The following is a 72,089-nucleotide window of genomic DNA, read 5'->3' as shown; positions in this document are numbered from 1 at the left end:
CATGGGCTTCTTATGTGGTGGTGGTGCTTCTCTTGAGCACAGGCTCCAGGGTGTTCAGGAGTTGTCATCTGTGGTCTCTAGAGCACTGGCTCTGTAGTTGTGGTGCACAGGCTTGGTTGTTGTGCAACATGTGGCATCTTCCCAGACTAGGGATCGAACCCACGTAGCCTGCATTGGCAGGCAGGTTCTGTCCCCAGAAGGGGTTGTAAATGGTGAATCAGTGAGCTCACTTTCTTCCTGTTACACATGGGAGGGCTTGTGGTGATTATTTAGTTATCCCATCATGAGTATTAGATGTGTTGGGTGATTAATAAGGTGATCATTTGGCTGTAGGGAATCAATGGGGAGCACTTCTGGATCTCATTGAAAAGAAAGCACATCATCCAAAGGTTCTGAACTGAGAGCTGGAGCCATCATTGGGCCAGGATTAGTATACTTTTAGATGCATGTAGAAAAGTTACATTATTTTAATCAGGATTATTTATTTTTTCCATTATAGTTAGGGGAAGGGTGTATGTATGTATGCTAAAGAAGCAGGCAATAAAATGCAGCAACATTTTTGTCTGCTTAAGCATCATTTTCCTTTTAGGAACCCTTATGTGAGCTGTGTGGGGCTGTCTATCAGACGGTCTGGCCCTGTGGGCACCTGATCTCAGGTGGGAGAACTGAAGCATGTCACCCCTGGATACAATATTGATGTGTGGTGGAAATAAGAAGTATCATAGTAGTTGTAAGAAGACTGATGTGGGAATATGGGAGCCTGAAGATCCACCGCCCAAGATGGATGGGTCATGGTGGAGAGTTCTGACAAAATGTGGTCCCCTGGAGAAGCGAATGGCAAACCACTTCAGTGTTCTTGCTTGAGAACCCCATAAACAGTATGAAAAGGCAAAAAGATACGAGAGAGATGAACTCCCCAGGTTGGTAGGTGCCCAATATGCTACTGGAGAAGAGTGGAGAAATAACTCCAGAAAGAATGAAGAGATGGAGCCAAAGTGAAAACAATGCCCAGTTGTGGATGTGACTGGTAATGGAAGTAAGATCTGATGCTGTAAGAACAACATCTCATAGGAACCTGGAATATTGTTAGATTTGTGAGTCAAGGTAAATCAGAAGTGGTCAAACAGGAGATGGCAAGAATGAACATCGACATTTTAGGAATCAGTGAACTAAAATGGACTGGAACAGGGAAATTTAACTCATATGACCATTATTATATCTACTACTGTGGGCAAGAATCCCTCAGAAGAAGTGGAGTAACCCTCATAGTCAACAAAAGAGTCCAAAATGCAGTACTTGGGTGCAGTCTCAAAAACACAGAATGATCTCTGTTCATTAGCAAGACAAGTGATTCAGTATCACAGTAATCCAAGTCTGTGACCAACTAGTAATGCTGAAGAAGCTGAAGTTGAACGGTTTTATGAAGACCTACAGGACCTTTTAGAAATAACACCCAAAAAAGATGTCCTTTTCGTTATAGGGGCCTGGAATGCAAAAGTAGGAAGTCAAGAAACACCTGGAGTAACAGGTAACTTCGGCCTTGGGATACAGAATGAAGCACTGCAAAAGCTAATAGAGTTTTGCCAAGAGAATGCACTGGTCATAGGAAACACCCTCTTCCAACAACGCAAGAGAAGACTCTACACATGGACATCACCAGATGGTCAACACCGAAATCAGATTGATTATATTCTTTGCAACCAAGGATGGAGAAGCTCTATACAGTCAGCAAAAACAAGACCAGGAGCTGACTGTGGCTCAGATCATGAACTCCTTATTGCCAAATTCAGATTTAAATTGAAGAAAGTAGGGAAAACCACTAGACCATTCAGTTATGACCTAAATCAAATCCCTTATGATTATACAGTAGAAGTGAGAAATTGATTTAAGGAACTAGATCTGATAGACACAGTGCCTGATGAACTATGGATGGAGGTTCATGACATTGTACAGGAGACAGGGATTAAGACCATCCCCAAGAAGAAGAAATGCAAAAAAGCAAAATGGCTGTCTGTGGAGGCCTTACAAATAGCTGTGAAAAGAAGAGAAGCAAAAAGCAATGGAGGAAAGGAAAGATATACCCATTTGAATGCAGAGTTCCAAAGAATAGCAAGGAGAGATAAGAAAGCCTTCCTCAGCGATCAGTGCAAAGAAATAGAGGAAAACAATAGAATGGGAAAGACTGGAGATCTCTTCAAGAAAATTAGAGATACCAAGGGAACATTTCACGCAAAGATGGGCTCAATAAAGGACAGAAATGGTATGGACCTAACAGAAGCAGAAGATATTAAGAAGAGGTGGCAAGAATACACAGAACTGTACAAAAAAGATCTTCATGACCCAGATAATCACGATGGTGTGATCACTCACCTAGAGCCAGACATCCTGGAATGTGAGGTTGGTTAAGTGGGCCTTAGGAAGCAGCACTATGAACAAAGCTAGTGGAGGTGATGGAATAACTATTGAGCTATTTCATATTCTAAAAGATGATGCTGTGAAAGTGCTACACTCATATGTCAGCAAATTTGGAAAACTCAGCAGTGGCCACAGGACTGGAAAAGGCCAGTTTTCATTCTAATCCCAAAGAAAGGCAATGCCAAAGAATGCTCAAACTATTACACAATTGTATTTATCTCACATGCTAGTAAAGTAATGCTCAAAATTCTCCAAGCCAGGCTTCAGCAATACGTGAACCATGAACTTCCAGATGTTCAAGCTGGTTTTAGAAACGGCAGAGGAACCAGAGATCAAATTGCCAACATCCGCTGGATCATCAAAAAAGCAAGAGAGTTCCAAATAATCATCTACTTCTGCTTTATTGAATACGCTAAAGCCTTCGACTCTGTCGATCACAACAGTTCAGTTCAGTTGCTCAGTCATGTCTGACTCTTTGCAATGCCATGAACTGAAGCATGCCAGGCTTCCCTGTCCATCATCAACTCCTGGAGTTTAGTAAAACTCATATCCATTAAATTGGTGATGCCATCCAGCCATCTCATCCCCTTCTCCTCCCACCTTCTATTTTTCCCAGCCTCAGGTTCTCTTTCAAGGAGTCAGTTCTTCACATCAGGTGGCCAAAGTATTGGAGTTTCAACTTCAGCATCAGTCCTTCCAGTGAATATTCAGGACTGATTTCCTATAGGATGGACTGGTTGGTCTCCTTGCTCAGTCACCATCTGCGGTGATTTTGGAGCCCCCCAAAATAAAGTCTGTCACTGTTTCTATTGTTTCCCCCATCTATTTGCCAGGAAGTGATGGGACCAGATGCCATGACCATTGTTTTCTGAATGTTGAGTTTTAAGCCAACTTTTTCACTCTCTTCTTTCACTTTCATCAAGAGGCTTTTTAGTTCCTTCATCTTCATTGGAAATAGATGGGGAAACAACGGAAAGACTGACAGGCTTTATTTTCATGGGCTTTAAAATCACTGCAGATGGTGACTTCAGCCGTGAAATTAAAAGATGCCTGCTCTTTGAAAGAAAAGCTGACCAACCTAGACAGCATATTAAAAAGCAGAGACATTACTTTGCCAACAAAGGTCTGTATAGTCTAAGCTGTGGTGTTTCCAGTAGTCATGTATGGATGTGAGAGTTGCACTATAAAGCGAGCTCAGCACTGAAGAATTGATGCTTTTGAACTGTGATGTTTGGGAAGACAGTTGAGCATCTCTTGAACTGCAAGGGGATCAAACCAGTCAATCCTAAAGGAAACCATCCCTGACTATTCATCGGAAGGACTGATGCTGAAGCTGAAACTTCAATACTTTGGCCACGTGATGTGAAGAACTGACTCCTTGGAAGAGACCCTGATGCTGGGAAAGATTGAAGGCAGGAGGAGAAGGGGACAGCAGAGGAAGAGATTGTTGGATGGCATCACTGACTCAATGAACATAAGTTTGAGCAAGCTCCAGGAGTTGGTGATGGCAGGGAAGCCTGGCATGCTGCAGTCCATGGGGTTGTGAAGAGTTGGACACAACTGAGCAACTGAACTGAACTTAAATGAGGGTCCCAGCAGCATGCAGTGAGCCATGTGGATGAGGTGAAACAAAGATTGGATACCCAAGAAATCACCCATGCCCCATGGTGAATTTAGGCCTTGGGCTTTCTAGGGGTGTGCCACAGTAATTACCTACTGTGTTAGCTCCCTATTTCTGGTATAACAAATGATCACGAATTTAGTGGTTTAAAATAACACAGATGTATTATTTTGTAGTCTGAGGGTCAGAAGTCTGAAATTGGTCCTGTGTGACTAAAACTAAGGTGTCAGCAGAGCTGCATTCATTGTGGAATCTAAGAAAGAATTTATTTCCTGGCCTTTTCCAGCTTCTGGATGGTGCTTGCATTCCTGCTCATTTCCCCTTCCTTCTCATTCGATGTTAGTTACGTAACCTCTTCATTTCTCTCTCTCCTTCCAATGTCTCATCACCTTCCCTAATTCTGACCCTCCAGCATCCTTCCGATAAGGACCCTTGGTTATACTTGGCCCACACACATTTAGTGCTGAATAATCTCCCCATGTCAAGATCCATAACTTAACTACATGTAGTCTCTTTTGCCATACATGATAACATGATGACAGGTTGTAGGAAGTTGGATGTGGCCATCCTTGGAAGGGTGTTATTCAGTTTATCACATCTATTTTCAGCTGGCTTGAATTGGGATTTTGTCACTTTTATGCAGGAGAATCCTAATTAAGACCCAATGAGTCTGCATTTTTATTTCCCTTAGAAGTCAACTACCTGTTATTAATATATTCTCCTCCATTTAGTGCATATGGTAAATTCAAAGAAGCAGAGATATTTAGCAGAAATGACAGTAGAATGTGAATTACTAGTATTTTAACCCTCACTAGAGCAAATTACATATTTGCTTTCAGGTTTAGTGTATTCATTTATAGTATTCAGATAATAACTCTTGATTTGCCTGATTCACAAGGTTATGGTGAGAATCAAATGAGATTTAAAAAATACACTAAATTAATGCTGCATGCACATAGAAATTACTTTTTAAAAATCTCATGTATGTGTCAGCTTTTAGGGTGAGTTATTCATTCAGTATTATTAACTGTAGTTTTTGGCCATGAATCTTGCTGTAATTGCTTTTGTGTATTCCTCCAGCCTAAGGAAAAAAATAAAGATATGTAAGTCCCCTCTGCTTGAAGAAGGCAGAGAATAGGCAATTTCCTTTTCCCCTCTGCTTCAAAATCCATTGGGGGAAAAAAGCAAAACAAGAAGAAATGGAAGGGGAAAAACCTAACTTTTATGGAAGCAAAGAAATGATCATACCTCAACATGCCAAAACGTGAAGAAGATGTATTAAATGTTGTGAAATAACACTTAGAGACAAGTAAGTATAAGAGAAAGCAAGACATACCTTTTTGTATATAAGGAAAGTTAAAGATTCTCCTGATAGCCTATGACTGAGTCCAAGATAACTTTTTTCTGTTTAATTCAGAGAGATAGGATATATGACTGTGAACATGTAACACCTCAGATGATGGAGGAGATACCGATGAACAGAAAACCATACTATAGCACTTAAAACCATACTACAGCACTTATATACAGCTTAACTGAGGGCAGGGAGTTTGATTCTTGACCTAAAGAAGATGGGAAGGTAAATAACAGTCCTCACGTCAAAAATTAATGTAAAGACATTTGCTGTGAGCACAATGACATTGTGGATACTAAAACTGAAGGATGATGTACAAAAAGATGGAAGAAATCCCAGATTTGATGACGGCGTGCTTGAAGTAGCATATCCAAGTCTATTACGGATCCCTGCATGAGATACCTAGATAAGAAATGATCTGCTGAGGACCAATCTTAACATAATCACTATGTGATCTGAGCACAGTCACTCCGCCATCAATCAAAAGGAAAAAGGGGCTAAAATATAGAGAAGAAATGAATGTAGATCATAACAAAAAATTGCCCAGAGGAGGAGAGAGGTCACCAAGATAATTTACATAATCAAAATCTCCCTAAACAAATTCTTTATTTTATTTTTATTTTTTTTTCTTTTAGAATCTCTTTAAACAAATTCTTTAAAGAAAATATAAAATATGTAAAATTATATGACAAAAGAAGAAAATAGTGAGGAAAAAATTAAGGTATTGCAGAGACGAAATCTATATCTATAGAGTCAACCTAAATAAAGCTGAGGCAAGCTCTGATTACCAGAGTTTGAGTTTATTCAAGACTAGCAGAGGAATTGCCTTTTAGGAAATGCAGACTAAGGCAATTTACAAGTGGGTCTGCTGAGGGTTCAAGGTGGGCTGATTTTGGGGTGCGCATGGAATATAATGGGGAGGAAGTCTGGTCACAGTCTGTGATAACTTAATTTGCTTGAGGATGGGGAGAGATCTTTGGTGGGTGTTTATTGTTAAGGAGGTTAAGTTTTGGTCTTCTATAAATCAGACGTTTATGAGAAATCAGTCTCTTTGTCTTCTTGAGGCCCCATGTGTGAGATTCCCCTTTCCATAACCTCTGATTCCTTTTTAGATCAAAATCCTTTCAAAGTAGATATAAAATATATTTCAGATTAATTCTCAAATATAAAATTGAACAACTTTTTCCCCCCAGCTGAACTAAGATCTTGAGTTGATCGTGTGAAAAGGTACAGCTTGTCCTAGGAAAAAAGTTAATGCCAACTTTAATTGGTATTTCTAAAAAATGTAGGTTTTATTATTCAGGTAAAATGAGGCAAACAGATTAAGAGGCAATTGCCATTGAATAAATTGTTTGTTACTCATAGTTTCCAAGAGAAAAGGCACATCCTGCCATGCAGGGCCACACATAGAAGCACCGGGGTCCATTAGGAGGCAGAGGGAACAAAGAGAAAATGTGGAAGAGTGTTTAATCTTGGTTTCTGTGGGAAGGAATGGGTGAGGCAGGCTAGGCAAATTTAAGATAGGTAAATTTAAATAACTTTAGTAAGCTCTGGGCTGGAAGGCTGTTCTTGTTACCAAGTCCAAGCTTGCTCTGCTTGCCACATAACAAGCCAATAAAACTGGAGACGAGGTGTTGAGAGAAGGAATATGACTATTTAGAAATCTGGCTGACCAAGAAGATGGCAGACTAATGTCTGAAAATAACCATCCTATCAGGTCTGGATGCAGGTTCTTTTGCAAAACAGAGATGGGGGGAGGCGAGGAAATAAAGTAAAAAAGCCAATAATTTTGCAAACATCTCCTAGAGTAGCAAGCCTTGGGTTCAGTTCAGTTCAGTTGCTCAGTAGTGTCCGACTCTTTGCGACCTATGAATTGCAGCACGCCAGGCCTCCCTGTCCATCACCAACTCCCGGAGTTCACCCAAACTCATGTCCATCGAGTTGGTGATGCCATCCTGCCCCCAATCCCTCCCAGCATCAGAGTCTTTTCCAATGAGTCAAGTCTTTGCACGAGGTGGCCAAAGTATTGGAGTTTCAGCTTTAGCATCAGTCCTTCCAAAGAACACCCAGGGCTGATCTCCTTTAGGATGGACTGGTTGGATCACCTTGCAGTCCAAGGGACTCTCAAGAGTCTTCTCCAACACCACAGTTCAAAAGCATCAATTCTTCGGCGCTCAGCTTTCTTCACAGTCCAATTCTCACATCCATACATGACCACTGGAAAAACCATAGCCTCAACTAGACGGACCTTTGTTGGCAAAATAATGTCTCTGCTTTTGAATATGCTGTCTACGTTGGTCATAACTTTCCTTCTAAGGAGTGTCTTTTAATTTCATGGCTGTAGTCACCATCTGCAGTGATTTTGGAGCCCCCAAAATAAAGTATGACACTGTTTCCTCTGTTTCCCCATCTATTGGCCATGAAGTGATGGGACCAGATGCCATGATCTTAGTTTTCTGAATGTTGAGCTTTAAGCCAACTTTTCTACTCTCCTCTTTCACTTTCATCAGGAGGCTTTTTAGTTCCTCTTCACTTTCTGCCATAAGGGTGGTGTCATCTGCATATCTGAGCTTATTGATATTTCCTCCAGCAATCTTGATTCCAGCTTGTGCTTCCTCCAGCCCAGCATTTCTCATGATGTACTCTGCATGTAAGTTAAATAAGCAGGGTGACAGTATACAGCCTTGACATACTCCTTTTCCTATTTGGAACCAGCCTGTTGTTCCATGTCCAGTTCTTTTTTTTTTTTTTTTTTGATAAGGCATAGGTTTTATTTATTTATTTATTCATTTATTTATTTTGCAACCTCCAGGGAAGACCTCAAATTTATTTATTTATTTATTTGCCAGTAACATTTTTTTATTTTATTTTTATTTATTTATTTATTTATTATTTTTATTTTTTAATTTATTTTTTATTTTACTTTACAATTCTGTATTGGTTTTGCCATACATTGACATGCATCCACCATGGGTGTACATGTGTTCCCAAACATGAACCCCCTCCCACCCCCCTCCTCACAGCATCTCTCTGGGTCATCCCTGCGTACCAGCCCCAAGCGTGCCATATCCTGCATTGGACATAGACTGGCAATTCGATTCTTACATGATATTATACATGTTTCAATGCCATTCTCCCAAATCATCTCACCCTCTCCCTCTCCCACTGAGTCCAAAAGTCTGCTATACACATCTGTGTCTTTTTTGCTGTCCTGCATACAGGGTCATCATTGCCATCTTTCTAGATTCCATATATATGTGTTAGTATACTGTATTGGTGTTTTTCTTTCTGGCTTACTTCACTCTGTATAATTGGCTCCAGTTTCATCCATCTCATCAGAACTGATTCAAATGTATTCTTTTTAATGGCTGAGTAATACTCCATTGTGTATATGTACCACTGCTTTCTTATCCATTCATCTGCTGATGGACATCTAGGTTGTTTCCACGTCCTGGCTATTATAAACAGTGCTGCAATGAACATTGGGGTACATGTGTCTTTTTCCACTCTGGTTTCCTCAGTGTGTATGCCCAGCAGTGGGATTGCTGGGTCATAAGGCAGTTCTATTTGCAACTTTTTAAGGAACCTCCACACTGTTTTCCATAGTGGCTGTACTAGTTTGCATTCCCGCCAACAGTGTAGGAGGGTTCCCTTCTCTCCACACCCTCTCCAGCATTTATTGCTTGCAGATTTTTGGATCGCAGCCATTCTGACTGGTGTGAAGTGGTACCTCATTGTGGTTTTGATTTGCATTTCTCTGATAATGAGTGATGTTGAGCATCTTTTCATGTGTTTGTTAGCCATCCGTATGTCTTCTTTGGAGAAATGCCTATTTAGTTCTTTGGCCCATTTTTTGATTGGGTCATTTATTTTTCTGGAATTGAGCTGCAGGAGTTGCTTGTATATTTTTGAGATTAGTTGTTTGTCAGTTGCTTCATTTGCTATTATTTTCTCCCATTTGGAAGGCTGTCTTTTCACTTTGCTTATAGTTTCCTTTGTTGTGCAGAAGCTTTTAATTTTAATTAGGTCCCATTTGTTTATTTTTGCTTTTATTTCCAGAATTCTGGGAGGTGGATCATAGAGGATCCTGCTGTGGTTTATGTCAGAGAGTGTTTTGCCTATGTTTTCCTTTAGGAGTTTTATAGTTTCTGGTCTTACATTTAGATCTTTAATCCATTTTGAGTTTATCTTTGTGTGCAGTGTTAGAAAGTGATCTAGTTTCATTCTTTTACAAGTGGTTGACCAGTTTTCCCAGCACCACTTGTTAAAGAGATTGTCTTTACTCCATTGTATATTCTTGCCTCCTTTGTCAAAGATAAGGTGTCCATATGTGTGTGGATTTATCTCTGGGCTTTCTATTTTGTTCCATTGATCTATATTTCTGTCTTTGTGCCAATACCATACTGTCTTGATGACTGTGGCTTTGTAGTAGAGCCTGAAGTCAGGCAAGTCGATTCCTCCAGTTCCATTCTTCTTTCTCAAGATTGCTTTGGCTATTCGTGGTTTTTTGTATTTCCATACAAATCTTGAAATTATTTGTTCTAGTTCTGTGAAAAATATCGCTGGAAGCTTGATAGGGATTGCATTGAATCTGTAGATTGCTTTGGGTAGTATACTCATTTTCACTATATTGATTCTTCTGATCCATGAGCATGGTATATTTCTCCATCTATTAGTGTCCTCTTTGATTTCTTTCATCAGTGTTTTATAGTTTTCTATATATAGGTCTTTAGTTTCTTTAGGTAGATATATTCCTAAGTATTTTATTCTTTTTGTTGCAATAGTGAATGGAATTGTTTCCTTAATTTCTTTTTCTACTTTTTCATTATTAGTGTATAGGAATGCAAGCAATTTCTGTGTGTTGATTTTATATCCTGCAACTTTACTATATTCATTGATTAGCTCTAGTAATTTTCTGGTGGAGTCTTTAGGGTTTTCTATGTAGAGGATCATGTCATCTGCAAACAGTGAGAGTTTTACTTCTTCTTTTCCAATTTGGATTCCTTTTATTTCTTTTTCTGCTCTGATTGCTGTGGGTAAAACTTCCAGAACTATGTTGAATAGTAGCGGTGAAAGTGGGCACCCTTGTCTTGTTCCTGACTTTAGGGGAAATGCTTTCCATTTTTCACCATTGAGGATAATGTTTGCTGTGGGTTTGTCATATATAGCTTTTATTATGTTGAGGTATGTTCCTTCTATTCCTGCTTTCTGGAGAGTTTTTATCATAAATGGATGTTGAATTTTGTCAAAGGCCTTCTCTGCATCTATTGAGATAATCATATGGCTTTTATTTTTCAATTTGTTAATGTGGTGAATTACATTGATTGATTTGTGGATATTGAAGAATCCTTGCATCCCTGGGATAAAGCCCACTTGGTCATGGTGTACTATCTTTTTAATGTGTTGTTGGATTCTGATTGCTAGAATTTTGTTGAGGATTTTTGCATCTATGTTCATCAGTGATATTGGCCTGTAGTTTTCTTTTTTTGTAGTATCTTTGTCAGGTTTTGGTATTAGGGTGATGGTGGCCTCATAGAATGAGTTTGGAAATTTCCCTTCCTCTGCAATTTTCTGGAAGAGTTTGAGTAGGATAGGTGTTAACTCTTCTCGAAATTTTTGGTAGAATTCAGCTGTGAAGCCGTCTGGACCTGGGCTTTTGTTTGCTGGAAGATTTCTGATTACAGTTTCAATTTCCGTGCTTGTGATGGGTCTGTTAAGATTATCTATTTCTTCCTGGTTCAGTTTTGGAAAATTGTACTTTTCTAAGAATTTGTCCATTTCTTCCAGGTTGTCCATTTTATTGGCATATAATTGCTGATAGTAGTCTCTTATGATGCTTTGTATTTCTGTGTTGTCTGTTGTGATCTCTCCATTTTCATTTCTAATTTTATTGATTTGATTTTTCTCTCTTTGCTTCTTGATGAGTCTGGCTAATGGTCTGTCAATTTTATTTATCCTTTCAAAGAACCAGCTTTTGGCTTTGTCGATTTTTGCTATGGTCTCCTTTGTTTCTTTTGCATTTATTTCTGCCCTAATTTTTAAGATTTCTTTCCTTCTGCTAACTCTGGGGTTCTCCAATTCTTCCTTTTCTAGTTGTTTTAGGTGTAGAGTTAGGTTATTTATTTGACTTTTTTCTTGTTTCTTGAGGTATGCCTGTACTGCTATGAACTTTCCTCTTAGCACTGCTTTTATAGTGTCCCACAGGTTTTGGGTTGTTGTGTTTTCATTTTCATTCATTTCTATGCATATTTTGATTTCTTTTTTGATTTCTTCTGTGCTTTGTTGGTTATTCAGAAGAGTGTTGTTCAGCCTCCATATGTTGGAATTTTTAATAGTTTTCCTCCTGTAATTGAGATCTAATCTTAGTGCATTATGGTCAGAAAAGATGCTTGGAATGATTTTGATTTTTTTGAATTTATCAGGGTTATATTTATGGCCCAGGATGTGATCTATCCTGGAGAAGGTTCCATGAGCACTTGAGAAAAAGGTGAAATTCATTGTTTTGGGGTGAAATGTCCTATAGATATCAATTAGGTCTAACTGGTCTAATGTATCATTTAAAGTTTGCGTTTCTTTGTTAATTTTCTGTTTAGTTGATCTGTCCATAGGTGTGAGTGGGGTATTAAAGTCTCCCACTATTATTGTGTTGTTGTTAATTTCCCCTTTCATACTTGTTAGTATTTGTCCTACATATTGCGGTGCTCCTATATTGGGTGCATATATATTTATAATTGTTATATCTTCTTCTTGGATTGATCCTTTGATCATTATGTAGTGGCCTTCTTTGTCTCTTTTCACAGCTTTTGTTTTAAAGTCTATTTTATCGGATATGAGTATTGCCACTCCTGCTTTCTTTTGGTCTCTATTTGCATGGAATATCTTTTTCCAACCCTTCACTTTCAGTCTGTATGTGTCCCTTGTTTTGAGGTGGGTCTCTTGTAAGCAGCATATATAGGGGTCTTGTTTTTGTATCCATTCGGCCAGTCTTTGCCTTTTGGTTGGGGCATTCAATCCATTTACGTTTAAGGTAATTATTGATAAGTATGATCCCGTTGCCATTTACTTTATTATTTTGGGTTCGGGTTTATACTCCCTTTTTGTGTTTCCTGTCTAGAGAATATCCTTTAGAATTTGTTGGAGAGCTGGTTTGGTGGTGCTGAATTCTCTCAGCTTTTGCTTGTCTGTAAAGCTTTTGATTTCTCCTTTGTATTTGAATGAGATCCTTGCTGGGTATAGTAATCTGGGCTGTAGGTTATTTTCTTTCATCACTTTAAGTATGTCTTGCCATTCCCTCCTGGCCTGAAGAGTTTCTATTGAGAGATCAGCTGTTATCCTTATGGGAATCCGCTTGTGTGTCATTTGTTGTTTTTCCCTTGCTGCTTTTAATAGTTGTTCTTTGTGTTTGATCTTTGTTAATTTGATTAATATGTGTCTTGGAGTGTTTTGCCTTGGGTTTATCCTATTTGGAACTCTCTGGGTTTCTTGGACTTGGGTGATTATTTCCTTCCCCATTTTAGGGAAGTTTTCAACTATTATCTCCTCAAGGATTTTCTCATGGTCTTTCTTTTTGTCTTCTTCTTCTGGGACTCCTATAATTCGAATGTTGGAGCGTTTCATATTGTCCTGGAGGTCTCTGAGATTGTCCTCATTTCTTTTAATTCATTTTTCTTTTTTCCTCTCTGATTCATTTATTTCTACCATTCTATCTTCTATTTCACAAATCCTATCTTCTGCCTCCATTATTCTACTATTTGTTGCCTCCAGAGTGTTTCTGATCTCATTTATTGTGTTATTCATTGTATATTGACTCTTTTTTATTTCTTCTAGGTCCTTGTTAAACCTTTCTTGCATCTTCTCAATCCTTGTCTCTAGGCTATTTATCTGTGATTCCATTTTGCTTTCAAGATTTTGGATCATTTTCACTATCAATATTTGGAATTCTTTCTCAGGTAGATTCCCTATCTCTTCCTCTTTTGTTTGGTTTGGTGGGCATTTCTCCTGTTCCTTTACCTGCTGAATATTCCTCTGTCTCTTCATCTTGGTTATATTGCTGCGTTTGGGATGGCCTTTTTATATTCTGGTAATTTGTGGAGTTCTCTTTATTGTGGAGCTTCCTCACTGTGGGTGGGGTAGTATCAGTGGCTTGTCAAGGTTTCCTGGTTAGGGAGGCTTGTGTTGGAGGTCTGGTGGGTGGAGCTGGGTTTCTTCTCTTTGGAGTGCAGTGGAGTGACCAGTAATGGGTTATGAGACATCTAAAGTTTTGGAGTAACTTTGAGCTGCCTGTATATTGAAGCTCATGGGTGCGTTCCTGTGTTGCTGGAGAATTTGTGTGATATGTCTTGCTCTGGAACTTGTTGGCCCTTGGGTGGAGCTTTGTTTCAGTGTAGCTATGGAGGCGTTTGATGAGCTCCTATTACTTAATGTTCCCTGAATTCAGGAGTTCTCTGATGTTCTCAAGCTTTGGACTTAAGCCTCCTGCTTCTGGTTTTCAGTTTTATTTTTACAGTGGTCTCTAGACTTCTCCATCTGTACAGCACCGATGATAAAACATCTAGGTTAAAGATGAAAGGTTTCTCCACATTGAGGGACACCCAGAGAGGTTCACTGGGTTACATGGAGAAGAGAAGAGGGAGGGGGTGGTTAGAGGTGACTGGAATGAGATGCGGTGGGATCAAAAGAGGAGAGAGCAAGCTAGTCAATAGTCACTTCCTTATGTGCGCTCCATAGTCTGGACCGCTCAGAGGTATTCACGGAGTTATACAGGGAAGAGGAGAGGGAGGAAGTAGACAGAGGTGGCCAGGAGGGTAAGAGAGAGGAATGAAAAGGAGAGAGACAAGTCCAGGCAGTAATCAGTTCCTTAGGTGTTCTCCACCATCTAGAACACACAGAGAATCACAAAGTTGGATATAGAAGAGATGGGGGGGGGGGGGAGGAGAGACAGAGGCCACCTGGTGGAGAAAAAGGAGAGTCCAAAAGGAGGACAGAGTGGTCAAGCCAGTAATCTCGCTGTCAGGTAAAATTGGGTTTTGAAATGTACAAAATTGACAACAAAAACCAAAAAGCAAATATTAAAAACCTAGAGTAGAGGTTGGATTTTCAAAAATACAATATTAAAGAGAAGAAGCAGAAGGAAGAAAGAAAAAAAAAAAGAAAAAAGATAAAAATAAGAAGAAAAAAAAAGAAAAAACCAAAACACAAGATTAAAAAAGAAATACCAACAACAACCACACAAAGACTGTATATGGTGTTTGCCTTAAAAAAGTAGAGTCTTTTTTTTTGAAAAGTAATAGTAAGTTATAGAAATAAAAATTAGAGAAATAGAAGACAACAATTTTTAAAAAAGTTAGGAAAAAAAAAGAAAAAAAAAATAAGGAATGATTGTAAAAATAGTGAAGATATATCTGGCCCTTCTCTGATGTTATGGGCCGTGTGGGGTCACTTCCAAGGCTGTTCCCTCTGTTTAACTTCTTCTGTTTGCTGGTCTCTTCAGTGTCTGAATTCCGTCCTGACGCAGAGGGGCGGTGGTAGACACTTTTTTTTTTTTTTTTTAGGCTCACCAGTTCAGTCGCGCTGTGGGGAGGGGGGGATGCTGCAAACAAATAGCACTGTCGTGGGCACACAGCTCTCAGCCCCGCTGGACCTGTCCCCTGCCACGGCGCACAAACTGCTCCGGCTCCACGGTGCTCAGCCAGGAACCGTCCGAGGCCGGCCCCAGGCTGCGTGCACCTCCCCGGTCCAAGCCACTCAGGTTTGGCGCCCAGGTAGCCCTCAGAGGCACAGACTTGGTTGGGACTACGCCCTGCGCCCCTCCCAGGTCCAAGCAGCTCAGGAGCTTGGCGAGCGCGGTCGCCGCGACTTGTCACCTTCTCTGTCTCTGCTGCTCAGTTTTCTGGGTATACTGCTGGCGCTCCTTGTGAGGCGGATGGTGACTGTCCAGCACCCCCAGAAGTGTCAGCAAAGAAGGCTGCCTGCAGTTTGTTAGGTAAAGTCTCTCCGGGGCTGCGATTGCCCCTTTCCAGCCCTTACGGCTCTGGCTGCCTGTCCCCGGCGGGGGATGGTCTGCAGCCGGCTATTTCCGTTCCATCCTTTGTTCTGTGCACGGGCCTTGCAGCGTCTTATGTTCGAGCTTTTCCCGTGGTAGCTATCCCCCAGTCTGGTTTGCTGGCCCAAGTTCGATCGCTCTGGTTACGCGTGGGGCGTTTCTGCCCTATTCTTACCGAGCACGGCAGCCCGCTCCTCCCGCGCTTCCCTGCCCTGCCCCCACTTGCTCGTGGTGGATGCAGGCGTCTGTGCTGCTTTTCCGCTGGGGGAGTTACTGTTGGGCTTGTAATCTGTTGGTTTTAATTATTTATTTGTTTTCCCTTCCTGTTATGTTGCCCTCTGTGTTTCCAAGGCTCGCCACAGACTCGGCAGGGAGAGTGTTTCCTTGTGTTTGGAAACCTCTCTTCTTAGAATTCCCTTCCCGGGACGGGCTTCCCTTCCTGGGACGGAGCTCCCTCCCCACCTCCTTTGTCTCTTTTCTCGTCTTTTACATTTTTTCCTACCTGTTTTTGAAGACAATGATCTGCTTTTCTGGTTGCCTGATGTCCTCTGCCTGCATTCAGAGGTTGTTTTGTGGAGTTTGTTCCATGTTGAAATGATCTTTTGAGGAATTTGTGAGGGAGAAAGTGGTCTTCCCTTCCTATTCCTCCGCCATATTAGAACCGCCCCCCCCCCCCCATGTCCAGTTCTAACTGTTGCTTCCTGACCTGCATACAGGTTTCTCAAGAGGCAGGTCAGGTGGTCTGGTATTCCCGTCTCTTTCAGAATTTTCCACAGTTTATTGTGATCCACACAGTCAAAGGCTTTGGCATAGTCAATAAAGCAGAAATAGATGTTTTTCTGGAACTCTCTTGCTTTTCCCATGATCCAGCGGATGTTGGCAATTTGATCTCTGGTTCCTCTGCCTTTTCTAAAACCAACTTGAACATCTGGAAGTTCACAGTTCATGTATTGCTGAAGCAGATGTGTTAATTTCTTCCTTCTGTTGCATGAAGGGGGACCCCTTCCAGGGCCCACAACTGGGCTCTTGGCTAACACCCAGAAATGAATTTTCTGAAGAGACACACATGCTGACAGATGAGAGACTTTATTGGGAAGGGGCACCTTGGTAGAGAGCAATAGGGTAAAGGAACCCAGGGGAACTGCTCTGCCATATGGGTCAAAGTTTGGGTTTTATGGTGATGGGATTAGTTTCCAGGTTGTCTCTGACCAATCATTCTGACTCAAGGGCCTTCCTGGTGGCACATGCATTGCTCAGCCAAGACGGATGTCAGGCAAGGAGGATTCTGGGAAGTGACAGACACTTGGCATCTCCTTTTGACCTTTCCTGAATTCTTCTGGTTGGTGGTAGCTTGTTAGTTTTGTTTCTTACCAGTACCTTCTGTCCTAAAATAACTCACACAAAAGATTACTATGGTGCCTGGCCAGGGTAGGCAATTTCAGTCAATAAGTTTCCCCTAACATTTCCTGAAGCCACCCATGGGTGGATTGGGTTCTGAACAAAGACTCTTTGGTTTAATATTCAGTCAGTGGGGCAGGGTTCCCTGAGGCAGGCCGTTATGTATAAACAATATCCTTTTAATGAACAAAAGCAATGGGAAGCAAAAGTTAGAGAAGCAGATCCAACATGATGTCTGCTATTCCCTGTAATGCCCCTAGTTGTCTGTCACCTAGTCTTGGGGTGATGATGGCAGGGGAATCCTGGCCTGAGTGTGAGTGCACTGTGAGAGCCACATAAAGGAGGAGAATGGGCTTTGGAATTGTTTTTTGCAAACGAAAGGCAGAGTTTGGTAGGGTTGTTGCTGTTTCTAGGAATTAGTAAATCCTAGAGGAATGTCTTTACCAGTGTCAGCAAGGTCCAGATGTCAAAGTATCATGAAACACAGAAAACATGATTAATAAAAGGTGCAGTAGTGTTGCAGGAAGGGGACCCCTTTCAGGGCCCAAAACTGGGCTCTTGTCTAACACTCGGAAATGAATTGTCCAAGGACACACGTCTCCTTTAGACCTTTCCCGAACTCTTCTGGTTGGTGATGGCTTATTAGTTCTGTGTTCCTTAGCAGGACCTCCTGTCATAAAACAACTCATGCAAATGGTTACTATGGTGCCTGGCCAGGGTGGGCAGTTCCAGTCAGTGTGCGTCCCCTAACAGGAGGAGGGCTCTTCAGGTCAGGTCAGTTGCTCAGTTGTGTCTGACCCTTTGTGACCCCCATGGACTGCAGCATGCCAGGCCTCCCTGTCCATCACCAACTCCCAGAGTCCACCCAAACCTATGTCCATTGAGTCGGTGATGCCATCCAACCATCTCATCCTCTGTCGTCCCCTTTTCTTCTCACCTTCAGTTCTTCCCAGCATCAGGGTCTTTTCTAAGGAGTCAGTTTTTTGTATCAGGTGACCAAAGCACTGTAGTTTCAGCTTCAGCATCAATCCTTCCAATGAATATTCAGGACTGATTTCCTTTAGGATTGACTGGTTTTGTTGCAGGAAGGGGGACCCCTTCCAGGGCCCAAAACTGGGCTCTTGTCTAACACTCAGAAGGAGAAACATGCCCTGACAAAGCAAGAGATTTTATTGGGAAAGGGTACCCGAGCAGAGAGCAGGAGGGTAAGAGGACCCAGGAGAACTGCTCTGCCATGTGGCTCACAGTCTCAGGTCTTATGGTGATGGGATTAGTTTCCGCGTTGTCTTTAGCCAATCATTCTGACCCAGAGTCCTTCCTGGTGGTGCATGTTTTGTTCAGCCAAGATGGATGTCAGTGAGAAGGATTCTGGGAGATGGTCGGACATGTGGTGTCTCCTTTTGACCTTTCCTGCACTCATCCGGTTGGTGGTGCTTATTAGTTCCATGTTCCTTAGCAGGATCTCCTGTCATAAAACAACTCATGCAAATAGTTACTATGGTGCCTGGCCAGGGTGGGCAGTTCCAGTCAGTGTGCTTGCCCTAACAGTTGGATCTCCTTGCAGTCCAAGGGACTCTCAAAAGTCTTCTCCAACACCACAGTGCAAAAGTATCAATTCTTTGGTGCTTAGCTTTCTTTATAGTCCAACTCTCACATCCATACATGACTGTTGGAGGGCTCTTAATAGTGGGGCTCTTAATAGCCAGTGAATCACAGTTCTGAAGAATGGTTTGCCATGCTTTGCCAAAATTATCATTTATTGTAACCATGATGCAATATTTGTTTAATTAAAGCCTAATGAAGTTACATTGTATATCATCAATAGATCACTGAGTTACAGGGAATACACTAAACAATTTTGTGTGGTAGTGTCCAAAAAGAAATTTGTTTTCCTTAAAATTAGATACTCTACCAATGTGCTATTGAAAATTTTATATCTTCAAGGCAGAATGTTGGTAATGCTGCCCCTGAATTTGTATTTCATGCTATGTAAATTAACACCTGAACAAAGAAGTAAGACTAATACATTTTAATAACAAAAAATACTAAAAGAAATACATGGATGGATATATTTTCATGCATATGCCCACAGAGACTTCAGGCTTGTAAGAGTTTGCACGTAATTGGAACTCAGGATATGTGAAAATATGGATAAAAAGGAATTTAGGATTCCAGACAAAAAGGAAAAGACAAAGGGAAGGAATATTTATTAAGTCAGTGGGAGAACTTTTCATCCAGACTCGTTAACATAACTACTAACCTTGTGCAAAAACAGGTTTTTTCTTTTGTTAAAATAAATAGCACCATTGGTGTTGAGAATCTTGGAAAGGATCCCAAGCTGTGGTAGAAAAGGATGAGAAGTAAAACTAATTCATTTTGCAGAAATGGTTGGTCAGTTTACAGCACTTTGTGGACCAGAGAAGTATGAAGTAACTATTCACTATGTTCTCGTTCAGATACTTGTCAACAGAGTAAAAAAACAAATTCTGTTACTGTTCAGCAGGGGGCTAGTGTTATTTGAGAGTAGATATCAGTGACTTAAAGGAAGGCATTGGGACTGTGTCTCATTAAATCACAAATGGCATCATGTTGGATGGGAGGACGTACGGTCTGTAACATGGAAATAAGATTCAGAATTTCCTTTTTAAATTGGAGAAATGAAATGAACTGTCAAAATAGAATGAAACTGAAGAGGGACACAGTTGGCTCATTGACTGTGCATTTCCATCATTAAAGTTTCTCATCTGAAAAACAGACATAAAAGCTGTAAACAAAGGACAAAATCCCTGGTCACAACATTGTTACCAGCAGCCTGAAAGTTTTTGGTATAAAGTCTGTACATGCTTGACTTACTTCTAAATGCCATGTGCATGAAATTCTTCTAAACTCCACAGAGTTAAGTTTCAACTATTTAATTTTTTGTTGAAGATAAAAACTTCTGTGTTTTCAACAACTTTACAAAGCTTTTTGGATTAGCACTTTTTACTTTTAGGTCTCTGCACTTGTTTTGGAGAGAGACAAAGATTCTTCAAATGTCTAAAACATTTGATAGCAAACGCTTGCCTTTTCATGTATTCAAGTGCACTCTGTATATACTTTGACGAAATCTCAATTCCATCTATAGGCATGTTAGGTGAAGCACACTGATTGAAACTTTCCACCCTGGCCAGGCACCATAGTTACGACAGGAGGTCCTGGTAAGGAACACGGAACTAATAAGCCTCCATCAACCGGAAGAGTTCGGGAAAGGTCAAAAGGAGACACCACAGGTCCAACCACCTCCCAGAATCCTTCTCTCTAGCATCCATCTTGGCTGAGCGATGCGTGTGCCACCAGGGAAGACTGAATTAGAATGATTGGCCAAAGACCACCAGGAAACTAATCCCATCACCGTAAAACCAAGACTGCAAGTCATGTGGCAGAGCAGTTCTCCTGGGTTCACTTACCCTACTGCTCTCCACCCGGGTGCCCTTTCTCAATAAAATCTCTTGCTTTGTCAGCACATGTCTCCTCGGAAATTCTTTTCTGAGTGTTAGACGAGAGCCCAGTTTCGGGCCCTGGAAGGGGGTCCCCTTTCCTGCAAGAGGCATATCTCAGAGATATTGCTTCCCTGGTGGCACAGACGGTAAAGAATCCACCTGCAAAACAGAAGACCCAGGTTCAGTCTCTGGGTTGAGAAGTTCCCCTGGAGAAAGGAATGGATTCTCCTTGTCTGGAGAATCCCATGGACAGAGGAGCCTGGCGGGTGTTGCAGAATTAGACAGAACTGAGCCACTAACTCTTAATTTCCTTTAAGAACATATATTTACTTTCACAACTTGGCTAACTGGTGCAAGAGGCCTAACTTTCAGCCTATCTTGGCATTCAACATTCCTTTCTCATTCAGCTTAATTATTTCTAGCTTTTGGCTTTAAGTGAGAGACATGGGACTCTTCTTTCACTTGGACACTTAGAGGTAACTGTAGGGTTATTAATTAGCCTGATTTCATGTTGTTGTGTTCCAGGCACTAGGGAGGCCCGAGGAGAGGACAAGAGGCAAAGAATGGCCAGTCAGTGGATCAGTAAGAACACACACAACATTTATCAGTTAGGTTTGTGTCTTACAAAGACACAGTTCATGGTACCCCCAAAACAATTATAATAGTGACATCAAAGATCACAGATCAGCATTATAAATACAGTGATAATGAAAAAGTTTGAAATATTGAGAGAGTTACCCAGGTTTGACACAGACATGAAGTAAGCAAATGTTGTTGGAAAAATGGTGTTGATAAACTTGCTTGATGCAGGGCTGCCACAAAACTTCAATTTGTAAAAAGTGCAATATCTGCAAAGCACTATACATATTATACTAAAGTGCAATAAAATGTTCCTGTATTTATTCTGAGATCAAGTCAATAAACTAACATTTACAGGAACATTGGGGATGTTCTTAAGAACGATTTGATAGAATATAAATATATGCCACATTGTACAGGATATATATTTCCATGTCCATTTTAACCATAGGTCTTAATGATCATTTATGTTGCTTAAGCAACTTCCAAAGGTTATCTCATTTACTCATGTTGAAATTAAGTAAGAAAGACAAGGTTGGTACTAATGTTTGCTTAAAAATATGGAATTTGTCTTCTCTGCATGAGCTATTTCACTTGGCCTGATACCCTCCAGACCTGTCCATGTTGTTGCAAGTGGCAAGATTTCTTCTTTTAATGACTGAGTGGTATCCCAGTGTATGTATATACCACATTTTCTTTATTTCTGTTGATGAACATTTAGGTTGCTTCCGTATCTTGGATATTTTAAATAATGCTGTGATGAACACAGGGGGCATATATCTCTTTGAATTTGGGTTTTTATTTTCTTCAGATCACTACCCCGGTGTGCAACTGCTAGATCATATGGTAGTTCTATTTTTAATTTTTTGAGGACTCTCCATGCTGCTTTCTACGGTGGCTGTACCAGTTTACATTCCCAGCAGGTGTGAGGGTTTCTTTTTCTCCACCACCTCAGCAACATTTGCTATTTGTTGTCTTTTTGATTGTCATTCTGACAGGTGTGAGGGGATACCTCATTTTGTGGTGTTGATTTGCCTTTCCCTGAGAATTACTAAGCTGTGTGGTGACACTCACAGAGAGATGTGAAGAATACTCACCGAAAACACTGATGGTGATGATGAAGTAAAATTTATATTTTAAGATAGGACAGGAAAAAAAATTAAATATGAAATTCTGTCTCTGTGTTTCTTTGGGCCTTGAAGTGAAGTTGCTCAGTCATGTGTGACTCTTTGCAACCCTGGGGACTGTAGCCCACCAGGCTCCTCCATCCATGGGATTTTTTAGGCAAAAGTGCTTGAGTGGGTTGCCGTTTTGGGCCTTCCCCCTCCCTAATGTGCAGTGCGCATCTGCTTTACATGTTAACCAGACTCCCTCAAAGATGAGAGTGCCTGCTCAACCATAAAAATATTGTGTTTTCTTTCTTCTGATGCTAGCAATGTAACTTCTTAAAAAAAAAAAAATGTTCTTTCCCAGCTCTGTAAGGGGTCATGGTGACTTGTTGCTCACTTTGTGTATGCTTTCCTGCACTATGTATCTTTGGTGACCTTTATGTAAAATATCAAGATGTCATTTTGATGTATGATCATTTGTCTTAAAATGTATATGACTGTGCCTTATATGACTGTGCCTTAGACTTTTAACAGGTGGGCCAGTTCTCAGAGCTTTCTGAAAATCTGCTTCCTGGGCTATGAGCCTCAGCTGGGCTTGAATAAAATTCCTGTTTTTTTTTTCTTAACTTGATAGTTCATTAAATTTTTGTTGACACTGATTGTTTCTAGGTGGTAGGAATTCCAGACTTTAATTTTGTACGTTTTAATCTTTTTTGAACTTTTATAAACAGAAAAATTAAAGAACTAAATGAAGCCGTAACTAAGAGAGAGCCTAACAGAGGGAAACTGTAGTATGAGAGGGGCATGTGTGTGTGCTAAGTTGCTTCAGGAGTATCCAACTTTTGCAGCCCCATGCATCATAACCCGCAAAGGCTCCCTGTTCCATGGGGTGCTCTCCAGGCAAGAATACAGGAGTGGTTTGCCCTGCTCTCCTCCAGGGGATCTTCCCCACCTGGGGATTAAACCCACATCTCTTATGTCTACTGCACTGGGAGGCGGGTTCTTTTCCACTAGCGCCACCTGGGGGCAGCTTCATTATTAAAAAAGAGCACTGCTGCTGCTGCTAAGTCGCTTCAGTCGTGTCCGACTCTGTGCGACCCCATAGACGGCAGCCCACCAGGCTCCCTCGTCCCTGGGATTCTCCGGGCAAGAACACTGGAGTGGGTTGCCATTTCCTTCTCCAGTGCATGAAAGTGAAAAGTGAAAGTGAAGTCGCTCAGTCGTGTCCAACTCTTGGCCACCCCATGAACTGTAGCCTACCAGGCTCCTCCATCCATGGGATTTTCCAGGCAAGAGTGCTGGAGTGGAGTGCCATTGCTTTCTCCAAAAAAAAGAGCATTAGGTAAATAGAATGATGACTGAGCGTGCATTTGCCACCAAATGGATAGATGGCTATCTTGATATTCTTTGGCTTTTAGCATTTGCTAGTGTTGCTGTTCCTTTATGGTTTATTTCTAAAATGTGTAATAATTCAGTACTTTCTAGTCATTTTTCCTTTCTTCTAGGATCCTTCCCATTGCAGGTATGTACTTCAGCTTTGTCATTTATGTAAACAATTAGACAGTCCACACAATGAGAGTGTAATAAACACTAGCGCTTAATGTTATTATTGTTAGCATCAATTTAACCCATACTTATTGAATATGTATGATAATTCTGTTGCGTGTCACATTTGAAAAGCATACAACACAGATGATTGATTGTCTTTAGAGATCTTATACTCTAACGAGGATACAAAGGAATCTCTTCAAAATCCAATTTTCCCATCATGCTGCAACAGCCATTTATTTTTTAAATAAGATAAAGTCCAAAGCATTGACACGTTACCTAGTCTTTTGTGATCTGACATTTCCCTATAGATTCAGCCTTATAATAACGTTTCATGCTCAGTCGTGTCCGACTCTTTGTGACCTCATGGACTGTAGCCCGCCAGGACCATCTGTCCATGGGATTTCCCAGGCAAGAATACTGGAGTGGCTTGCCATTTCCTTCTCCAGGGGATCTGTCTGACCCAGGGATCGAACCCATGTCTCCTGCATTGCAAACAAATTCTTTACCACTGAGCCACCTGAGAAGCCCAGCTTCAGCCTTACTACTTGCCATTTACTTCTTTTAACTTTTTGTGATTCCTTTGTCCTTGTCTGTACATTAATCTTGCAGAAGCTCCCTTTTCTCCTTTGTGTGTAATGTTTTCCTTACTTAGAATTTTCTGGAGACAACATAAAACTGGCTAATCAATGTGTATTCTTTAGATTTGGCTCAAAGCCCACCTTTTCTACATAGCCCTCTCTGATCTTTTCTCGAATTCTGACCTTAGGATGTGTGTAATTTCTGAGTCTGACACATTGGTGTATAACTGTAGTTCTTAGCTGGGGGCCATCTTTCTCCATAGGGGACATTTGGCAAAGCCTGGAAACATTTTAGTTGCCACAATGGGGCGATGCTCCTGCATCCAGTGGGTATAGGCCAGGGAGAGTGATGAAAGTCCTGTGATGCTCGGAACAGCCTCCTCCAGCAAAGAGGTGACTGGTCCCACATGGCAGGAGTGCTGAGGTTCAAGACCTCATGTTGATGATTCTCCCCAGCCACTAGGTTATGACTTTCCCTTCTGTTTTATCTCTATGTCCTCAGCAATAAGTCCAAAGCCTGCAACATGTTCATTAGATATTTCCTAAATACATGAAAGAAGGAGGGGATTAAAAGTATGCATGGTTATATAAATCATTATTGTCCAATAATAAAGACATTGGTAGTATTTTGACCAATATCAGTACTTCCTTCTGATATTAAAGGGGAATTAAACTGTTGAAATGGGGTGTTAGATGACAGAGGGAACGGGGTATGGGACAGAGAAGTCACAGTAATTGAGGATTAAGATTTTAAAACAGAAAAGGAAAATTAAGAGAAAATATCAGATTCATATGTACAGTGACATTTTCAACAGAGTAAATCTTTTACTAGATGGAAAAAAAGTGTTATAATAATTTTTATTATTGTAGCCAACCAAGATTAATGGTAGGTATAGTTACAATAGGGGCTTCCCTGGTGTCTCAGTTGGTAAAGAATCTGCCTGCAATGTAGGAGACCCAGTTCCTGAGTGGGGAAGATCTGCTGGAGAAGGGTTAGGCTACCCATGCCAATATTCTTGGGCTTCCCTGGTGGCTCAGTTGGTAAAGAAGTGAACAGCTACTCACTCCAGTATTCTAGCCTGGAGAATTCCGTGGACTGTACAGTCCATGGGGTTGCAAAGAGTTGGACATGGCTGAGCGACTTTCACTTTATAGTTACAATGAATGAGATTATCCTTTTATTAAAATTAGAACTAATGTAATATATCTGAATATTAACACAACATTGATTATTTAAGATGTGCTGTCTCAGTCTTTCTTACTCTTTATTCCAGGTATAAAATTCTGTGTAAGTGAATGCTTCTTTTTTTCTGATATTAGTTTGTGGTAGGTGAAAGAATTCTTATAACATAAGAGCTACTTTAAACTTTCAAACTAAAATTAAATGGAAATAGTTTTGAAGTTTAAAATACTTCTTTAAATTTTTATGCCTTTTTGAAGTGTATTATTTCAATCAACATCAGCCAAGAAAGCACTGAATTACTATCAAATACAGCTCTTGAAATACTTCCAAGTTGTGTAGGAGAAAAATCCTCCCAAACTGAAATGGCTGCCAATCTCACAGGAGACTAGAAGGAAAAGACAGTTTAAAAGCTATCAGAGAATGGAGAATCTGAGACCCTGTACTTCCTTCAGTTCAGTTCAGTAACTTAGTTGTGTCCGACTCTTTGCCACCCCATGAATCGCAGCACGCCAGGCCTCCCTGTCCATCACCAACTCCCAGAGTTCACCCAAACTCATGTCCATTGAGTCGGTGATATCACCCAACAATCTCATCCTCTGTCATCCCCTTCTCCACCTGCCTTCAATCTTTCCCAGCATCAGGGACTTTTCCAATGAGTCAGCTCTTTGCATCAGGTGGCCAAAGTATTGGAGTTTCAACTTCAACATCAGTCCTTCCAATGAATATTCAGGACTGATTTCCTTTAGGATGGACTGGTTGGATCTCCTTGCAGTCCAAGGGACTCTGAAGAGTCTTCTCCAATACCACAGTTCAAAAGCATCAATTCTTCTGTGCTCAGCTTTCTTTATAGTCCAACTCTCATATCCATACATGACTCCTTGAAAAGCCATAGCCTTGACTAGACAGACCTTTGATGGCAAAGTAATGTTTCTGCTTTTTAATATGCTGTCTAGGTTGGTTATAACTTTCCTTCCAAGGAGCAAGTGTCTTTTAATTTCATGGCTGTAGTCACCATCTGCAGTGATTTGGGAGCCCCCCAAAATAAAGTCTGACACTGTTTCCACTGTTTCCCCATCTATTTGCCATGAGGTGATGAGACTGGATACCATGATCTTAGTTTTCTGAATGTTGAGCTTTAAGCCAACTTTTTCACTCTCCTCTTTCATCAAGAGCCTCTTTAGTTCTTCTTCACTTTCTGCCATAAGAGTGGTGTCATCTGCATATCTGAGGTTGTTGATATTTCTCCCGGCAATCTTGATTCCAGCTTGTGTTTCATCCAGCCCAGCATGTCTCATGATGTACTCTGCATATAAGTTAAATAAGAAGGGTGAGAATATACAGCCTTGATGTACTCCTTTCCCGATTTGTAACCAGTCTGTTGTTCCATGTCCAGTTCTAAATGTTGCTTCTTGACCTGCATACAGATTTCTTAGGAGGCAGGTCAGGTGGTCTGGTATTCCCATCTCTTGAAGAATTTCCCACAGTTTGTTGTGACCCACACAGTCCCTTAAATTTCATAAACATGACTTTTAATATCACATTTTCTTTAAAAAGGTTAAATGAAAGTATAATGAGAATTTCCTACTTCTGCTTGTAGATATTTAGGAAAGCTCATTTTATTAATATACTTCCATAAAATCCCATCCCAGGATTGAAGGTTTTTCTCCTCCCTGCCTTCCAGTTTCTTCTAATGTACCTTTTCCTCTCACATTCTTTTTTTTTTCCAGAATAATGCTTTTATTATTTTAAAAAATTTGTTTAATTCTTTTATTTATTTATTTATTTATTTTTTATTTTACTTTACAATTCTGTATTGGTTTTGCCAATTTGTGAAGTTTCTGCATGTGAATAGTCTCCGCATAGATAGGTATAACTGACATATCAATTGTATTATTTTGGAGTGTACAACATATTGGTTTGATATTTGTATATATTGCAAAGTTATCACCACAATGTCTATTAACATCTGTCAACATACATACTTAAAATTTTTTTCTTATGATGAGGACTTTTAAGATCTACATTTTTACCAACTCTCAAATATGCAACACAGATTATTAACTGAAGTCACTATGAAACTTATTTATTTTATAACTAGAAGTTTGTGCCTTTTGACCCTCTTCACTTTTTCTCCATCTCCCCATCCCCAGCCTGACAAATGCAAGTCTGTTCTCTGTATCTCACGTAGGTCCACTTTTTTGTTCTGCCCTTTGAAATGTGTGCATGCTAAATTGCTCCACTCATGTCTGAGTCTCTGCGACCCCAAGGAGTGTAGCCCACCAGGCTCCTCTGTCCATGGATTCTCCAGGCGAGAATACCAGAGTGGGTTGCCATGCCCTCCTCTAGGGGGTCTTCACGACCCGGGGTTGAACCCATGTCTCTTACATCTCGCAAATTGGCAGGCAAGCTGTTTACCAGCAGTTCTGCTTGGGAAGCCCACCCTTTAAAAGTACTTTAGCTATACATACCCATCAATGAAGTACTTTCCACAGAGGATGCCTGTAGTGTTTTTACTTATAACTTTTAAAATTATATTTTAAATCACCATTGTCATCAACACTAAAATTTTATAAGCAAAATGTTTTCTAAAACTCTTTCTTCTTTAGTACAGAAGAACTTGAGAGAGTCTGACTCTTAATACCACCTGATGGTTATCACTGAATTGCAGTTCCATGGAAATTTCTGACTCCAAAGTTGTCCCTAGCTGAAGTAACAATTAAGAAATAATGGCTTACACTGATCTTCTATATGCCTTTAGGAAACTGATTAATGGCCACCCAAAAATATCAAACTCTACTCCTCAGAACCTATAAATGATACTTTATAGGGAGAAGAGGTCTTTTCAGGTGTGATTAAGTTAAGGATCTTGAGATGGGATGATTATTCTGCATTATCAGTGTGAGCCCTAAATACCACCCCAAGTGTTCTTATAGGAGAGAGACAGAAGGAGGTTTGATACAGACAAAAGAGAAAAAGATGCACACAGTGGAAAAGGTTTTGGAACCATGGGGGCTGAGAGTGGAGGGATGTGTCCACAAGTGAAGGAATGCTCACTGCTACCAGGAACTGAAGGGAGCAGGGAACCTGATTTCAATCTAGTAACACTGATTTCAGACTTCTGGCATCCAGAGTTGTGAGAGCACAAATTTCTGTGGTTTCCTAAACCCCTAAATTTGTGGCAATTTGTGGCTGTATCCCCAGAAAACAAATATATGACACTTGGCACCAAAACACATCTTACGAAGTAGATGGGAAAAAAAGATTGAAAAATGAATGTGCCATTTATGGTCCATGTATGAATGTGAATGCAGCTAATTCCATCAGGACACAGAGGACTATAGGATCAGGTTTGAAGGTGAGCTGAGAAATCATTTGGTCCACTTTGATTCCCAATGTAGAAACTCTCTGTCATAACCTCTTTCTTGGTTGATGATTAAGCATTTACATGAGTCCTTTTAGAGACAGAGGGCTCACCATTTTAAAGGCAATGCATTCAGTAGTTGGCTATCTATAGTTCTTAGGAAAAAAAATGCATGCATCATGTTAAAAATGAAGATAAGACAGGTGGCGTTAGTGGTAAAGAATCTGTCTGCCAGTTCAAGAGACATAAGAGACATGGGTTTGATGCCTGGGTGGAAAGATTCCCTGGAGGCAGGCCTGGCAACCCATTCCAGTATCTTTACCTGGAGAATCCCATGGACAAAGGAGCCTGGTGGGCTACAGTCCATAGGGTCACAAAGAGTCGGACATGATTGAGGTGGCTTAGCACACACGTACAACCTATTTATACATTTGGAAAATATCAATTAACATTTGTAACATGTGAGGCAATTCTTCAAGACACTGGGGCACAGCACAAATAAAGAAGAAGAAAAAGAGAAGATTATTTTGTAGTTTGTTACAGCAGCCACGAGAAACTAATACATGCCTGACATAAGTTAAGTGGAAAGAAAGTAGTGCATGGTGCCTGAAGTAAGAAATCAATAATGGAATAAAAGAATTCTAAAAACGAAAAAGAAAAGAATGAGGTTATTGATACCAAAGTGATGAACTTCACACATATAACAAGGTGTTGATGGAGGATACATTTTTTTTAAAAATGAAAAATTATTATTAAAGCAATTGCTTTTCCATTCTTACAGAAAAGTCATACATATCCTTTAAGCAGTGCAGGCTAAATGGGCTTTTCCTGCAAGTATCATTGTTTTAAAAGACAGAATACAAATAACTTATGTGTAACTTATATTAGTTAGTTATATCCTTTTGCTTCTCCTAAGAAGAAAGAATCCTGAACACTATTTAATAAATATTGAAAAAGTCCCCTCTCCTATTTAATTGTCAGATTCCTGTCATCCTCTTAGTTCAGCATGTGCCGAATAAAGTTGCTTAGAGTATCATGTTGTGGCCTCTCTTAAAGTAATGCTATTGAATGCTGTGAAGGGGAAGGTGTGTAGTCTTTCTTTGGGGAGAGACGTGACCAACAGAGGGAAAAGTGAGAATCCTGTGCTTTAAAGGCTGGATGAGGCAGATTATGGGACTTGCATAAGACTTTAATAACTGGGCATCAGGAAGAAACTGACTTTGAAAGTTAAGCAAGCTGAAGAGGGGCATAACAAAAGGATCGTTACCTGAAACAGCTAAAGACAGGCTAGCGATAGGAGCCTAAGAGATGGGAAGTTCATGAGGGAATGAGGACATAAGAATTGTTATGTCCAGTGAGAAACACAAGGAGAGAGAGGAGGGACAATTCAGATGCAGAATCTGCAGAACTTACTGACCCACTGGGTAAAGGGCAATGAAGAAAGAAGAGCCAGATATTTCTCCAGGATTTTTACAGTAGGTGATTGGGGAAAGTAGCAATAGGGAAGAAAAATTCCAAAGGCTGGATGTTGTAGGAGAAAAAAATTAATGAATGTGAAGTTCCAAACAGAAGTTTTCGGTGGTTAATTAGTCGTACAGAAATGGAATAAAACAAGAAGCCAGAATTCTGATTTTCCCAATAGAAACATACTCAGGGGCATCAGTCCGTTTTATATTCTGACTCACTTTAGCTGGTAGGTTTAAATTCCTCTGACTCACTTACTCTGATGCTGACTAGTAGTGTGAAAGATGGACATGTAAGGCTGAGCCCCCCAAAAGATGACGGGTGACTTTGGTGGAGTGTTGTGTCGGCCTGTGGGCGAGAGACAGTTCTGTCAAGCTGAACCTGAGAAATGTTTGTCTTTTAACAGTCTGTGATTATATGTGTATAACTATGGCTGATAGGCATTGTTGCTCAGCAGAGACCAACACACCCATTGTAAGGCAATTTTCCTCCAATTAAAAAACAGATTTAAGAAATGTATACGATTGATGTGAGGAGTAATCTTTGTAATGGTAAACCTCATTAGCAGCATTCTTGAAAAAGGAACTATTGGAATGGGACTCTTTGATCATGGAAATACAATTTCAGCATCAGTTGCAGCCTGGGTCCACAGGTCACATTGAAATAGGAATTCTAAAGTTCTGTTTACAAGGTGTGGGTATAGGGTGGGATAGTCAACCCCCATCTGTACCTCAGTCTCCTTATCTGTAAAAATAAATGTTTTCTTCATAGGGATGTTATAAGGATACAGTGTCCCTACTGTGCAAAACCAATGTGACAATTTCGATTGATGGTGGTGCTTGGCTCTTTACAGGGACTCAGTAAACATTAATTCCAATCTTTATACCTTACCCACCTCCCATACACACACCAGAAGAAAAAAAGAATCTTTCAACTGCTCAGTTAAGAAAAATGATCATGTTTATATTGCTTTGTGAACAAAGGCTCAGGTCAGTGTATAGGTAGTAAAACTCTACCCTCACTGGACTACTGGGGAAGTCCCTATGTGTCAGTGATTTTGAATACATTATTGTGTTTAGTCCTGTGAAAACAAGCATTCCACCTTTTAGTTGATGAAATAGTCTACTGTTTAAGCCCACAGTGGCAACATCCATATGTTTTAACACTTTAACAAAATAGCTTCACGGTGCCCACACTTTTATCAAGCCCAGGAAGCACAGACGCATTTAAGAGAGGAGAGGACCAAGATAACGCAGGATAAGAATTGCTTAAAGTTGACTTTGAATGGATTGTTGAATGCTAAACAACCGCGTTGTCATTACAATTTATTTAATCTAGAGCATCATCTGGCGGTTTACTCCCTGTAGCTTTTAGGAGTTTACCTTCAAAGGTACGCTGGGCTAGTATTCTTTCATAGGGTACAGACATGACTAACACTGAGAAGAATGACTAATGCTTTTCAAAAAGTGCTGAATGCCTAGAGTTCATCTTGGTGAAAAATATTCTGATCATTGAAAAACTAAGGCAAAGTATGAGTCCTGAGACTTATAACAGCTTTAACAATTTGTCATTCTTAGTTGGAAATGAAAAATACATTTGATATTTTTGTGAAACAAATTCTATGATTTTTTTTTGTCCTGAGGAAGAGTAAAACACTTCTCACCTTTCCTGGCCACCTCTATTTTGTTATTTAAATATAAAGAGTAAAAAACATTTTAGACCAGGTACCAGTGGGGACTTGGATAGTGCTCCAGAGATGGCAATCAATACAGATTCACATTACTCCTTGACTTCAGTGTTTGAAACATTGAAAGGAGAAAACAATGTGAAATTAGGTAAACTAGCAGCATTTGTAACAGAGGGCAGTTTACACAGTTCATTAAGACAGACCATGGAGTCAATAATGTAATGGCTCTGAGTTTTTGTTGGAACCTCTCTCTAGCTTTTCATAAGATCATCTCTGCTTTGCAATAATTTAACTGTTTTTCCCCCGCTACAAGCCAATAGGGTATATCAGCAAATGTGCAGATAATGAAAAATCAATGCACTCTGTCAAACGCTCCAACTTCTCTTCAGATAATTCTCACTTTGGAAAGAAACTAAAGCACTCCAGTTCAGTTCAGTTCAGTTCAGTCGCTCAGTCATGTCCGACTCTTTGCGACCCCATGAATCGCAGCACGCCAGGCCTCCCTGTCCATCACCAACTCCCAGAGTTCACCCAAACTCATGTCCATTGAGTCGGTGATGCCACCAGCCATCTCATCCTCTGTTGACCTCTTCTCCTCCTGCCCCCGATCCCTCCCAGCATCAGAGTCTTTTCCAATGAGTCAACTCTTCGCATGAGGTGACCAAAGTATTGGAGTTTCAGCTTTAGCATCAGTCCTTCCAAAGAACACCAAGGACTGATCTCCTTTAGGATGGACTGGTTGGATCTCCTTGCAGTCCAAGGGACTCTCAAGAGTCTTCTCCAACACCACAGTTCACCACTAGCAATATTAAATTCTTAAAGAAATAATAGGACAAGTTTAAGCAAAAATATCGCACAGGATTTGGGGTCAATTCAGGATGTGTATTTGTCTCAGGGCTCAAGTAATGTCTTCTCTCATATTGAAGTTATTTTGTTGTCATTTTGATTTGCATTTCTCTTCATAATTTATTTTTTCATATAGGTTTGTTATGAACACTTAAAATGACCTGACTTAAAGAAGCTTATTCTTTAAGCAGCTTTTCAGTTGTAAGTACTGGCAAGTACTTATCTTTCTATCCATTCTTATTAGTTTGCATGATTTGATGGGTTATTTTAGAAATGATAAGTTTTAAAGAACATAGTAACTCACTTGGTGAATACTCTATCTGTGTTGTAACTTTGCATTTAAATCTGTACTTTAATAGAAAAAGAGAAGAATTGTTTGGAAGAGGAAAAATGACCACAAGCACATGGAAAATATTTTGTTGGGAGTAGTGAAATATAGACATAAAATGTATTTCAATAATATGTAGCATTAATTTAAAGTATATGTGCACTCAGCATTAATATATACTAAAAGAAAAAAAAATCCCATGTTCTTCTCCCATCTGTTTCTTCTTTTGTTTTCCAAAAAAAAATCTAATGAGTTGCAGAGAAGAGGCATTGGTTTTTTCATAAAGCTAGAGAATATATCTCTCCTTTCATAAAATGCCAAGCTGTGTCCAATATTCTTATGATTCATAGAATTCTAGGGTATATTTGCTGAAACTGAAAAGTTCTGAACTCCCTTGATGAAAAAAGCATGACATATCTGTAAAAAGATTTTAGAAATTCCATTCCATTATAATCTGTAGCATCCACTAACAACCAATTTGGAGATTCTTGACTTTACGTAAAAACTTTAGTTTCTATTTTAATATTAATGCATATAAGAAGTACTGAGCCAACTTTCAAGAAGAGAAAAATGGACACCGTGTTACACAGCTTTTGTTATATATGCTGATTTTTTTTTGAAATGTACATCTTGTGATTATTGGTTCATATAAAGAATCTTAGATTTCTATGCTGAAGACTTGGAAAATAAAATGAGTTTCTAATGATATCTGTTTATGCTTTTGCTAGTTTCAATGACTTTATTGTTTGGCTAGGCTAAGTATCTTAATTTACATATCTTATATTTCACCTAACAGTGTTTTAAAATCTGTTGTTATATAAAACTCTGCTTGCTTTTCTGAATTCATAACTGTAAAGAGCAACATATTTATGATTAATGATGGAAAGTATGCTTCCAAGATGTTTTTATTTGCATTTATAGATATTATTTGCTAAAGGATTTATGTGCGTACTACTCATAAATGTTCTGATCAGATGTTTGACTGTAAAACATTTCTAAATGCCAGCCTCCACAGGCTAATGATCTACTCGTCCGAAATAGTATTCTGACACCCGTAAGTGATACATATTTTAGATCTTTTAGAGATATCCTTTGTATCTCTACCTCCTGTTTTAGCACATACCTGGGACAAGAATAAATTCCCTAGATAGTTAGGACAATTCAGAAGATAAGGCTGATGATGGACCCTGACCTATGAAGCAGGTTAACCCAGGATAACTTTACAGGTTAACCTCTGAAGTCCAGATGAGAATTCACACAGAGTCAGGAAAGCCAAGAAGACACAGAGTACTCAAAATAAAAAGGAACATAATGAGAAAGTCACTTGCCAGATCACAGAGTATTGTATATGATGAAGGACCTCTATGGGAAATTGAGACATCCTGGCTCGACAGATAAAAATGAGTGATATGCCCAGACCATCTCAATTTATAGACAGGATTGTACACTTTCAGGGAATATTTGTTAATTCACATTCCCCCCACATAAATACTGTTGTCCTACATTATCTCATTAAATCTTACCTCATCTTTTCTCCATAAATACCTGGTTCCCCACCCACCTACCCCTCCCACCCTTGGACCACCTTTTCTAGATGTTCCGAGGCAGTTTGCTTGGCTCCATTATAAGTTCCCCATCTTCACTTTTCTCTTTATTCCACATGTCTTGTTTATTGTTTTTGTTGTTGTTGTATAGTAGCTAAGTCGTGACCAACTCCTTTGCAGCGGCATGGACTGTAGCCCACCAGGTTTTAGAACTAGGAAAATTGTACATTGATATGTTGTCAAAGCACAAGTTGTGTGGGAGGGAGGACTTTATTTAGACTGTTGTAATAGAGGAGAGAGACTGAACTCAACTTCCCTGATACAAAAGGTCAGAGGGATTTTAAGTGCTGGGGTGAGTAAGTAGAAATGTCCTGGAGTACGTTAAGGGGGAGGGGGGTTAATGGGATGTGTTGGGTACATCAGGATTATTCCTGAGTTTGCAAATGGTTTTCCCTGTGATTAGGCCTTTGCATTTGCTAATTGGTGTCCACCAAAGCTAGTCTGCTACTCTCCCACAGAGGCTGGGAGATAGGGGTGCTATCTCTCCTTTGATGTTTACTTTCAAAGAGATGGTTCCCAGGTCCCTGAGAAAACATTCCCTGAGTTGTAAATCTGACAAGAGCCTGGGAGAAGATTTATATACATTCCAAAGGTGCAGGGGAGAAATTTACAATTGCAAGTTTTCTAGGTAAACGCTCTAAGAATAAGCAAGTCAGAGCCTAAAGTTAGGAAGAAATCTGTCTAAAGTTTAATGAAACTGAAGAGAATGTTAAGGCTGCCTAAATCAAGGGTTCATTAATTTTCAAATATTAACATTTATATCCATAGGCTGTCTAGGCCAGGTGTTTATTGATTTTCAAATATTACTGTTTATATTCCTTGTCTGTCAGTTGCATATCTTACATCTGATGATAAATTCTGTAACATGCAAATGCGAGAATGTAAATATTTCATACCAGTCTTTAGCCTTCTGTGTTCTTAACTCTATATCCTATTTCTAGATCTCCATCATCATTCATTGTGCCAAAATTCACCAGAATGCCCCTAGTGCCAAACACTGAAATAGCTAAGACAGTCCCTTCTCCTCAAGACCTCTCTCCACTGTGTACAAGAATGCGTAGATCTTTATTGCCTGAGGGTAACTCCATTCACAGATGAGAAGGATGGTGGGCCAGTATGTTATCCAGTAGCCTTTGTGCAAGCCGCACCACTGGACACATAGTCCGAAAGAATACAATACAAAAGCAGTCATGTATCCCTTTGCCCATTTAGTACATTCCAGTGCAGAAAGTATCTGCAGAGGAGAAATGCACATTGCTTCTCTTCATTGTTCAGTTTGTTCCTAACTTCCCAGTCTTTGCTCAAAACTCTAGAGCTGCTCTGTCCAGTATGGTAGCCACTAGACACTTGTGACTCCTGAGCTCTTGAAATGTGACCAGTTGAAGTTGAGAAGTGCTGTAATTTAAAAATATACGCTGAATTTCAGAAACAATATAAAAATAATGTAAAATATCTCTGATAATTTTATATTCATTGTTTGTTAAAATGACACTATTTTGGATATATTGGGCTAAATATTAAAATGAATTTTATCTATTTTATTTTTTACAATATGGTTGCTAGGAAATATAAAATCATGTATGTGGCATGTATTAAATTTCTATTGGTCGGTAAGACTCTAGAGAGTCAGACTCCCCACTTCCCTGTACCTAGGGTTTTGCTCTCCTTTGCCTTGGTCCCTATTATAAGGATTATTGGGCTTCCCAGGTGATGCTGTGGTAAAGAACCTGCCTGCCAATCCAGGAGTTATAGAGATGTGAGTTCGATCCCTGGGTTGGGAAGATCCCCTGGAGAAGGAAATGGCAGCCCACTCCAGTATTCTTGCCTGAAGAATCCCATGGACAGAGGAGTCTGACAGGCTACAGTCCATGGAGTCACACAGAGCCAAGCATGACTGAAGCAGCTTAGCATGTGTAAGGATTGTTGCCTTCCAGTTCTGCCTGCTTCTCTTATTCAAATGCTAGCTGAAATGGTACCTCTTCCCTATATCACTGAGCTACTTAACACTAATTTATCATTTATAATGGTCATATATGTATCATTTTATTCCTCACACTGAAAACATATTCCCTTTTGTATCTAACCCTCCCATGGAGTTTATAATTAAACACATGGATAGCTCAATAAATATCTATTTAATGTTCTAAATTCTGATCAAACAGCTAGCTGAAAACCCACTGTTTTCAATTTACCATCACATTCCTATAATTCCACTTAGGGGAGGAAGAAGATGTAAAGTAAAACCTTTATGTAAACTGTTTCTCTGAGTTCAGAGACTTTGAGAAAACCTAACCTACCCCCTTCCCGAGCTCCAACCTGGTCATTAGGTCTCAATCAAGGGGGTGGAGTAAGTTACCAGATGGGATCTGATTTCTTGCTTCTGTAAAGGAGCTTATACTGCATTCAAGGACAAGTTGAGTAGAAGATTTTCTGCTTGGATAAAATCAAGGGAACTGTGATGAAAAAACATACTTTTTATTGATGTGCAAGCTTTTCTTTTTTTCATAAAGAGTCTTACTCAATGTTGTGATTGTTTGTTATAAAAATGATGTCAAAAGGCAGGATGCTATCCTTGTAGACTGTCAATAAGCATCCTTGATAAACCAGTGAAAGAAATCAGAGTATTCACTGGAAAGAATTTCAACCCCATGCTGACTTCAAGCAAGTATAATTTAATGGAAACATCAATGACAAAATTTTCCTATGGTCAATGTGCAGACCTATAAATTATTAAATCCTCCAAGGCTGTGAAGGAATGGTCAAATTCAGTTTTCAAAGTGTTTTAGGTAAATGTGTTTTAAAAGAGTTTCCGCTTGAGGCCCATATAGAACAGCTTACTCTGTTCCCTTGTAAAAGGCTAATCGAGTAGCTTAGAGCATCATAAAAATGATCGTCTCCCCCAGGGAACAGAAAACACCATTTTATCTTTCGCATTGTCCATTCTGGGCACACCAGGGAATTATACTTGCTGCTAATGCAGAAGATGAGGGAGCGCCTACCTAAACACACCGAGAATGAGGATTGATAGAGGCAGATTCTAGAGGGGGCGCTGGGATTGGGGTAGTAGTTCACATTCACTGTCTTCTAACAACTGACCCTGGCGGCTAAGTCTGGAGATCCTGCACACCATGGGAAAGTGTGGGAGCTTAGTGAGAACCCAGTGTGGGGAGCCCAGCTCTGAGAGACATGCTAGAAATATAAACTTACTCCATTTTCTCCCAGTTTCAAATGTGACATTGAGACTATATGGATTGCTGCAGTTGATGAAGCTAAACATTTCATTTCCAACAAAAGGAACCAACATATTACTTATTCTGAATAATGATTTACATCACACGTATTAACTTGGAAAAAACATGCATTATACTTTTTCTGTATTAAAATGTAAAGGTCAGGTTTAAGTCAGGATTTCTTAGTCTCAGAACTAGTAACATGTGGGGTTAAACAGTTATTTTTCAGGGGGAGATGACATCCTGTGCATTGGAGGATACTTAGCAAATTCCTGGCCTCTACTCTCTAGAAGCCAGTAGCTTCTGTCCCTGGTTTGTGACAACCAAAACGTCTCCACACATTGCCAAATATCCTTTGTGGGGGAGGGCAAAATTACCCATGAGACCACTGATTTAAATTAATAGTTTAGAGTTCACTTACATATCTGTGTATAATACACTCACATATACTGGATCTTTATCAGGGAGTACAGGTGCATATGATCAAATAGAAATCATAGCATATCTAAGTATACTTTACTAAACACATGAAATAAAACTTCAGTGCAGTCAGTGTCTAGGGAAATCAAGGGGGGCAATAATGATCTTCTCAGATTATATATTCATGTGCCAAGGTTTTTTTTTGTTGTTGTTGAACATTTGCTTCAAATATCATTATGTTAATTATAAAAGCACCCATCATTATAATTAAACAAAATACAGTATTCTAAAAATGTTTGTTGAGCAAATTGAATGAGCCAGATGCTATTCCAAGGGTTTGGGCTGAAGAACAGAAACGAAGCAAATGGATCCCTGCCCTCGTGAAGCTTACAGTAGAGGGTAGTTGTATGATAATTAAGTAAGTGTGTTAGTCTGCCAGTTGTGTCAGATTCTTTGTAACCCAATGGACACCCACCAGGCTCCTCTGTCCCTGGGATTTCCCAGGCAAGAATACTGGAGTGGGCTGCCATTTCCTTCTTTCCTTCAGGGGATTTTCCCCAGGGATTGAACTCGGGTCTCCTGCATTGCAGGCAGATTCTTTACCATCTGAGCCACCAGGGAAACCCAATAATTATTCATGCAAATATTCAATTAAGCATTGTGACATGAGCTCTGAAGGCAGGGTTTATAGTAGAGACTCTTCCCCAAGGAAGCGAGTTACAACACGTGTACTGTGCATAACCGTACTTATGCCACATGCCAACAATGGTCACCGGGGTGGTTCAGTTGCTCAGTCGTGTCCGCCTCTTTGTGACCCCATGGACTGCAGCACTCCAGGCTGCTCTGTCCTCCACTATCTCCAAGAGTTTGCTGAAATTCAGGTCCACTGAGTCAGTGATGCTATCTAACCATCTCATCCTCTGTAACCTCCTCCTCCTTTTGCCTTCAATCTTTCCCAGCATCAGGGACTTTTCCAGTGAGTAGGCTCTTCACATCAGGTGGCCAAAGAATCGGAGCTTCAGTTTCAGCATCAGTTTTTCCAGTGAGTGTTCAGGATTGATTTCCTTTAGGATTGACTGGTTTGATCTCTTTGCAGTCCAGGGTACTCTTAAGAGTCTTCTCCAGAATCACAGTTCAAAAGCATCAATTCTTTGGCACCCAGCCTTCTTTATGGCCCAACTTTATGGCCCATCCATACATGACTATGGAAAAACCTTAGCTTTGACTCTACAAACCTTTGTTGGCAAAGTGATGTCCCTGCTTTTTAATATGCTGTCTAGATTTGTCATAGCTTTCCTTCCAGGAAACCAGCACCTTTTGATTTTGTGCTTGCAGTCACTGTCCACAGTGATTTTGGAGCCCAAGAAAAGAAAATCTGTCACCGCTTCCCCTTTTGCCACTTCTGTTTGCCATGAAGTGATGGGAGTGGATGCCATGATCTTAGTTTTTTTAATATTGAGTTTCAAATCAGCTTTTTCACTCTCCTCTTTCATCCTCATCAAGAGGCTCTTTAGTTCCTCTTTACTTTCTGGCATTAGAGTGGTATCATCTGCATATCAGAAGTTGTTGATATTTCTCCCAGCAATCTTAATTCCAGCTTGTGATCACCCAAGCCTGACATTTTGTGTGATGTACTCTGCATATGAATTAAATAAGCAAGGTGACAATAAGCCTTGCTGTACTCTTTTCCCAATTTTGAACCCATCAGTTGTTCCATGTCTGGTTCTAACTGTTGCTTCTTGACCTGGTAATAGGTTTCTCAGGAGACAGGTAAGGGGTCTGGTACTTCGATCTCTTTAATAATTTTCCACAGTTCTTTTGTGATCCACACAGTCAAAGGCTTTAGCATAGTCAATGGAGCTGAAGTAGATGTTTTTCTGAAATTCTCTTGCTTTCTCCATGATCCAACAAATGTTGGTAATTTGATTTCTGATTCCTCTGCCTTTTCTAAACCCAGCTTGTACTTCTGGAAGTTCTTGGTTCATATACTGTTGAAGCCTTGCTTGGAGAATTTTGAGCATAACCTTAGCAGGATGTGAGATGAGCACAATTGTACTGTAGTTTGAATCTTCTTAGGCATTGCCCTTCTTTGAGATTAGAAGGAAAACGGATGCTTTCCAGTCCAGTGGCCATTGCTGAGTTTTCCAAATTTGCTGGCATATTGAGTGCAACACTTTAACAACATCATCTAGGATTTTAAATAGCTCAGCTGGAACCTCTACTAGGTTTGTTCGTACAATGGTCACTATTGTTGTTTAGTCATTAAGTCGTGTCTGACTCTTTGTGACCACATGGACTGTAACCTTTTAGGCTCCTTTGTCCATGGGATTTCCCAAGCAAGAATACTGGAGTGGGTTGCCATTTCCTTCTCCAGGGGATCTTCTCGACCCAGGGATTGAACCTAGTCCCCTGCATTGCAAGTGGATTCTTTACTGCTGAGCCACCATATTATCATTTAAATCAATGGTGGTGCTCAGGTAATTCCACCGGGTATTGGAGTTGGAGACTGGAATCGGGACAGGTGTTATCTGTGAAGGTTTCAGGTAAAACAAAGACTAGGGGTCAAGTTAAACTATCAATCCACAGGCTGGAAAAAAGAAGGAAGACTGGAACAAGAAAAAAGAGTGATGCTATACAGCAAAACAAAAATCTAATGCATTCTAATAAGAACTACAGTTGAATACATACATGTATGTATACCATATACATATACATATATATGTATATTGTAAGATTTTAAATAGCAATTCTGTTCTGTAAAAATCTTATAAAGAAAAAGACTTGGGGATTTAAAATTTCTGAACATCAATTTTCCTGGACAGCAAGATAAGGGGAGATAATTTATATGTTGGTTTAAAAATGCAAGGCACAGAGGTACAGTTGTATTTATAAGCTGTCTACGAAGGAGAATCAAAACCCATGGAACAAGTGCCGTGACAAAGATGAACACTTTTCTTACTAGCTAGTGAGTCTATTTTCCACTCCTGCTGGGGGTCCACAGTGGGTTAGGATTGGGAGGTGGGGTGAGGTTCTGGCTCTCATAGAGATTCCGCCATCTTGTAGTGGAAACTTCTGGAACACCATGGCAGGGTAAACTGTTGTCTTTCACCGACTATTTCACTGGTTGTCAAAGTCACATGGTATTGCCTAACCATGTAGGGGAAAACATGAAATATTTTGAAGAACATTAATATGTCTGCTATAGACATCACAATGTATATTTTGTTCACTTTACAACGGTGTTTTTTTAGTACTATGGTGTCTGTGACAGAAACAAAGTAGAAGGAATTGAATGATCATCATATAGCCAGGTTAAATGCCACCGCAGGGCAGCATATTACGGAGTGGGATACTGTGGAGGAGGTCCTCCCATGCTTATGTGGAAAGAACTGCCAGAGGAACTGCTAAGGCCAAAGAAGAAAACATAGGGGGGCTTTTATAGTGTGAAACTTCTGCTGGCAAAACTGGGGCCTGGGGGGTCAAAAGAGAAACTTTTTTTTACTTGCTAGCCTTCTACACTATTTGGATTACCTACGTTTTCAATTTTTCATTTTTACTATGGATTTAATCAAGCATTACTAAATTAGTAGGCTAAGAGAATATAATGGTTATATTTTGACTACTCAGATGAGAGACATATTATGACTGTAACAATATCACTGGAGCCCATTCAGAAATCATAGTGCAATAAAGGAAAGAATCTTTAGAAGCAATACAAGCTTAGAGCAATTTTAACTTGTTCTCTTTCTTAAGCCTAAAATTGTTCAATGAGCTCAAACTGCGGCTGGCATTTTGACCATCAATTATCACTGTGTATTTATAGATATGCTCTTTCCCAGCAATTTCAGAAGGTTAAAGCAAATCTATATAATCAGTCTATTATTTGCCAGAAGATAAAGTGCCACTGAGACTTGTGTAATCAAAGGCAAATGGTTCCAAATCTAACTTTAGCATTGGCTGGTGTTAAAATGTTGAAAGAAAGAGCTTTTCAAAAATAAGATAAATGTATATATTTACTTCCAAATATGGTCAAGTTGGGGCTTAAAAACCACAGTCTTTCATGTATGAATATGATTTTATTGACGTGCCATCACAGGGGTATATTACTGGAATTATGTTTTGTAGGAGTGATGGATTTTTCTTGAGTCAGATATTTCTTCAGGGCAGCTGGGTATGCTCTGGTGCAGTTGTAAGCTTTAAGTGATTCTTCTTCTGGTTGGTCACAGGTTTTCTTCTTTCACCCAGTCAATATGTATGGTTCAGACAGAAATTCAGAGTCACTTCTCCAGGGACAGTTTCTGTAGCCTCAGGACTGGGCTAGGCCCCTTGAGTGGATGATTGGAGCCTGCTTTACAGTCTTCCTCAGCTCTGCTTCTTACACCATCCGGGTACAGTTTGTGTTTGACATGACTTGTCTACCTCACACGACTGCAACCTCCAAGTCTGCTTTGCTCACCATTGTAAACACACCTCTGATTGCAGCCACTGAAACGTGTTGTTCAGTCGCCCAGTAGTGTCTGACTCTGACCCCTTGGACTGCAGCACACGAGGCCTGCCTGTCCCTCACCATCTCCTGGAGTGTGCCCAAGTTCATGTCCATTGCATCGGTGATGCCATCTCATCCTCTGACGCCCTCTTCTTTTGTCCTCAATCTTTCCTGGCATCAGGGGCTTTTCCAATGTCAGCTGTTCACATCAGATGACCAAAATACTGGAGCTTCAGCTTCAGTGTCAGTCTTTCCAACAAGTATTCAGGGTTGATTTGCCTTCAGATTGACTGGTTTGATCTCCTTGCTGTCCATGGGACTTTCAGGAATCTTCTCCAGTACCACAGTTCAAAGGCATCAATTCTTTGGCACTCTGCCTTCTTTATGGTCCAGCTCTCACAACCGTACGTGACCACTGGGAAGACCATAGCCTCGACTATACGGACCTTTCTTGGCAGAGTAATGTCTCTACTTTTCAACACACTGTGTAGATTTGTCATAGCTATCCTGCCGAGAAGCAATTGTCTTCTGATTTCATGTGGCTGCAGTCACCATCTGCAGTGATTTTAGAGCCCAAGAAGAGGAAATCTGTCACTACTTCCACCGTTCCCCCCTCTATTTGCCATGAAGTAATGGGGCCAGATGTCATGATCTTAGCTGAAATGTAGGAAGTTTCAAAAGATGGCTATTGAATGAATGTATGCTGGCAAACGTATGTGTTCATATTCATGTGTGTGCATGTCCTATGCAGGGTAATTACAGAAGGAGGCTGGGGTACTGCAGGCAGAGTAAAGAGTCATTTCTTCCCCCGTCACGTGAAAAGAACTCAAAGAGAATGATGTAGTGTGTTGGAGTCTGCTCTGAACCATCCTATGGGACATGGAGAACTAAGGCAAACCCTGTATTTTCTGGCCCTAGTCCCATCATGGTGTGATTTTTGAAATCATATCTCAGGCTTTGGAAAACATACTGTGGCCACTGGACTGTTATGTCCACCGGACTGCCCTGATTCAGCGTGGGATTGGGGAAAGATAGTGGGATTATATTAACCCCTGTTGACAGGAGTTGGATTTTCCTATAGAGGAATGAAGGTATAGACTGTCAGGCTTTGAAAGCATGACATGACTATGGGTTAGCAGACCATTAAATATCAGGTAAACAGTCAATTAGAACTAGCAATGTGGTGTCTTTGGGGGGACACAATGAGAATGGCTCGGTCTTTCCCTCTCCACCTGTAAACACATTTCATTGGCTACCTTATAGTTTCTTCTAGACTTCCCTAAACATCCATAAAGTTGCTTCCTCATACTCAGCCTTTCTCCCAGTGACAGACTAAGGAATGAAGCAAGGTTGTTAAGAGGTGGCCATCTGCTCCACTAGAGAGATCCATGCTCTTGAAGGTCCAGGCTAGATTGAATCAAGGTCATCAGAGAAGCCGGGCAAAGTTGTAATCAGATGATCTCTGGGCTGATGATGAGGGGGATTGATCCCTGGGAAGGGTGAAGGAAGTGTAGACAGGGGAGAACACAGGAATCACAGTGATTTCAAGGGCTAGGAACGACTGTGTATAGTGGTACACTGGGAGTTGAAGCTGCACAGAAGAATTGCATCAGTTGTGCCCTTGGTATGGAGATTGGATATTATTTTGCAATCAAACAGGAATCGTGTAGTTTCTGAGCAGCTGAAATTTCTCATCTGTCTGGGTTTCAGCAGGATAAGCTGAGTCAGTGTCGAGGAATGGCAAAGTAGCGCTGAAGTCATTAGAAGGTAAGCACCAGAAAGAGTAGATTCTAAAAGACAGAGATTCTGATTTCTTATATTCTATGTTTGTAAGTTTGTTTTCACTTGAAATTTTTAAAGTTTATTAAAATGGGGAAATCATCAGCTTAGAAGATAGGCCAAGACTGGGAAAGAGTATCAAGATTTTGCTAAAGGATACCTGTTTTGTGACCCTGGTAAACAGAAAAATAGAAACACAATTGGACAAGCTTAGGACCAATTGAAAAAGAAATAGCCATGCTTGTTGCTGTTGGTCAGTGCTTGATGGCATAGCTGACTCAGCTGGAATCATGAAAAGACATGTATCTGTATCATTGAAGAATGAGCTTTGTTGTACCAATGGAGGATGTGTGTTGTGTGTGAGTGAGTGAGTCAAAGTCTCTCAGTCGTGTCCCACTCTTTGCGACCCCATGCTCTACACAGTCCGTGGAATTCTCCAGGCCAGAATACTGGAGTGGGTAGCTTTTCCCTTCTCCAGGGGATATGTGTAGGCATTTGTGTATATTGTATGTACACCACACACACACACACACACACATTTTGTAGGATAATTGCCTTACAATATCGTCTTGGTTTCTGCCATACATCAACATGACTCAGCCATAGGTATACATATGCCCCTCCCTCTTGATCCTTCCTCCTGTCTCCCACCCCATCCCACCCCTCTAGGTTGCCACAGAGCACCTCACCAGAGATTTTTAAATTGTAAATACTGTAGCAATGTTAATTTTATTATCTGACAGAACTTCTTTTCCCAATAATTGCTCTGCAAGAATTAAATGCTAAATCAGCAAAGTTCTAGGGTTTTCAGTCGATCTGCTTATTATACAAGATTATACAATTTCTGTTAAGTAGTTCCCAGAGGCTTCCAAAACAGTTTAACTTTGTCCTAAATGTAGATTAATTTCTTTTCTATTTCCCAGCCTCATTTAACCTTTTTAGTGTAAAGTATGATTTGTTTACCTCATTCTTAAAATTTGATTTAAATATCAGGAAAATTAACTCTCAGAAATGTTAATTCCTTTGATATATTTTAGGAAGTATAGCACTAGAGGTTTTCATATTAATTTTGGTTGTACTTTTTTATTACCTACCTCCAAATATATTTATATAAACATATGTATATTTGTATAATCTCTAATGACATTTGGGAAATTTCATGTTGCCATGGAGAGTTTCTCCTGTGAATAAAGGATATTTGTTCAAGGAAATAAGGGGAATTCCTGCAAATGTAGCAAGACCTTTGTCCAGTGTACCCTGTTAAGTAATATATGTACTTTATTTGGCCTGTGCTTCCTTGGTATATAATTCGTTAAAAATATGAGAATGTAGCAACATCAGCTAGCCCAGAAGCAATGCTATTAACCTGTGTGGTCAGGGCAGTCGGAGCCGTGTGGAAGCAGTTAATCAGCTAATGGATATTTCTGTAGGGAGAAGGTGTCAGGTGGTGACGTATGAGTCGCACAGCCCAAGCGGACGGAATCATGATTCCACAACCACAGGCCCTTTCTCTGGGTTGTTTTGCTGCCTGTCTCTGCAGACCTTTTCTCCTCCTCTGCCACTTTACTATTGCCTGTCGTTAATTTACTACATCCATTGTTTACAAAATTACTGAATTTACAAGATAAAGGATGTTTTGTATTCACAAAAGAAGCAAGTTTAATTATAAATTATGTTACTCTATCTGTAACTTGCACTGAAGTAAGGCTAGCTTTTAAAACTTTACAGTATATTTTCTACTATATATATATATAACATTTTGTAATTTATTATTTTAATACAAGAAACTACAATAAACTATGAATACTAGGTCCAAATCTCACCAGTAGATAAACTCTGGAGTTGCCTTTTCTAGGTGGTCTCACCTTCAAATTCTATCAACAGGGTGTAGGATATTATAAAATATTGTAGTTTTTGCTTTTCTGGAAAGGGAACAAGGGTATTTCATCATTTTAATTTGTATCATTATAGGTGATGTTCCTGATTCTTACTTACTGGCCATGGCCAAAAATGCTTCTTGCATCTAATTTATCTTTAAATGTTTTAAAGTATGCTTACTGGATAGAGATATCATAGCTCAGTTGGTAAAGAATCTGTCTGCAGTGCAGGAAACCCAGGTTCAATTCCTGGGTCAGGAAGATCCCCTGGAGAAGGAAATGGCAACCCACTCCAGTATTCTTGCCTGGAGAATCCCTTGGATAGAGGAGCCTGGCGGGCTACAGTCCATGGGGTTGCAAGAGTTGGACGCAACTTAGCGACTAAAGAGAGAGATATATTACATGCAACTCTCAGGATATGAGATAATTTCAGTCTATACGAATAAAATAATTAAACGTTAATAACTTACTCTTCATAATAATTGGTAAAATCTGGGAAAACATGAATAGTATCAGTCACATATATTATTCATCAGAACCTGTTTTCAATTTCTTAGCAAGCAGGAGAGCACACCAATAGGCTGTCAATCTGTCAACCACAGATCAGACCAGTGGTTCTCATAGTGGGGTCCCCAGACCAGCAGCATCAGTAACACATGGGAACCTGTTAGAAATACCTAATCTGGGGCCCCCTAAAACCTAGTAATGAGAATACTGGGGTGGGGCCCCTCAATCTGTGTTTTAACAAGCCCTTGGGGTGATTATGGAGCTTCCCCGATAGCTCAGTTGGTAAAGAATCCACCTGCAGTGCAGGAAACCCCAGTTCAATTCCTGGGTTGGGAAGATGGAGAAGGGATAGGCCACCCTCTCCAGAATTCTTGGGCTTCCCTCGTGGCTCAGCTGGTAAAGTGTGTCCGCCTACAACGTGAGAGGCCTGGGTTCAGTCCCTGGATTGGGATGATCCCCTGGAGAAGGGAAAGGCTACCCACTCCAGTATTTTGGCTTGGAGAATTCCATGGCCTGTATGGTCCATGGGGTTGCAAAGAGTCAGACACCACCAAGCGACTTTCACTTCACTTCACTCCAGGTGATTACGATGAAGCAAGCACCTTGAAGTTTGAGAATAACTGGACTAGAGTGAGGAGCCTCATATGAAATGCTGCTTGAGTTACTTTTCTCACCCCCTGCATAGTGTCGCTTTGCACCTTTTCTCGTTTTACTTTGTCTGAGGTTTGTTTTCGGCTGTGCCGGCTCTCCGTCGCTGTGCTGGCTTTTCTCTGGTTGCGGCGGGCAGGGGCTGCCCTTTGGCTGCGGCACACAGGACGCGGCTCCGGGCGCGAGACCTCGGCAGCTGCAGCTCCCCAGCTCGCGAGCACAGGCTCGGCAGTTATGGTCTGGGTTTAGTTTCTCCGTGGCATGTGGGATCTTCCTGGATCAGAGGTTGAACCTGTGTCTCCTGCGTTGGCAGGCTGCTTCTTTACGGCCTAGCCACCAGGGAAGCCACGACGCATTTTCTAGTAAGACCTCTCTCCTCCTTCTCTCTCCCTCTCCCCTTCTCTTTATTTCTCTGTCTCTCTCTTACACACACAAACACACACACATACACACATTCTATTTATTGGTGTCTTTATTCTTTAATCTTTTCTAGATAATAGCTTCGTTAATGTATTGCTACATGTGGAGAATCTATTAGCTTTTAAGATAAAAAGTTCATTTGCTAAATTTTCCCCATATGTTCAAACTCATAAAGTGTTTGCTGTGATCGTGATGTATAAACAAAAAGCATATTGCTCAACTTGGCATAACTTTAAGAATACTTCTGTGGACTTGCATCAGCACTGTTCTAAACATGCTCTGCTGCTGCTGCTGCTGCTAAGTCGCTTCAGTCGTGTCCAACTCTGTGCGACCCCATAGACGGCAGCCCACCAGGCTCCCCCATCCCTGGGATTCTCCAGGCAAGAACACTGGAGTGGGTTGCCATTTCCTTCTCCAATGCGTGAAAGTGAAAAGTGAAAGTGAAGTCACACAGTCCTGTCGGAATCTTAGCAACCCCATGGACTGCAGCCCACCAGGCTCCTCCGCCCATGGGATCCTCCAGGCAAGAGTACTGGAGTGGGGTGCCATTGCCTTCTCCCTAAACATGCTCTATTAAAATCTAAATCTTTCAGACTAGAGGTCATTACAGAAGCCTTATTATGTGTCAGGATTTTAGACTGAAAATTTCAAAACAAATCTTATTTATTCCTAAAGACAGTGAATGGAATAGGCATATTATTATTATTACCATTATTATTATTTATCTTTAAAAATATGTTGAGGTGACATTGGTTTGTAATATTACAATATTAATATTACAAATATTTCATGTGTAAGACATTATATTTAAACTTGTATGTGCATCAGTGTGTTCACCACCAAAAGTTTAGTTTCTATCAGTTACCCTATGGCTGATCCTTTTTACCCATTTCATTCGCTCCATATGGCCCATCTGGTAACCACTACTCTGTCCTCTATATCTCCATGTTAGTTTTTGTCTGCCACGGTTATTGCTAAAACTGTGTATGTTACTATCTTTACATATCTTACTTCCTTCAATCTTTATAATAACTCTATTCTTCTTATACACATAGGTATGCAGGAATATACATTATAAAAAGAATTGGATAGACACTCAAAATTTAAAATGTGTGTGATTGAGACTATTAAATTCTACTCATCAGAACAGATTCTAAATAGACTTTAGATTAACTTAAAGGCTTTTAATGAAACTAAATTTTATTAAGCAGTTATCATATTTAATATTTATATAACTCTCATGTTATCTAATATTGTACCATTAATGTGGGGTTGAATAGTAGGATTTTCTTTCTATGTAAATAATTCTTTGGAAAGATTATTTGTGTCCGAAGGAGCTATAGGCAAACCAGTCAATATGACAGTTATCCAACTCTATGCCCCAACCAGTAACGCTGAAGAAACTGAAGTTGAATGGTTTTATGAAGACCTACAAGATCTTTTAGAAGTAACACCCAAAAAAGATGTCCTTTTCATTATAGGGGACTGGAATGCAAAAGTAGAAAGTCAAGAAACACCTGGAGTAACAGGCAAATTTGGCCTTGGAATGTGGAATGAAACAGGGCAAAGACTAATAGAGTTTTGCCAAGAAAATGCACTGGTCATAGCAAACACCCTCTTCCAACAACACAAGAGAAGACTCTACACATGGACATCACCAGATGGTCAACACCGAAATCAGACTGATTATATTCTTTGCAGCCAAAGATGGAGAAGCTCTATACAGTCAATAAAAACAAGACCAGGAGCTGCCTGTGGCTCAGGTCATGAACTCCTTATTGCCAAATTCAGACTTAAATTGAAGAAAGTAGGGAAAACTGCTAGACCATTCAGGTATGACCTAAATCTAATCCCTTATGGTTATACAGCGGAAGTGAGAAATAGATTTAAGGGCCTAGATCTGATAGATAGAGTGCCTGATGAACTATGGAATGAGGTTCGTGACATTGTACAGGAGACAGGGATCAAGACCATCCCCATGGAAAAGAAATACAAAAAAGCAAAATGGCTGTCTGGGGAGGCCTTACAAATAGCTGTGAAAAGAAGAGAGGCGAAAAGCAAAGGAGAAAAGGAAAGATATAAGCATCTGAATGCAGAGTTCCAAAGAATAGCAAGAAGAGATAAGAAAGCCTTCTTCAGTGATCAATGCAAAGAGATAGAGGAAAAGAACAGAAGGGGAAAGACTAGAGATCTCTTCAAGAAAATTAGAGATACCAAGGGAACATTTCATGCAAAGATGGGCTCGATGAAGGACAGAAATGGTATGGACCTAACAGAAGCAGAAGATATTAAGAAGAGGTGGCAAGAATACACAGAAGAACTGTACAAAAAAGATCTTCATGACCCAGATAATCATGATGATGTGATCACTAATCTAGAGCCAGACATCCTGGAATGTGAAGTCAAGTGGGCCTTAGAAAGCATCACTACGAACAAAGGTAGTGGAGATGATGGAATTCGAGTTGAGCTGTTTCAAATCCTGAAAGATGATGCTGTGAAAGTGCTGCACTCAATATGCCAGCAAATTTGGAAAACTCAGCAGTGGCCACAGGACTGGAAAAGGTCCATTTTCATTCCAATCCCAAAGAAAGGCAATGCCAAAGAATGCTCAAACTACCGCACAATTGCAGTCATCTCACATGCTAGTAAAGTAATGCTCAAAATTCTCCAAGCCAGGCTTCAGCAATACGTGAACTGTGAACTTCCTGATGTTCAAGCTGGTTTTAGAAAAGGCAGAGGAACCAGAGATCCAATTGCCAACATCTGCTGGATCATGGGAAAAGCAAGAGAGTTCCAGAAAAACATCTATTTCTCCTTTATTGACTATGCCAAAGCCTTTGACTGTGTGGATCACAATAAACTGTGTAAAATTCTGAAAGAGATGGGAATACCAGAGCACCTGACCTGCCTCTTGAGAAATCTGTATGCAGGCCAGGAAGCAACAGTTACAAGTGGACATGGAACAGGAGACTGGTTCCAAATAGGAAAAGGAGTACATCAAGGCTGTATATTGTCACCCTGCTTATTTAACTTATATGCAGTGTACATCATGAGAAATGCTTGACTGGAAGAAACACAAGCTGGAATCAAGATTGCTGGGAGAAATATCAATAACCTCAGATATGCAGATGACACCACCCTTATGGCAGAAAGTGAAGAGGAGCTAAAAAGCCTCTTGATGAAAGTGGAAGAGGAGAGAGAAAAAGTTGGCTTAAAGCTCAACATTCAGAAAATGAAGATCATGGCATCCAGTCCCATCACTTCATGGGAAATAGACAGGGAAACAGTGGAAACAGTATTAGACTTTATTTTTGGGGGCTCCAAAATCACTGCAGATGGTGACTGCAGCCATGAAATTAAAAGACGCTTACTCCTTGGAAGAAAAGTTATGACCAACCTAGATAGCATATTCAAGAGCAGAGACATTACTTTGCGGACTAAGGTCCGTCTAGTCAAGGCTGTGGTTTTTCCAGTGGTCATGTATGGATGTGAGAGTTGGACTGTGAAGAAGGCTGAGTGCCGAAGAATTGATGCGTTTGAACTGTGGTGTTGGAGAAGACTCTTGAGGGTCCCTTGGATGGCAAGGAGATCCAACCAGTCCATTCTGAAGGAGATCAATCCTGGGATTTCTTTGGAAGGAATGATGCTAAAGGTGAAGTTCCAGTACTTTGGCCACCTCATGCGAAGAGTTGACTCATTGGAAAAGACTCTGATGCTGGGAGGGATTGGGGGCAGGAGGAGAAGAGGACGACAGAGGATGAGATGGCTGGATGGCATCACTGACTCGATGGACGTGAGTCTGAGTGAACTCCGGGAATTGGTGATGGACAGAAAGGCCTGGCGTGCTGCGATTCATGGGGTCGCATAACTATGCTGTTGTGAATTTGGGTATCTTCTAGGCTGAGGAGTTTCTGGAGAATTCATAAAAGTTTTCTATTCTGTAGTGCAGGTCAGTCCAAGTCATCATTTTCTAAATGTTGAGTGTCTATAAATTCATAGCTTCAAAGAATGGTACAGTATTTAAAATGCAATAATGAATAACAAAATGGATTCATGTTGATGTGAGCCAAAACCAATACAATATTGTAAAGTAAAAACTAATAATAATAAAAAATAAAAAATGATATTAAAAAATAAAATCTTGAAAAGAAAATGGAACCTATTCTTCCATAAATAAATTCACTCTGGTCCTATTAAAGTTCATCAGAATTTAAGAATAATGCAAGAGTGTAGTGCCTGTTTATTAAGTGCTACTTTATGAGCTACTCTTTTGGAACCAAACTTATAAAGAACTATGTTTACCTTTGCTGTGGAGCCTATTCAAAAGAGGATGCTAAGAAAATTGGAGGCACTCATTTTCTTATTTTCATCAAAGTAACAAAATGGGCTTTTTACTAGAAGATGTATTTATCAAAAACAATTTAATAGAAGATTGTACTTATAACAAATATTGGATTTTTTGGAATTAAAACACTGAGGTATTTGAAGCACAGATAAAGTAAGAAATCTGGGTTTCTGTAGTTGTCAAACAGAGAAGAAACCTAAAGATAAATAGATCATCCTTTATGGAAAATGTAATTAACTTATGTGCACTTTAGTAGCATTTGAGTGACAGAGAAAAATGGAGATTGGCCATAACGATTTTAGAGGAGAAATGGACACAATCCAGTGATTCTGCACTGATGAGACTTTGCCTTCCTTGAAGGACAGATATGGACAATTTTGTTTATAAAAAATTTATCCCATTACATTCAGAGAAACATTCTTGATTGGAAATGTGATGTGAGATAATTGTGTGAGGTAATTGGGCAGTCAAATGTATAATGTTTTGCCTACTCAAAGTTCACCTCCATCAGGATTTGGGGGCATTTCCCAGTGGGTTGACTGGTGAGAAGCAGAGGGCTTCCTACCAATATGGACGTCATAGGGGGATCCCACTTCTTTATTGGCTCTCTGGCAGTCAATGTGTGGTCTTGCATCTAAGACTGGGATGTTTACTTGCTTCCTACCCAGACCAGGTGCTGATGAGTATATGACTGTGGGAGAGCTGGTTCCTAGCTCTCAGCTCTGAGGGTTGCCTTGGTTTCTGGGCAATTTCTAACCCAAGTCCTTGAGAAGAATCCCGTGAATTTGCATTATCTTTCTACTGTATTCCCTTCTTGCTTATGGTGATCAGTATTAGTTTCTTTTGCTTGCAACCAAGATCTCTAATGTTGGAAAATATTTTTGTATCTATTTCTTAAGAGTTTGCTATAGTTTTAGTAATGTGCGTATGTTGCAGTTTTATTTACTAAGGAAAATCATGGTTTATGCCTCCACATAGTTGGACTGTGAAGAGAGCTGAGCACCGAAGAATTGATGCTTTTGAACTGTGGTGTTGGAGAAGAGTCTTGAGAGTCCCTTGGACTGCAAGGAGATCCAACCAGTCTATTCTAAAAGAGATCAGTCCTGGGTGTTCATTGGAAAGACTGATGCTAAAGCTGAAACTCCAATACTTTGGCTACCTCATGCGAAGAGTTGACTCATTGGAAAAGACCCTGATGCTGGGAAAGATGGGGGGCAGGAGGAGAAGGAGATGACCGAGGATGAGATGGCTGGATGGCATCACCAACTCGATGGACATGAGTTTGAGTAAACTCCGGTAGTTGGTGATGGACAGGGAGGCCTGGTGAGCTGCGATTCCTGTCTCAAAGAGTCGGACACAACTGAGCGACTGAATTGAACTGAACTGATGCCTCCACAAATTTACAGCTTCAAGCAGGATGTGAATCAGTATGGAAAGTGCAACATACAGAGTAATAAAATAATCTTAGTGTTAATATGCATGTTAAAGAACTAACATGTTATACAGGATATATTTTGAAGCAATTCAACAAAGTGCCATGACTTTTCACACACAGTAGCCCTACTTTCATTGGATAAATTTGAAAACAACTCTGTGTGTGTGAATGTTTTGTGGTGTTTAAAAAAACCTATGCATGATTTTCTCAAAGCCACCCAATTCAGAAACTACTTTTTTGTTTTTTTTTTTTTTTACATGAACTGCTATCTCCAGACAACATGTATAATTGAAAGGGGGCTTTAAGATTATGATCCAATGACTGACTTTTCCAATAAAAAGAAAATTCATCCATCTTTTCTCTTGCCTTCACATAACTGAAAATAACTTCTCATTTTAAATGCTAATAATTCAAGTCTTTTGAAGCTGCTAAAATACTAAAAAATCTTTTTTTAAAAAAGTGCTGATAACCAAGTGCACCAATGACTCTGTATAACCTACCTGCTGCATAACCTCTTACTAGATATAAAGAAATAGATATATTTAAGGCATTTCTCCCTTTATACATGCTGAACTTAATACAAGTCCTGTGTAAAGATAAGGAGGGAAACAAACTGTTTGTTTCTGTACACTTTCATCTAAAATAGATCTAGTTGTACCTATCAACTTTCATTCCAACTTTGATTCAATAGTGAGACCTAGTTATGTGTTTACCAATGTGAAGATTTCTGGCAGCCAAATCTTCAAAGAAATAACTACTTCATAGACTTTCAGGGAGCTAAGTAGGGGAATGATATAGGAACTTTTTGAATCTGATAATGTTTAATCTGCAACTAAATCTGGGTATCTTTCTTTCCTAGCATACCATATCTTATTCCTTAATATGAATTAAAAAATACCTTTGTCTTCAAAAGTATTATTCAAAACTGGACAATGTGCTGATGTGCTCAGTTGTGGCTGACTCTTTGAGACCCCATGGACTGTAGCCCACCAGGTTCCTCTGTCTATGGAATTTTCCAGGCAAGAATACTGGAGTGGGTTGCCATTTCCTTCTCCAAAAAATAGACAATAGGCAAAAGAATAAAATTATCTTTAAAGACTTTTTCTATAATGCAGAAAGCTTGTTGAACTGGGGGTTGATAAAAAACAAATATAAATCTGTTGGTTACTGTCAATTACCTCAAATTAATATCTGATTTAAAACTTAATTTCATACTATACCCAAGTAGAAAGTAAGTCACTGTGAAAGAACAAACAGATATTTGCAATAGAAGGTGGCTTGTTTTAGACAGTATTCCTGCACTGATTCGGGCAGCGTTAGTGTGGGGATGGCGAGTGATCAGGTGACCAGTAGTCACTGGAAGTCGTTGGAAGCTGAAGCTCCTGTACTGTGGCCACTTGATGCAAAGAGCCGACTCATTGGGAAAGACCCTGATGCTGGGAAAGACTGAGGGCAAAAGGAGAAGGGAGCAGCAGAGGATGAGATGGTTGGATGGCATCACCAACTCAACGGACACGAGTTTGAACAAATTCCAGGAGATAGTGCAGGACAGAGGAGCCTAGCATGCTGCAGTCCACGGGGTCCAAGAGTCGGACACAACTTAGCGACTGAACCAGAACAAGAACAGCAAAGTGCGCTCTATGATGTCCAAGACACACACTCCTTCGCAGTCCTTGTACCGAGGGTGGGTGACCTTGCATTATCTAATAATAGCACTCCTGTACATGTGGCACGTCCTTTACTCTCCATCTCGCCAAGGTGAGTCATTTTCAGAGTCCACCTTGGACTTCCACTTGGAAATGTTGCATTTACCACTTCGTTGTTTTTTTCCTTTCTCAAATTCCCCTATCGTGATAAGAATGTATTTTTAAAAATAATCAACAATTCTGGAAGTGAAAAGAGTTCTGAGAAGTGGCTGGGGAATCAGAAGGTGACCCAGAAATGGTAACTAATTTAGGAAACAAAGTAATTCTGAGCCCAGAACCTTGTGTGGAGGAATAGTGAAGCCATCATACCCACAGGAACCCTGAGAAGCCCAATACTCGGGGGTTTCCAGTTACCCCTCAGTGAGGGTCAGGCCCTGGTATGAAAAGAGAAAAAAACTGACAGAAAATAGGAAAATATTGACTGTTGACAGAGCACAAAATAAATTTCCTCCTCTCTGCACATACAGGGGTTTATAGTTTCTCAAGCTGGCTCGAGGCAGTTCCTTTGTTTCACTCTCAGTTCTGACTACCTACTTTTCCAGAAATGTCATATCTCTGTGGAGCAGGACCCTCAGTGATTTCTGTGATACGTAGATTGTGCTGCATGGAAATTAATATGGAATAGGGACCGAGTGTGTTGATGTTTGTTCTGATTTTAAAATTTGAGAAGTTGTGCATGCGTGTTCAGTCGCCCAGTCATGTCCAACTCTTTGCGACTCTTTGGGCTACAGCCTGTCAGGCTCCTTTGCCTGACAAGAATACTGGAGTAGGTTGCATTTTCCTTCTCTGAGCGATCTTCCCGATCCAGGGATGAAACCTACATCTCATGTGTCTCCTGCGTTGCAGGGGAATTCTCTACCGACTGAGCCATAACAGGCACACACTCACTTTTCATTAAAAACTATGATTGTTATATTTTCTACAATTGACAGATATTGTTTACTCATATGGCTACTAAGTTGTTAGGGATATGGATACGTATTGCATTGCTTGGTCCCAGTGATTGTTTGGTTATTTCTTTTGCCTAGGGGCACTGTGGAAATAATCACACATGCACCAATGGAGCTGTGATCTGAGAAAGTTTGGGACCCTTTGTTCTAAGCCAATTAAAGCAATGCCGTTCTTTTGTGTAAGAGCCTAACTGCCCCAGCCTACCTTGGAGTTAGGAGTCACCGTAGCATCCAGTGTTGGTCAATGAGATGCAGGAGAAATTGTACTGTGTAACATCTTAGAGAGTCATTTCTCTTCCTAATAAGAGCTGTCCATGGGAGATGAAAAGATTTTGCCACCGTGGTCAGCCCCTGCTTCCTGCTTTTGAAGGTGGCCCTGTTGCCTGGAGCTGAGTTAGCCGTCATGCCATATGATTTGACAAGCAAGAATACAAAGCAAGGTACTGAAGACAGCAGGGAAGAATAGCATCTACCTCCAAAGTTCTCATTAGATAAAAGTAGAACCTCGGCTGGTTTAAATCACTGTGGGGGACTTTACTATTACTTGTGTCTGAAATTCCTAACTGATGTAATGAAAATGTAAACATAGATGAGTCTTGAGTTAACAAAAAGTGTGAAATAGCAACTATACATGGTGAGTTTGTGAGGCATTGGAGGATGGTGAGGCTTCACAGAGTTACCATCTATAGAGTCAAAGGCAAAAAAAATAATGTACAAAAGTACATCACTTTTTAAAATAGGAAGGTAAATGCTAGAGGAAAGATTAAGGGTGTTTGCCAAGAGAATTAGGATAGGGAAGGTAGGGGTAGTAATAATAACTAACGTTTAATCAACCCTGAATATTCATTGGAAGGACTGATGCTGAAGCTCCAATACTTTGGCCACCTGATGCAAAGAGCCAGCCCATTGGAAAAGACTCTGATGCTGGGAAAGATTGAGGGCAGGAGGAGAGGGGGCGACAGAGGATGAGATGGTTGGATGGCATCACCGACTCAATAAACATGAGTTTGAGCAAACTCTAGGAGATAGTGAGGGATAGGGAAGCCTGGTATGCTGTACCATGGGGTTGCAGAGTTGGGCATGATGTGGAGATTGAACAACAATAGCAAAACATTTACTTTGCTCTTAGCATGTCCCAGGAGTTGTGCACATTGTTTCACACATCAGTTCTATGAGGCAGAGACTTTTTAATGTCTCCATTTATCAGATGAAGAAGTGAGGCAGAAATACAGCAAATAACTTGATGACTAAAATAGGAGACTGCTGTTGTTTATTATTAAACTTTTCAGCAAGCTTTTATTTTTTTACTAAGTACTTTTATTAATGTAGCAAATATAAAAAATCATTTAAAAGATTTCAGCAACCAAAGTTTTACTCACTTCTGTTTTTTAAAGAAATTAGGTATCTCTGAATTAATATTCCTGAATCATTACGCTGTTATTTTATGTTCTTGATAACAGTAAGAACATTGGATCTGAAGAGACCACATAGTACTTTACATTGATGTTTGCAATGTCTGGCAACACTTTTAGAAGTGGACTTTGTGTTGGCCAGAAATCCTGATGAATGCTATTCTGAAATGTCAGGTACCTTGAAAGAGAATCATGGGTTGGGGTTTGGCAAATCTTGCATTTGCAACTTAACTTAGGTGGTTGTTTCTATTTCATTGAGCACCACATATGCAAATAGATTGAAGTAATTTTAAATTCAAGCAAGATCAGATACAATTAGGAAAAATATAAAATAAATTAACTTCATCTTAACTTTCACCCCAGAGAAATCAATATTATTTCCTTTAAGATAACTTCTTAGTATTTTCTTGGATCTGAACAAGGCTTTAAGGATTGTTTAGTCTAACTTAGACCCGGTCTGCAAACATCTCTATAAATTCCCAGAGAACGAATTACCAGTACCTGTTAAATCAATCCTGTGACAGGGAAAGCAAGCCTTTTGAGGTCATCCAGAGGGATTCCAATTATGTGTTAGAGACTCATATTGAAATTACTTTTAAGAATTAATAATCTTGATTAACAAAGCTTGAAATAATATAGTCATTGAACTAATATATAAAGATAATTATATGAAAGACAACATGAGATTTCCTAAGGCTCTTTCCTTTCCCATTAGTTTACCCAAATCAAAGTGCCTGCTAGGTACAATTAGCCACAAGAAACTTTACACACTGGGAGACGGGAAAGGGACACCAAATGCTCTTGTTTTTGTTGTTGCTGCTCATGTTGGAAATAAAGTGAATAATTTAATCCAGCTTTTATGAGAATCTATATCTTAAGAATTTGCTTTATTTTTGACAACAGAATTTGTTTTCATCTATATGAAAATTATGATTGTTAAGTCACCCTCTATATCCAATGGTATGTTCTTCTGTTTTTTTTTTTTTTGTATTGACCTGAATGCTCCTTTTAAAAAAAACATTTACTGGAGTTTAGTTTACTTACAATGTTATGGTAGTTTCAGGTGTACAGCAAAGTGAATCAGTTATATGTAGACATATATCCACTTCTCTTTTTTCAGATTCTTTCCCCATATAGGCCATTACAGAGTATAGACTTACCCGTGCTACACAGCAGGTTGTTATTAGTTATCTATAGCAGTGTGCATATGTGCCTATATTCCACTGTATATATGGACCACATCTTCTTCCATTCCTCTGTCGATGGACACTTAGGTTGCTTCCATGTCCTGGCTGTTGTGAACAGTGCTGCCGTGAACATTGGGGTGCATGTATCTTCTTGAGTTGTGGTTTTCTCCAGGTATTTGCCCGGGAGTGGGATTGCTGGATCATATGGTAGTTCTATTTTTAGTTTTTTAAGGAACCTCCATACTGTTCTCCGTAGTGGTTGTATCAGTTCACTTTCCCACCCACAGTGTATGAGGGTTCCCTTTTCTCACACCCTCTCCACCATTTATTGTTTGTAGATCTTTTGATCATGGTCAATCTGTAGTTTTGATGGCTTCATTGTAGTTTTGATTTTCATTTCTCTAATAATTAGTGATGTTCAGCATCTTTTCATGTGCTTTTTGGCTATCTGTATGTCTTCTCTGAAGAAATGTCTGTTTAGGTCTTCTGCCCATTTTTTTATTGGGTTGTTTGTTTTGGGGTATTGAGCTGCATGAGCTGTTTGTATATTTTGGAGATTAATCCTTTGTTAGTTGCTTCATTTACAAATATTTTCTCTCATTCTAAGGGCTATCTCTTTGTTTTGTTTATGGTTTCCTTTGCTGTGCAAAAGCTTTTAAGTTTAATTCAGTTCGGTTCAGTTCATTCGCTCAGTCATATTCGACTCTGCAACCTCATGGACTGCAGCACGCCAGGCCTCCTTGTCCATCACCAACTCCTGGAGTTTACTCAAACTCGTGTCCATTGAGTCGGTGATGCCATCCAACCATCTCATTTTCTGTCGTCCCCTTTTCCTTTCACCTTCAATCATTCCCAGCATCAGGGTCTTTTCAAATGAGTCAGTTCGTTGCATCAGGTGGCCAAGTATTGAAGTTTCAGCTTCAGCATCAGTCCTTCCAATGAAAATGTTTCTAGTAGTAGCTTCTAAATCAGCAGTACTTCTTACTCATATTTCCTGTGTGGGATACTACATAATTCATGGCATATTACAAAATACATACATACATACATATATATATATATATATATATAAAATACCTTTTAAAATGATGAAATCATCACTTCATGACTTTCATTCTTGAATATGTTCTTTGATTTAACTGGCTAAATCCAGCATGGTTATGTAGGTTACATTTCACTAATCCAAATGAAGGCAAAAGAACAGAGAAAGATTAATTTTATAAGTTGTATACTAAACAAAAAGATGTTTATACACAAAGGAAAGCCATTGTCCTTTATTGATTTTACATGGATATGGATTTTTAAAAAAATCATCAATTATCATAATTGAAAAGAAAATTTAGGAGTAGAAGGAAAGACAAATTTACATGTAAAGATTATTTTCTATTTTCACGTTTCTTTTTCAAACAATTCATACAAGCAGCCTAGCAATAAAGTTGGATATAGGATCAATATGCAAAGTGAATAGTTTTTATAATATACCGTCAAAAAACAATTTGAAGGCCCACACATATGTGCCTATGTATATTTAAGATGTATAATTTACAACTAAAATATAGTGGATCTAGAAATGTATCTAGCAAAAGTTTTTTAAACCTTGTTCATGGTGTTATTAAAATTGTGTTGAAATGCAGTAAGTAAAATTTTAATAAATGGATATATATCCCATTATCATGATGGAAGCACTTACTTTTTGAGGCTATTCTTTCTAAATTGATATTTAGACTTGAGACCTCTTCAGGAAAAATCTGCAAAAAATTTCGATGAAACTTGGCAAGCTAATTCTTGGGTTTATACAGGAGTCCAGCGGTCCTAAAAGACAAGGCACGTTTGAACAAGAAGATGGATAATGAGGGGAAACTTTTCCTATTTGAAGATTAAGATTTTAAAAACCATGGTAATTAGTATAGAGTATCACTGATACATGGGTATATACATTGACCAGCACAGTAACACATGGGCTTCCCTGGTGCCTCAGATGGTAAAGAGTCTGCCTGCAATGCAGCTGAACTGGGTTTGATCCCTGGGTTGGGAAGATCCCCTGGAGAAGTGAATGGCAACCCACTCTAGAATTCTTGCCTGGAAAATTTCATGGACAGAGGAGCCTGGTGAGTTACAGTCCATGGAGTGGCAAAGAGTCAGACACGACTGAGCAACTAACACACACATACAACATAATAACATACAAAGTCCATACATGGTACCAGTCAAATTATGGATAGAAATATAAACCTGCATTTCCTGAGGAAGGAAGCATGTATATTCAATAGGTCAACATTTGAAGAAAGTTTAAGTTCACCATAATCAGAAACATGCAGAATGACCTACTATGCTGTGTTCATTCAACCAGCAGAAGCAAAGTCGAGGTAAAATCCCCAGTGTTTAAGAGGATGTGGATCAATGAAATTTATCATTCGTTACTGTCAGCAATTTAAATTGGCACAACCATGTTGAAAACTAGTTTTATATTAGCTTATATATTTGAACTTTTATATATCCAGAAATTCTATCTCTTGTGAAATATTTATTAGAAATTTTACACCTTGCACCAGGAGACTTAAAGCAGATAATTCAAAGCAGCAATGTTTGTGATTTTAAAAATCCAGAATTGGCCCAATTTATTTTTTAAAAATTGTATTATATTCACAAAATAGATAGCAACAAAATTAATGAACTATACTATACAAGGGTGACAGGACACAATAAATTATTCTTGTAACATCCTATTGAATGAAAAATAAAAAGGCTACATGAAGAATGTTTTTTTTTTTCATGTCTTCAACAACTAGCAAAACTAGAGTTAGTTCATGGGTATTTCTTATATTACTTATCTTCATTATTTTTCAAAATTAAGAAACAGACTAAAAATTAAAATGAAATTAAAGAGAGCCATGTATGAACTCAGTGACAGAGAATGTGAATCAAACATGATTTTTCCCACTCCATGTAGCTGATAGAGAGAAAGAAGAGATCAGGGAAGTTATTCCATTTGTCAAATGTCACACAAATACCATGGTACAAAAGCTGAATTCAGTCAGTGGGATTTAAATCCAGTATCTTCCCACCATACCACATTACCACAAAGAGCAGGGGAATAGAAAAGGGTAGTTCTTTAAAAAAGCTTTGCACAAAACTTGTAAAATTGTGGAAGGTGTACATTCCTTGTAACTCTTTTAAGAGCAACATTTTTCTCTAAGACCCATAAGTCTAATTTATACAAAGTTTGTTTCCTCTAATATTTTTCTAGCTTCATTTGAAAATAATGAAATAAGAGAATAGCTATACAAAAATACAGGCAGCAGCACTGACATTTTAAATATTTACGATAAACTGAAAGCAAATTTTGTCATGCATTCTCCCATGCACTTTGACTCAAATATCTTTTAAAGCATTTTCATAACATTTTAGCTTATCAGAGCTGAAAGAAGCATTTGAGATCATCTATTCCAAATCTTATTCTATAGATAAAGTTCCTAAAGTTACAGTGCTCATAGCCAAGCCTGGACTCAAGGTCACTTCTCCTGGTGTCTAAATCCCATGGAAGTTTCTAGTCCTGATCTAGTGACCTTTGGGATTTCTGTCATTCTGGACAGAATAATGCTTGTAGAAGCAATTTGAGGAAGAGAAAGTGAATGCCAAATATTCTAGTGTATTCCTCACACGGGAGATGGATGTACCACAAATTTATTATGCGTCTACAAAGTGCAATCACAGTGGAATTTAGCAGCTGCTCCCCACTGAGCCAGTCCCTCTGCTGCTTCGGGTAAACTTTATTAAAAGTTAGTGAGGATGAAGAAATAAATTCGTGCTTATTTAAAATATAAAGGAATAAAATTGGTGTGACCATATGGGAAATGTCCTTAGTTATTTTCACCTATTCTTAAATAGGGAAAAGGTGTGGAATGCTTTATTAATGTCTTTATAAAGAGATGCCATTTTTGAGGGAAATAAAATTAAATCTAATTTCAGGCTTTTTAAAAAATATTTCTCTTATTTCTATTAATAAAAATAGCACTTTGAATGCTACCAAATCCAAGAAACAGCTGTCTTTCAAATTTATAGTTTAGGCTCACCTAGAAACAAAACAAAACTCCCAAAATGTCATATCCTCTACTTGGAAATTCCCTCTCCTGCCCAGATAATGACTCAGACTCCTGTCTGTTATTTAAAATACAGTTTATACATTACCTCTTCTAGATCTCCTAGTGTATTAAGCTTCTTTTATTTTTATCTTATCATAATACTCATTGCAATTGGACTTGCTTTAGGGTTTCTCACAAGTGTGTCCATCGTTGCACTGTGACCCATGGAGGCAAATACTGTGTCTTACTCACAGTGCCATTGTGGTCTGAACACGATTTGGTGTTTTTTTCTGGCCGCAATGCTCAGCATGTGGGGTCTTAGTTTCCCAACCAAGGATCGAAACCATGCCCCCTGCATTGGGAGCTCTGAGTCGTAACCACTGGAGCACCGGGGAAGTCCCCTGAGCGTCTTTCTCACCCCTCAGTGTTCTGCCTGTGTTGTAGGAGGCTGGGAACCTGTGGACTATTTCCCAAACTCCTACTATTTCTGGGTCCTGTTAGGTTCAATCAATGAGAGGTACAAAGGGAAAACGCTACTCCTTTCTTGGAGCTGCAAGGGTAGTGCCAGGAGCAGCCTGGGATCGCTGGGAGCTCCTGGGAGGGCTGGCAGGGTTCTAAACGTGCCCTTAGGCAGCTCTGCTCAGCCGTGCCTGCCTGGGGGCACAGCGTCCAGGGTAACATTATTAACTCTGCTTCTCCACCTCAGGAGTGGTGGTGTTCTCCTGCAGTTATGAATAACCTTTCTTTTGGGGCTTCCCAGGTGGCACAGTGGTAAAGAATCCACCTGCCTGCCAGTGCGGGAGACGCAAGAGATGCGGGTTCAGTCCCTGGGTTGGGAAGATCCTCTGGAGTCAGACATGGCAGCCCACTCCAGTAATCTTGGCTGAAAAATTCCATGAACAGAGGAACCTGGCAGGCTACAGTCCATGGGGTCGCAAAGAGTCGGACACGACTGAGTGACTGAGCGGATGCACAGCCTTTCCTTCTGTCCTAACAACTCTTTCAATACCCGTATAAGAAAATTCTGTGTTAAACTCTCTTTGTTGCAATTCACAGAACGGTTCTGTTTATTCATATTTGGAACTGTTGCAATGTTTACTATAAAATAAGAACTGTAAAAAATAATTTGGATGTGAGACGGCCCTTACTAACTAAATATGATTCCAGGGCTGCAATCACCAGGTTTTATTTTAAAGGGACACGAAACTCATAAGAGCAAAGCAGTCTTTTAAAATGATTATAAAATCAGTCTTTAAAAATGATTATAAAGTCAGATTTAAAATGATTATCTCAGTCATCATTTCTGTTTAACCCTAGCAGATACTCCCAACCCCACCAACTCACTGTGTTAGGTCATTTGTAGGTTAGCTCATTGTTGAGTATAAGATGTTGTCAACATTATATATACCCAGCACATTAAATGCAAATTTATTTCAAATTTCAAAAGATAGTGATTTCAATATCAAAAGATTAAGAAAAGCCCTTGGAAAAATTGACTGAAGACCACAAATATTTTTGCAAAATTCACTTTTGTGTTTATATTGTTGAAGTCAGATAGATGCAAACTGAATGTCAACATTCAGTCACACAGTTTTGTCAGAAATAAAATTTAAAAATAAAGAAAAAGAAGATTCAGCATGAGTTGGGTTCTTCAGTGGTTACAAAGTCTTCCCATCCCACCGCATACCTCTCTGTGATGTGAATCACCACCTTCTCCTGTCACTAAAGTAGACTCTTTCTCCAGCCCCTTAAATCTGAACTGGACTTGTGATTCGCTGTGACAAATAGAATGTGTTGGAAATGATATAGTGTGAGCTCCAGAAATTAGGCTTCAAGATACCTTATGTTTACATCCTCATCCTCTGATCACTGCCCTGAAACCTCCACGTAAGGAAGCCAAGTTAAACGCGTGGAGAACTGAAATGCTCCAGCTGGCATCCAACCAACACACATGAAAAGAGGCCACCTTGGATTTTCTAGTCCGCCACCCACCAGAAGTAGGAGAAACAGTAACCATTATTGTCTCAGCCACTGCATTTAGGGATGGCATTTACATAGCAGAGTTTGGCTAAAAATACAGCCGTTTTTTAAGTTATTTTCAGTTTTAGATTATTTTAATAACTCGTAAAGAGTTGCAATATTTTAATGATTGTTACTTTTTTGAAGACTGTGCCCTTGGCCCATATAAAGCAGTAATTTATTTTAAAATCAATAGTACTTTTAAAGCTAATTTTATATTTTCTTCAAATAGTATCCCATTAGTGAATAAATACTTGTCATTGTCAGAAATCTCAATTTCTGAAAGAAAGTGAATGTGCAGATTTTTATGAGTGATCAAAATATTCATCCTATACTGGTTCATATCTTCAAGAAAAAAATGACATTTAATAAGCAGGCCAGTGATTTTGACAATACATGATGTAATGAGATGTTTTCATAGGAATCCATGAGTTTCTTAAAATTTCCCTCTATGTTTAAAACAAAATTAGCAGGGTCACTGAGTAAAGGTAAGGTGTATTCAAGAATGTACAGCTTTATAATTTGTATAATGTGTATTTTGTTCAGTATTGTTGAGGTTGCTTTTCACTTCATTGCAGCAGAAGCAGAGTGTACATTCTGATTTGCTAGTAATATATAAAGCTCCCTTTCTGTGAGGGTGAGATTTTCTTGAAAATGAATCTAGTGAAGAAATGATACCTATAAAACCACACACTCAATATTCGATGTTATCAAGATATTGTTAGATACATAACTATATGTATATACATATGTAATAAAAAACACAAGTTAAGTAAAAGTAAAAAAAAAAAAAATAATAATAATTGTAACCTAACAGTGGACCTGTATTCAGTGGCGTGTCAGTGGTGCTTCTTGTGCAAGCAAATTTTGACATTCTTAATTCAATCAGGGGGTTCAATGATGTAAAAGAATTTCAAAAGGACTTTGTAACTTAAAAAGGCTTGCATCACTTGGGATTTTTTTAGCAAATAAAGAGAACATAAATATAATGGATTTGAATAATACAGTTTTTCTTTTAGTCTAAAGTGGACCCTGGGTAGTGTAATCCAAACATACAACAGATAACTACAAGAATTTAAAGTTGTGTATACCTGTGGTGTATTCATGTTGATGTATGGCAAAACCAATACAATATTGTAAAGTAATTAACCTCCAATTAAAATAAATAAATTAAAAAAATAGGTTATGTCAACCTGAAAAAAAAAGAATTTAAAGTTGTCAAAACTAACATTTTTACCCTTTGGTAAATATATCTATGAGATATGTTTTGAAATCTAAGTATGATTATATTAAATATCTCATTTGGGCTAAACACGTAGTGACATCAAATACATTTATAATTATTAGCTGTTTTTTGAAAGTCTTTTTAAGAACAGTTTCTTGGGTTTACTTTTTTTCTTATAATTAATTTATTTTTTATTGAAGGGTAATTGATTTACAGAATTTTGCTATTTTCTTTAAAACTATTGAGGTATAGAATCAGCACACATAAAGCGATATTATATTTAATGTATACAACTTAATACATTTTCTTGAATTTTGTTGCTGTTTAGTCACTCAGTTGTGTCTGACTCTTCTGCATTCCCATGGACTGTAGCCCGCTAGGCTCCTCTGTCCATGGGATTTCCCAGGCAAGAATACTGCAGTAGGTTGCCATTTCCCTTTCCACCAAATCTTCCTGACTCTGGGATTGAGCCCACGTCTCTACCACTGATCCACCTGGGAAGCCTGTTTTTACATTAATAATTGTTCAACCCTTTTATTAAGCTTTCCTATGTTATGGGAGCTAGAAAATTTGCCTTAGTTGTTTTCATACAAGATTCACGACATTCTTGCAAGGCAGGTATAAATAATAAGTCTTAGAGAGATTTGGTGACTTGCTCAAATGGGTGAAAGAAGTAGAAATTCAAAAGTCTTGCTCTTGGTCTCATCCTCTCCACTGTTTCATTCAAGTGGGCCACAGTGCTGTTTTAACTGGGATCAATTTGATTTTATTTTAGTTTTAGGCCATTTTTCTTTTCTTTTCTCATATACAAACTACTTAAATTCTATTTATTTATTTATTTTCTTATATAAAATGTGAACTAGAGTATCACACTAATTTGTATTAGAGGACTATTGGTTACAGAGGAATATTGTCTGTGAACACTCTTGGTGGTTATTGCAGGTGGCTGAGTTCACTTTTCATCCATAAAATACAGAGACATTTTAACTCTTCTGAGATTTTACAATCTGAAATTTCAATGCACATGATTTCTGTAAATTTTGAAGGAAAATTGCTTTTAAATTTCTTTAATGGAAAAATAAGGTACTGAAATACTGGCATTTTAAAAACTTTACCCAGCCTTTGCCAACATCTAGAGCAGCACTGTCCAGTGTGGCTTTCTGACGTATGGATGGAAACGTCCTATATGTGCATCGTCCAGCACGGCAGCCGCTGTTGAGCACTTGAAATGCAGATGGTGTGGCAGAGCACCAGGCTCTAACAGTAACACGGCTAGTGGGTGCCGGGTTGAACAGCAGGTCAAAATGAAATGGCTCAAGCATCCATCCCCCTCACAGGGCTGACTGCCCACACTGTTCAGACAGCACGCAGAAAGTCAGCTAGTCTCTTTAGGAAAACAAGAGAACTCTGTTACTGCACCCTTCCTGTTTCTTGCCTCTGTAGAGACGGCGCCATTACCATGTTTTGCAAAAGTAATGACCAGTTTTACTTGTAGGAGATTAACCCCAGCCATCCCCACTCTTCTCTAACAGTGGTTTTTCTGCCTGAGAGTTGAATTGCTCCCTGAAGACACTTTACAGCTCATCAGCTGCTGGGCACAAAACCTGCCGTGCTTTGTGGATATGAAGATCTAGGTGGTGGGTGGATTTGATTTTCCTGGACCTGCCGGAGGACAAAATTGTTTCTGCTTCATTATCCTAAGAAATGGAAACTTTTCAGGAGGTGGTCTAGCGTTCTAAAACGTGAATATTGGTAGCTATAAAAAATATTCAAACTTCTTATCTGTGGAATTCTTTGTTTTCTATAGTAACTGTGTTCCCTCATGTTTATATCATTTCACTATAAAGATATCACAAATCTAGGCATGACATTTCTGAATGCTATGTATTCCTACTGGAATAAGCTTTTTCTATCAGAGAAGTAAAACTCTGATTGCTGTAGTCACAAGGTTTTACCAAGACAAAACTGTACAGAAAGCAAATCCATCTTTGACGTGTAATTATCTTTTTCTGCATCCTCTCCTTCCCCCACCACATCTATTCTTTATTCTGTTTTTTCCCCTTTTTCTGTCTAACCCTCTTGAATTGGTGATCTTCGCCCTCTTCTAAATCATGATTGGGTCCTAGGAAGGGGGCTGAAATTCAGATGAGGATGATCAAAAATAGTCTTACCTTTTAAGTATACTTGAATTTTAAGCACAATGTTATATCTGTTTAAGAAATTGAGTATTTTGTCTTATGCTAAACATATTTAAAATAATTTGATGCAATCAAGAGTTTACTTCCTAGCTCCTGAAAGCTCACCCCAATTTTGGGTAACTAAAGTTCTTATGTGTAAAGTTAATCCTGATTTATGGTCTCTTAATCTTTCTAAATCAATGAAGACATCTAAATCAGGAAAGAACATATATGGAAAATGCATCAGTGGATACTGGTGTCTTGATGCCTTATGATGTTAAATCAGACATGATAAGTCATATTAATGGTATGTACTTTTGATATAGTCACCTGGTGGTTCAAATGGTAAAGAGTCTGCCTGCAGTGCAGGACATCTGGGTTCAATCCGTGGCTCAGGAAGATGCCCTGGAGAAAGGAATGGCTACTCCCTCCAATATTCTTAGAGAAGGAAATGGCAACCCACTCCGATATTCTTACCTAAAGAGGTCCATGGACAGAGGAGCCTGGTGGGCTACAGTCCATGGGGTTTTAAAGAGTCAGATACAACTGAGAGACTTTCACTCACTCACTTTTGATATAGTATAATAGGAACGGCAAATGGGCCTTAGGAAGCATCACTACAAACAAAGCTAGTGGAGGTGATGGAATTCCAGCCCAGTTATTTCAAATCCTAAAAGATGATGCTGTGAAAGTGCTGCACTCAATATGCCAGCTAATTTGGAAAACTTAGCAGTGGCCACAGGACTGGAAAAGGTCAGTTTTCATTCCAATCTCAAAGAAAGGCAATGCCAAAAAAGTGCTCAAACTACTGCACAATTGCACCCATCTCACACGCTAGCTGGAGAAGACAATGGTACCCCACTGCAGTACTCTTGCCTGGAAAATCCCATGGATGGAGGAGCCTGGTAGGCTGCAGTCCATGGGGTCACTGAGAGTTGGACACGACTGAGCGACTTCACTTTCACTTTTCACTTTCATGCACTGGAGAAGGAAATGGCAACCCACTCCAGTGTTCTTGCCTGGAGAATCCCAGGGATGGGGGAGCCTGGTGGGCTGCTGACTATGGGGTCGCACAGAGCTGGACACGACTGAAGTGGCTTAGCAGCAGTAGCAGCACACGCTAGCAAAGTACTGCTCAAAATTCTCCAAGCTTGGCCTCAACAGTATGTGAACTGAGAACTTCCAGGTGTTCAAGCTGGATTTAGAAAAGGCAGAGGAACCAGAGATCAAATTGCCAACATTCACTGGATCATAGAAAAAGCAAGAGAGTTCTAGAAAAACACCTATTTCTGCTTTATTGACTATGCCAAAGCCTTTGACTGTGTGGATTACAACTGTAGAAAATTGTTAAAGAGATGGGAATGTCAGACCACCTTATCTGCCTCCTGAGAAATCTATATTCAGGTCACGAAGAAACAGTTAGAACTGAACATGGTACAATGGACTGGTTCCAAATTGGGAAAGGAGTATGTCAAGGCTGTATATTGTCACCCTGCTTATTTAACTTATATGCAGAGTACATCATGAGAAATGCTGGGCTAGATGAAGCACAAGCTGGAATCAAGATTGCTGGGAGAAATATCAATAACCTCAGATAAGCAGATGACACTACCCTTATGGCAGAAAGTGAAGAGGAACTAAAGAGCCTCTTGATGAAGGTGAAAGAGGATAGTGAAAAAGCTGGCTTAAAGCTCAACACTTAAAAAACAAAGATCATGTCATCTGGTCCCATTACTTCATGGCAAATAGATGGAGAAACAATGGAAACAGTGACAGACTTTATTTTCCTGGGCTCCAAAATCACTGCAGATGGTGACAACAGCCATGAAATTAAAAGATGCTTGCTCCTTGGAAGAAAAGCTATGACCAACCTAGATAGCATATTAAAAAGCAGAGACATTACTTTGCCGACAAAGATCCAGCTAGTCAAAGCTATAGTTTTTCCAGTAGTCATGTATGGATGTGAGAGTTGGACCATAAAGAAGGCTGAACGCTGAAGAATTGCTGCTTTTGAACTGTGGTGTTGGAGAAGACTCTTTAGAGTCCCTTGGACTGCAGGAGATCAAACCAGACAATCCTTAAGGAGATCAGTCCTGAATATTCATTGGAAGCTCCAATACTTTGGCCACCTGATGCGAAAAACTGACTCATTGGAAAAGACCCTGATGCTGGGGAAGATTGAAGGCAGGAGGAGAGGCGACGACAGGGGATGAGATGGTTGGATGGCATCACCGACTTGATGGACATGAGTTTGAGCAAGCTCTGGGAGTTGGTGATGGACAGGGAGGCCATGGGGTCGCAGAGTTGGACACAACTGAGTGTCTGAACTGAACTGACTGAATGGGAACAGCACTTTACCTCCTCAGTCTTCCCTTTGCCATCATTCCAGTTTAATCATGAGAAAAGTAACAGACAAATTCCAATACAAGACATTGCACAGAATAACTGACCAGTTTGCCTCAAAACTGCTAAAATAATAAAAAAGAAGGAAAGCTTGATAAAGAGGTAGAACCAAAAGTATCCTGTGTGTGAAGTCACTCTGTTGTGTCCGACTCTTTGTGACCCCATGGACTGCAGCCCATCAGGCTCCTCTGTCCATGGAATTTTTTAGGCAAGAGTCCTGGAGTGGGTTGCCATTTCCTTCTCCAGGGGATCTTCCCGACCCAGGGATTGAACCTGGGTCTCCCACATTGCAGGCAGATGCTTTACCATCTGATACCTCCAAAGGTATCCTAAGGAGGCATAAATACTAAATGTAATGTAGTGTCCCTGATGGGATCCTAGAATACGTAAAGTACATTAGGAAACAAAGAGGGGTCTGAGTAAGATATGACCTTTTAGCTAATGAAAATTTACTAGTGTTGACTCATTAGTCATAACAAATGTACCAAACTAATATAAGATATCAATAATAGAAAAAACTGTGTTTGTGTGTGGGGGTGTAAATGGGAGCTTTCTGTTCTTTGTATTTTCTCTATAAATCTAAAAGTTTTTAAATTAAAATTCATTTTTATTACAATACTTAATATGTTAAAATAAATTTAAATATTTAAGAAATATTTAAAACGAAAAAAATAAAATTTAAAACTGACTTTCAAAAGTCATTAATGACATCACACTCACTGTACTATATTTTACTCAGAATGATATCTGAAAACCTAAATATTTTTTTTGGAAAACTATTATACTTCATACTTTAAATCTTGTTGCATTATGCAAACTATGTAAAGAGATGCATATGTAGAATTTCTGAGGAGAGTGTCCAGTGTTGCCTATAGTTTACACCTTTATTTGCAAAGTGTCTTTATTATGTAAGGGTTGTGTCAGGTGAGATAGTAATAGGAAAAGTCCACTGCTAGAGCTCTGGGTATTTGCAGAGTTGTAAAACTCAGTATGTGTGTTATTATCAAAGTCATCACTTAAGCTATTTGTAATACACTGATTAAAAGAGAAAACAAAATAGTAATAGGACAGTATAAGGATCGCTTGTGAATAGTGCATTTAAGTTATACAATGTTGAGGCCCTTAACTGAAAATATAATACAAAATAAACATAAATACCATTAATAAAATATTAACTCAATG

The sequence above is a fragment of the Oryx dammah genome, unplaced genomic scaffold (genome assembly GCF_014754425.2).
Source record: "Oryx dammah isolate SB20612 unplaced genomic scaffold, SCBI_Odam_1.1 HiC_scaffold_13, whole genome shotgun sequence".
In the NCBI taxonomy this organism is placed as follows: Eukaryota; Metazoa; Chordata; class Mammalia; order Artiodactyla; family Bovidae; genus Oryx; species Oryx dammah.
Note: the sequence above shows the minus strand (reverse complement) of the source record.